This window comes from Crinia signifera, chromosome 5, assembly GCF_055691185.1.
Source record: "Crinia signifera chromosome 5, ASM5569118v1, whole genome shotgun sequence".
In the NCBI taxonomy this organism is placed as follows: domain Eukaryota; kingdom Metazoa; phylum Chordata; class Amphibia; order Anura; family Myobatrachidae; genus Crinia; species Crinia signifera.
This window is the reverse complement of record NC_139221.1, coordinates 183040013-183112101: the sequence shown is the minus strand read 5'-3', so window position 1 is coordinate 183112101 and position 72089 is coordinate 183040013.

Genomic DNA, 72089 nt, shown 5'->3' with positions numbered 1-72089 from the left:
CATCACCCAGATAGAGGTGGAGGCCCACATCTCAGAGGTCGACTGGGGTGAAGTGGGGGAAGATGGAGGTGAGGAGGAGGAGGGGTAGACTGGCCTGGAGGAGGTGGCGGACATGGCCATGGAGGAGCTGGAGGAGGATGGAGATACTGGCCGCACCCAAAGTGGCCGCAAGGTCAGATTTGCATATGAGGAGAATGTGACGTTAGTGAGGGCCATGCTACCCGTATATGACCGGCTGTTGTGGAAACACCATCATAAGAGCACTGCACAGCATAAGAGGGCCATGTGGCTGGCCATTACTCAGGCCGTCAATGCAGTGAGCAACCACAAGCGCACTGTGAAAAATGTCAAGAAGCACTTCAATGACATTAAGAGGCACCTGAAATTAAAGAAGCTAACCGCACTGGGGGAGGACCTGCCAAACAAGTTGCATTTACCAGTTATGAGAAGAAACTGAGGAGAATCATACCTTCCGAGGTGCTTCCTGGCCTCCATGTGGCGGATACTGATAGGCCACCAACGCCACCCTGCGCTGGTATGTTGAACAAATGTACAACTGACCCATACATTGCAATGTTTTTTACATCTAATGCTGTCTTATAATGTTAGCATAGCAATAGTGCTGGTGTAGAACTACATATCCCAGCAAGGTCATTATAGATACATGTAATGCTCATACATTCAATCTGTTCATTATGCTGGGCTATGTAGTTCCACACCTGCTGCTTTAACACAAATATATACCAGTTTCTGTAGCAGCTTAACATGGATGTGAGCCCACACTTTGAGGTCTCCTGGTGCTATTCCATAATCGCCTATATACCATACATATCATCCCAGTCCACAGTCCAATGGCAAAATTTTTTAATAATTATCACAAATGCTGCCCATGCATGGTCCATAAAGTCTGTCCATCTTTTCCTTTTCAGATCATCCGTCCCGAAGTGCTCACGCACCACAGCGCCCCAGAAAAGAGCCCACAGAAGCAGAGGCTGCAGGTAAGGAGAAGCAAAAAAGCACCATTACACATACAGTACACACACACATTTCACATACACAATTGGCAACATTACATTCATTTCCGGGAGCCAGATGACTATGGAAATGAATGTAATGATAACCAGCCATCACTCTTATTACCAATGCTACCATGACATGAAGTCACAGGGTACATGTGTAGGTACATAATTCCCATTGGTATGTGACATAACCCTCAGTATAGCTTAGTCACATCTAACTACACATAAACTGCACTATTATGCTCCAATACTCACCATTTTCTATGTATCCACAGGACAATCACAACTAGGGTAACACCCCACAACATCATCAGAAGTGGTTGAGGAAGATATGGAAATCATTCTACAGCCGGTGGACTCCTCCTGGGCACCTGAGGAAGAAAGCATGCCGACATCAGAAACTCAGAATGCTGCAAGTGTGGTGACCCCAACCCAACCCTCATTGCATACTTTTAAAACTAGGCAGCTTGAGTTTATGGAGATGCAAAGTCACCAAATACAGAGCCGGCCTCCCTCTTGCTGGCGAATCGCCAGATTGTCTCCGCTGGCGATCCGCTCCATCTGACTGAGACGCACGTGCGTCTCACACGCACGCGCGTCTCAGTTTCTGGGCGGCGGGGCAATGGGAACCCTGTCCGTCTCCGCTTAAGTGAGACGGACAGAGTTAGGGGAGGCAGTGGGGGAGAGTGGGGAGGCGGTGGGGACCCCGGGTGACTGCCGGCAAGCCGGCGGGGACCCGGGGGAAGCACCGTCGGAAGGGGACGCGCGCACATCTCGTGCGCGCGCATCCCCTTTCGCAGATCAGATGGCGGCTGGCGGGGGATGACGGCTGGCGATTCTTCCGCCATCCCCTGCAAAGACCAGGCAGGCTCCATCTGTAGGTAACATCCAAGGCTACATTCGTAACTTGTTCCAACAAGTTAAAAGAATAGGCAGCAGTGTCCGTGTTGCAGTGGGCACACAAGTGTGGATGGCAAGTACCCTAGACACCCGTTAGTCCAAAATAAGTAATGGCATACGGGAGCATAATATTCATATTGCCACCCTTAATGAAACCATTATTGGGCAAAATCAAGCTCTAACTGCGCAAACAAATGCATTAATTGGTATGCAGGCGCAAATTAACCATATGGACCTCAATTTTGTAGGTGCACCTACCTCTACTGTTAGTAGTGTGTCTAGCACACCAGTTAGTGGCTCACCCACTTCTCCCCTACGCCGGAGTGTTAGGACCAGGGGCGGACTGGGCTCAGGTGCCAAGGGAGGGTGTGCGCATGCTCAGCCATCTAAAAAATAAAGCAATTTATACTGCATTTATTATCACATTTATGGGATAGTTTATACATGTATATTTTTGATAATTTTTCTTCTTGATCTTTGAACATATTTCTAAACCTTGTTCATGTTTGGCCACAAAAAAAGTGGCATTTGTTGAAAATTTTCAAGTAAAAATGACATACACCAAACTGAAGTTTCTGTGGTCAATTTTAATTAAATATTTTTTGGCTATGCCAGAAAAGGTTTCATGCTATAGAAATGTTCAAAATGTGTAGCTATATTAGAAAATGTCACCACTCCCTTACCTTTTAAGTGTAGTAGGTATACAACTATGGAGTTGAAGTCATGGGCCTCCAGTTGCTGTGGAAGTACACATTCCAGCATGATCTGGCACACCTTTCATACAATGGATTGCTTAAACTGTGCCAGGGCATGCTGGGATGTGTAGTTGATCAGCAGCTGCAGACCCATGAGTGTGATGTCACTGTTATTTCCAAATGCAATAATGTACTTACCAGCATGCTGTCACCAAGGGAAATGTCAGGATGAATGATTGTCATCAACAGGCCTCAAACTACTCCCCTATATGTTGATGAGAAAGTATGGTAATTGGGTAAGTTTATGCGTGCACACTTACAGGGTAGGTAAAAAGACACATTTACTTACCTGAAAAGTAGTGCCTGATGATCTCGCAGAGGTGTCATGAGCCATGGAAGACACCCATATCCTGAGTCACCTTCACAGAAAAGATGCAGTCAGTGCAGTATATGGTAAGGTATTGGCCTAACATGAGTAAGTGGGACAACAGCTATCAGCATATTTGACACACAATTAATGGGCATTGTAATGTTAATGAGGATTTAATGGAGGTGTGGGTAAATTTCACAGACTATAGGGACACTCCACAGGAGAAGATATTTAAATAATTAAAAATGTCCTTACCAAGTAGCCAGCCCTCTGGCATTTCTTGTTCGTGGAATCGGTCCCAGAGGACTGAGTGCCTCAGAATATAGGCTTCATGGCAGTTCCCCTGGTAGCCTGCAACTACACTTAGGATTTTGAGGCTGGCATCACATACCACCTGCACATTGAGGGAGTGGCGCCCACGCCTATTGACATACACGTGTCCCCTCACGTTCGGTGCCTGAAGCCCAATGTGTGTGTAATCTATAGCTCCCAGCACGTTAGGAAATGCTGAGAGCCTATAGAAAGCCACCTTAAGGTCCTGCCACTCTGACTCAGAACGTGGGAATCTGATGTATGTGCGCCACAACTTCTTTAAAGCAAGTAACACTTGAGTGAAATGCTTTGAGAAAGTGGCTTGTGATACCAAGGACCATGAGGTCACAGACTGAGTGGAGCCTGTGGCCAAGTAGTGGAGGGCACACATTAATTTCTGCAGCCCAGACACTGCATAATTAGCCCCCACGTAAGGGTCCAAATCATCTCTCACCTGCTCATATAAGTCCAACAGGTTACTGCGATTCAGCCGAAACATCCCCACAACCCGTTGATCTGAGAGGGAGTCCGTTTGCGCATGCCATTAACCCCTTCCTGACAGAGCTAGTTTTTGCGTTCCTGACAGAGCCATTTTTTTCAAATCTGACATGTCTCACTTAAGTGGGGATAACTTTTTTTTGCTTTTACTTATCCCAGTGATTTTGAGATTGTTTTTTCGTGACACATTGTACTTCAAATTAGTGGTAAATTTGGGTCGATACAGTCTGTGTTTTTTTGTGAAAAATACCAAAATGTCGTGAAAAAATGGAAAATTTAGCGATTTGCAAAATGTTAAATTTTCTGCTTGTGAGACAAATAATCATACCACTCAAAATAGTTAATAACTAACATAGACCATATGTCTACTTTATATTTCCATCATTATTTCAACTTCCTTTTAATTTTTTTGGACACTAGGAGGCTTACAATATGAATAGCAAATTCTCAAATTTTCAAGAAAATTTCAAACACTGATTTTTTTAGGGACCAGTTCAGTTCTGATGTGACTTTGAGGGACTTGTATGTGAGACACCCCCATAAATGATGCCATTTCAAAAACTGCACCCCTCACAGTATTCAAAACAGCATTTTGGAAGTTTGTTAACCCTTTAGGTGTTTCACAGGAATTAAAACAAAGTGTAGGTGAAATTTCAAAATTTCATTTTTTTTTCGGATTTTCAATTTTAATACATTTTTCTAAGGAACACAGTAGATTTTACTAGAGAAATGTGACTAAAAATTGATTCCCCCAATTCTTTGGTTTTCATAAATATCCTATATGTGGCCCTAGTGTGCACGGTGACCAAACCACCGGCTTCATAATAGAAGGAGCACCTACTTGATTTTGGAGCCTCCTTTTTATGAGATTATTTTTTAGGCACCATGTAGGTTTCTAGGCACCATAAGATGCTAAAAGTTAGGAACCCCCCCACAAGTGACCCCATTTTGCAAACTACACCCCTCAGGGAATTCATCTAGGGGTATAGTGTACATTTCAAACCCCCAGGGGTTTCACCAATTGTGGTACAACTGGGCAGTGAAAATGAAAAAAAATAATTTTTCATTTTCACAGCTCAGTTGTATCAAAATTGGTGAAACCCCGGGGGGTTTGAAATGTACTCTATACCCCTAGATGAATTCCCTGAGGGGTGTAGTTTGCAAAATGGGGTCACTTGTGGGGGGGTTCCACTGTATGGGTGTTTCGGGGGTCATTCAACCAGAATCTGTGCTGCAAAATCCAAAAAATCACTCCTTCCCTTCTGAGTCCTGCCATGCACCCAACTGGTATTTTTTGGTCACATGTGAGGCATTGCCGTACCCGGGAGAAATTGGGGCACAGATTTTGGGGTGCTTTGTCTCCTTCATTCCTTGTGAAAATGAAAAATTTTGAGCCAGATCTGCATTTTTGTGTAAAAAAATTTATTTTTTTACACAAAAATGCAGTTCTGGCTCAAAATTTTTAATTTTCACAAGGAATGAAGGAGACAAAGCACCCCAAAATCTGTGCCCCAATTTCTCCCGGGTACGGCAATGCCTCACATGTGACCAAAAAATACCAGTTGGGTGCATGGCAGGACTCAGAAGGGAAGGAGTGATTTTTGGTGGTGGAATGAATGGCGGGTGCTATGTCGCATTAGCAAGACCCCCGAAGCACCAATACAGTGGAACCCCCCCACAAGTGACCCCATTTTGGTCACCAGCTTTGGGAGGGGGGCTGGCGCTGCGGCTGGCGGGGGGGTGGGAGGGGTGCTGGCGCTGCGGCAGCCGGGTGGGTGGGAGGGAGGGGGGCTGCCGGGTGGGAGGGGGGGGGGGGCTGGCGATCGTAGGTGATCGGTGCGGTATACGCACACACACACACACACACACACACACACATATATATATATATATATATATATATATATATATGTGTGTATATATATATATATATATATATATATACATATATATACATATATATACACACACATATATATATATATATGTGTGTGTATATATATATATATATATATATATATATATATATATACACATTTGCACATTTTTTTTATTTTATTTTATTTTTTAACTTTTCCAGCAGCAGCATGATGCTGCTGCTGCTGCTGCTGCTGCTGCGGGGGGGAGGGGGGAGGAGGGGAGCGCAGCGTGCGCTCCGGACGTAGCGGTGGAGCCGCTGGAGCTGCTGCTGCTGCCGGGTGAGTGCCCGGCGGGTGGGAGGGGGGTGCTGCCGCTCGGTGGTGATCGGTGCTGCACCGATCACCACCGATCCCTGTGTTACCGAGCGGCTTAGCCGCCGGTAACACAGGAAACGCTGTGAATGGCTGTTCAGATTTGAACAGCCAATCACAGCGATCGCCGACCGGGGGGGGCACCCCTGCCCCCCCTGGGCGACGAGGGGGGATGTCTGCTGTCAGGGACAGCAGACATCACCTAACTGTCACTGCGTCTCTAGACGCAGTGACAGTTTGAAGTCATGACGTACATGTACGTCAAATGTCGGGAAGTACTTCCCGACCATGACGTACATGTACGTCAAATGTCGGGAAGGGGTTAAATAAGCAATTTGTATACTTTTCTGTGCGAAAACATCTGGATGCGAATTAAGTGCGATTTTTTTTTTAATGCGATAAAATGAGAAATCGACATTTTTATTCGAAAAAATCGCAAAAAAAAAACATAAATCGACTCCTGTTAAATGTCACCCCATGTATTAGTTTCATGCTGAATTTTACTTTTTCACAATCCCCTAATTCAGGTTATTTTCAGATAACAGAATTGACAAAATATCTGACAAAAAAACTAAAAGCATTGTCACTACATATTAGTACTGCATATAAAGATGTGCCCTCATCTATCCTCAGTTTGCTCTAAACAGCAATATTTATTATGTAACAAAACTTGTGATAAAGCCATGTCAACCCAGCACTATAGTTAGGAAAGGCAGAAATGATCATTGGCTGGTGGGGGATGACATGTCAGCTAAAAAGTCACACTAGATGTGATCAATCCAGGGACACAAATTAAACAATAGTACAGTACAATAGTACAGCATGGGAGTTTCATGGAATTAAACAGCAGCATAACCCTCACTGTAATTGATTAAGTCAGTAAATGGCAAACTAAAGTATACACATGCAAACAAATGCACACACATATACAGAGTGAAATATATAGTACTACCTGTTTTTTTAGTCACTGATGCAGACATACTTGGAAATACTGCTGCTTCCATAAGGCGCCTAATGAATTATGTTGCTGTGGCCCAGGGCCGGACTGGGCCCAGAAATCGGCCAGGCATTTTTAGCACACAGGCCCACCAGTAGCAGGTGGGACCCTTGTGTGGCAAAAATGGGCGTGGCCTAATGGAAAGGAGGCATGGCATCACAACGGAGGCATTACACTGCCCATTACACATTATGGAACACACTGTAATGCCCATGATAAAAAATGCTGCCTACAGTTATGCCCATTACATAATATGCTGCACACTGTTATGCCCATTACATATTATGCCACATTGTTACATGTAATGACCCCATATTGTTACATGCAATGAGAATGGGAATGGTTTTAGGCCCATAGATGACTGCATTTGATTGGCTTGCTGTACTGTACAGTGCTCTTTGTACACTTACAGTAAATGCGGCTCTGTGTCATATCAAAGGGCTATAAAAGAAAGCACTCAACCAGATAACAAATACCTGAGTAAGTCAGAAAGGAATGCAGCACATTCAATAGTGATTGAAGTATAGCAGGTGTAGGTTAATAAATATGTATGTTACTTGATGGAGATGAAATGATATAAGAAAAAAGGAAAATAAGGACTGGGTGGGAGGAGGGTGAGACATACTGTGTGAGTTATATGTAACGCTAGGGGAACATATTTAGTAATAACAAAAATGAGTTTTGAGAGAGACCTTCTCTGACCTGCAGCAATCAGCCATCTCTCCCAAAGCCTGGTTCTGGACACAAGGGCTGCTTGGCAGGCTCTGTAGAGGGCAGTTCCATGGTCCCAGCCCTGGTGCCTGTGGCTGTGCATGAACAGTGTATGAGGAAGCCAGGGACCCGACGGCAGCTGTCAGCCATGAGGTTCCATGTGAGCGGCTCCGCTGTCAGCCGCACAGGGACAGTCACAGCCAGGGGCGGATTGGGGACTAAAAGTGGCCCTGGACAATTTCTGGAAGTGGCCCCACATAGGCAGCAACAAATCAATAATGGTTGGAGCCAGCATAACAGTAGGCGGGATTACTACATCATTATACTTAAAGACACCGGTGACATGCAAGACTTAAACATCAATAGTGTCTATTTATTTCCTCTCTGCGTCCGCATGCGAGCAGGTGTGTAAGCATACACATATGCTCGCATGGTAGTGAAGCAATTCGGGTGGCCAGGGAATGTGCATTCTTCATTAACCTGCTCACTAGGCATCGAATATATGCAGCCTGGCGAGCAGGTCTGAATCAGGCCCTTTGTGCAGTGCAGGGAGAAGCAGCCAGTAATCCAGCTGCAATGTGACTAGAATAGTGGGATGTGTAGGCTCCATCTATACAGCAGAACATTTACTCAATAAGAGGCTTATGACCCATTGGTGCCCTTTAAATTACATAATGCCAGAGTGGATGTACAAATCATGTTTTTTTTTTTCTAAAAGCTCAGATTTAATCTGCCACAACAATTATTATATCACGTGAAAGATGTGACGCCAAGTGGCATCTCCCCCTGTGTAAAACATACCCCTTCAAACGCAATACGTCCTTTACACATTATGCCACACGGAATGTGCCCCAAATTTACATTCTGACACACGGAATGAGCCCGATATTCACATACTGACACAGGGAATGATCCCCAAATTCATATTATGACACAGGCAATAAGACAGAAATTCACATTCTGACACAGGGAATGAGCCCGAAATTCACATTTTGACACAGGGAATGTGCCCGGAATTCAGATTCGGACACAGGGAATGTGCCCGAAATTCACATTCTGACACAGGGAATGTGCCCTAAATTCACATTCTGACACAGGGAATGAGCTCGAAATTCACATTCTGATCAACATAAATCAACATAAAAGCACACACTGCAAATATGCACATGATGGTGTGTGTTCTGATTAGATCCCTGGCACAGATTGAAATCCATCGCAGCTGATCCTATTGGCTAGTGGCCGAGCTTCATTTTAATTATGCGCCACTGCTGGGCTTGTTGGCGTTACTTATCTGACATCTACGGTTGTGGGCAAGGTGTGCTGCAGAGCACTTGATCGCGATCTACCGGCGGGAGCTACAACATCGACCGGTAGATCGCGATCAAACTTTTGGCTAGCCCTGCTTTAGATTCTCCGGGAGAGGCCCAGAGAGAAGACTCTGCAGCTTTTCCAGGGGTCGGCTTTACTGTCATGTAGCCCCACCCCTCATCCTGGAAAATGGTGCTCTTCAAGGAGGGGGTAGTACTAAATGACGCAATTTGCCATTTAGCCACACGCCCTCCCGAAAGAGGCACAAATCCCGGTATGAGGGAGAGGGTGTGGAGGCCCATGTGAGAGGCCAAGCTAAATGCAGTAGACTTACCCACCCTTCTGGGGGGAGGGGTGTTGGAAGGGGGACCCTATTTCCGGGACCATCCTGGAAAATTCGGGAGGGTAAGCAACCGTGGAGGAAGCAGGCAGTGGAAGCATAAGAGGGCACAAACTAATCTACAACAATAATTCTATTTAGTCAGTGGCAGTGCTGACTTACTTACCAGTTAATTACCACTGCTGTTACTGGTACTCTTCTGTTGCTGCACTGCACCAGCACTGCACACTGAATGGCAGACAGCACAACACTTTGTATTCAGGAGAGGAGCAGGCAGAGGGCGTGACTCCGGCCACCAGACGCTCAGCCATTTTATGCTGATTGCTGTATAACAACAGGGGCAATGCTCTCCCCCACATCTCCTCCCCCATCTCCTGTCACACATCTCCCTCATCTCATGTCACACATCCCCCCATCTCGTCACACATGTCCTCCACCCATCTCCTGTCACACATCCCCCCATCTCCTGTCACACATGTCCTCCACCCATCCCCTGTCACACATCTCCCCCCATCTCCTGTCCCAAATCTCCTTCCCCCCATCTGCTGTCACACATCACCTCCCCTCCTCTCCTGTCACACATCTCCTCAGCACCCCCATCTCCTCTCACAAATCTCCCCCATCTCCTGTCCCACATCCCCACATCTTCTGTCACGCATCCCATCTTCGGTCACACATCTCCTCCCATCTTCTGTCACACATCTCCTCCTACCATCTCCTTCACAGATCACCTCCCCCCATCTCGTGTCACACATAACCCCCCCTAACTCCTGTCAGACATCTCCTGTCACAAATCACCTCCCCCCACCTCCTGTCCATAGGCGAATCTAGAATTATGGTAATGGGTGGTCCCAGATCTAGGCACAACAGCAGGGGGACCTTTGCGCGGCGTAGCCATGCTGCAAAAAGGGGGCATGGTCTCATTGTAAGGAGGAGTGGCATTACAAAAAGGGGTGTGGTATTACACTTTAGACCATACACAGTAATGCCCATTACACATTTTAGCAAACTCCGTATTACCCATTACATACAAAGCCACACGCCGTAATGCCAATTACACATAAGGCCACACACCATTATGCTTATTACACATTGTGCCACACATCATGATGCCCACCCAGTGTTCTTATGGGAACGCCCATGGAACGATGGGCATTCTCATATGGTAATAAGTTACCCCGGTGCCCTCCGCCCTTCCCCCCCCCCCCCCCCACACACACATGCCGTTATGGGTGCGTACACCCGGCAAACCGAAAGTCCGCCATGGGTGCACGCACCATACGTCTGCACATGCGCAGAAACCCACCTGCGCATGAGCAGACGCGCAACATCGGTCCTGCGTGCGAATGCACACAAGACTGAACACACTTGAATAACCCCCATAGTTTGATTTAAACATGTATCTTAGCAGCTATTTTTTCCCATCAGTCTGTTATAGCAAATTAAGAATGCACTGTAATATAATAGAATATTTAAGTGTTTTCATGTTACAAATAATGTGTTATTTTAGTTAGTTTAAATGTATGAACATTGCCTTGTTAGGTTTTTTTTATATGTGTACAAATATACCATTCAACAGCTATTGAACATTACTCCTTCTATCTGGGAAGTTCAAATTGGTCTAAGTTATCAACATCAAAATATCTTAAAGATATCAGAAATTTGATAGGTGTTAGAATCAAGCCTGTCCCTGAAAGATTGGTGGTCTGCAGACAAATCCAATAGAAGGTAATCTGATCATCTCCCATCTAGTTTTCATGCTGTGATGTCTTAAGAATCTTCCTTCTTAATATTAGCCTGTGACAGTGCGATAAGACACTAGAAATTTAGTCATCGTAGCTGCTGCAAAGAAGATCGGTGAGAGGATTATGCTGTTCTATAACCCTCATATTAGACACGGATGGGCCAGTCACTACTGGATTGTTCATTCCTCCGAAACTCCTGAAAAGTATATTGATGGTTTTGCTTTAGCTTGATGAAAAAACAGAGAGATTTATTCCAGCAAATGTCTGCCACTTACAGAACCCAGCTTTTATTGACTCTGCTTACCTTACAAAAAATAGCATTACTTATATATTATCATAATAAAATATCATTAGTTTCTTAAAAGTCTGGAAAAAATAGAAATATTTTACACAGCTGACTATTTAAATATATTTTAGATCGCTTTAATTTATTTAATTTTCACTCGCACAAGAAGAGTAATAAAGTTTTTTTTTCATCTCTACATTACTCACTTATTGTATCAGAATCAGTGGCGTAACTAGAACACCCCCCCCCCCCCCCCCCCGCCGCCAACAAAATTTCTGGTGCTCCCACTGCCATACATTGTCATTTTTTAACCTAAAGGCTCATTGAGCAGGGATTTCATGCTCATTGTCAAGGGTTACATGCTCATAGCCAGGGGTTTAATGCTCATTTCCAGGGGTTTACATACAGTACTTGTTACCAGGGGCAATAAATCTAACATTATATATATATATATATATATATATATATATATATATATATATATATATATATATATATATATATTATATACATATATACAAGAGTGTAACTTTCCATACTCAAGGCCAAACCCATTGGAATCTGTAGAGACCATATGCACCCATAGAGCTGGCTCCCCCCCAAGCCACCACTTGGGCTGCAGTGCCGCTTTTATGACACTGATCCAGGGCCGTTTCTAGACAATTTAGCTCCCAGGGCAAAGAAAGAAAAATGCGCCCCCCCCCCCCCCCCCCAAATACATAACATGACATAGAAGAAATTGCACGCGCCTACGGCGCGCGCGTCGAAGTAGAGGGTGTGGTTTATTTTAAAAGGGGTGTGGTTTAATATAAGGGTCGTGGTCTAGCAGGAAAACTATTACCTTACATCTCACTTTTGCAACCTGCATGTCCCGACATTGGTTACCGCAGGAATTGTCATTGTCCTCCCGCACTTAAGTTGGCGGGCTGAAGGCCACACAGTGACATAAAAATATAAAGGCCCATACAGTGACGTAGGGCGGGATGTATTAATATACATCGCCGCCCTTCGCCTGACAGCCGCCGCGATGCTGCCGCATAGGTACACATATGCGGCTAACATCGGGTTGCGGTGACAGAGACCCCCGCGATACCTGTGATGTGGTCTGCGGGGGTCTCCGTCACATCCCGGCGGCTGCCAGTGTCCCCCTGCGTCTCCTCCTCCCCCCTGCAGCCGGATGTCCTGCCGGCTGTGACACCTGGGGGAGGAGATCAAAGGAGGACGGGAGGGGGGGGGGGGGGGGGGCGCGGACGGCAGACGGCGGGCGGCGAAAGACACCAATGTGGCGATACCGTGCCTAGCGAAAACGGGGCGGACGGGTATTGATACATAGGAAAATACGGTAAAACGGGTGTTTTACCGCATTTTCCCATTAGTACATCCCGCCCCTAGTACGCTTTACAGATCAAGGCCAAACAATGACAGGCTACTTAAATCATTATACACTATTTATCCATGATGCCAATTACACATGACGCCGCATACCGTGTTGACAATTACACATTATGTCGCACACCGTGATGACAATTACAAATTATGTCGCACACCATGATGACAATTACACATTATGTCACACACACCGTGATGACAATTACACATTATGTCGCACCCCATGATGCCCATTAGACCCCACACTGTGATGGCAATTAAACAATTACTCCCCACACCGTAATGCCTATTACACATTCTGACCCACGCGCCGCTGCCGCACAACAGATGCCGTTTACTAATATGCCCCAAGTGCCAGATATGCCCCCACAGTGCCATACATATATGCCCACACAGTGCCATACATATATGCCCCCACAGTGCCATACACATATGCCCCCACAGTGCCACACATATATGCCCCACAGTGCCAAATATGCCCCCACAGTGGCACACATATGCCCCCACAGTGGCACACATATGCCCCCACGGTGCCACAGATATGCCCCCACGGTGCCACGGATATGCCCCCACAGTGCCACGGATACGCCCCAACAGTGCCACACATATGCCCCCACAGTGCCACATATTCCCCCAAAGTGCCACACATATGCCCCCACAGTGTCACACATATGCCCCAAAGTGCTAGAAGCAGCACAACTCACTGACTGGGTCTCCCCCTCCGCTGCCATCGTTGTTGTTGCTGCTGCTGCTTTGCTTTCCTGGGGAGGGGAGGGGAGCGGAGCGCATCGCACGCCTCTCCTTCACTGTGTGTAGCTGAGCCGTCAGCCATTCATAGCTCGCGGGCTGGCTCCTTATTGGCTGCCGGCCCGCGAGCTCACTGATTGGCTGACAGCCCAGTGAGCGAGGGGAAGGAGAGGCGCGCGATGCGCTCCCCTTCCCTGGGAAATCAGCTGGGCGCTTGAGCGGCGCTTGTGGCGGCCGGGGAGAGGGGGAAGAAGGGAGGCAGCAGCGTTGGGGGGAGCTGACGGGCGCCCCGGCTGTTAACAGAGGCGGACAAGCCGTGCGGCGCCCCGGGCTGCTGCACGGCTATTCCGCCTCTAGAAACGGCCCTGCACTGATCTGATACATTTAACAGTTCCTTAAGGGTTTTAATACACTGGTATTATTAAGACTTTAGATGCTGCTCTTTTTACTGTTTTAAGAGTTGATGGTGAATTTTTGGGGATGCAGTTACAATCCTAGTGGTCAGGATGTCAGCTGACCGAATCTGGCATCAGTATAACGACTGCCATCAGAACACTGGAGCCAGACTGCTAACATGGTTTACTGTGCCATTGCCAGAATTGCAACATCTGGCATCCTGAATGGAAGTATACTGCAGTGGGTTATGTCGGGAAAGAGGGGGTTTTGGCACTATGGGGATAATTTAGGATTAGGCTACAGGGGGTTTAGTCTGCAAGTTGTTAGGTTAAGGTGTGGGGTACATGAATTAGGGTTAGTAACAAGAGGGGAGGGTTAGCATTTGGCTGTGGGTGAGATGAGTAGGCTGCAAACCGAAATAGTTGTTGTTAGGGGGAAAGTTAGGGCACTTTCAGGATCCTCCATATCAGGATGCCAGTGTTGGTCTTTGACTACCAGCATTCCTATGTGGGGATTGCGTATGTATCTCAATATCTGTATTCTGTTTGAACATAAGATATATGGTCTATGCCGTAAAAATAAAAAAGAGAAAATGAGAGGGTAAATAATTGTAATCATTTATCTCCACTTTCAGAGCTGTGTATACCATATTGCCAGGGATATTTTGTGCTGCACGCGATAAATTGCTGAATGCATGCTCCCGTGTTCAGCCTCCTAATAGTCTCTGGTCGCAGCAGCTTGCCATCTCTGGCCGCTGATGAAAAGGAGACACTGAGCAATATATTACATTGTATACATAGCTAATTGCCATTTTTAGGACAATCACTCAACATTTTTTAGAAGTGAGACTCTAGTGAAGTGCACTTCTCTATGAAATAATCATATCTTTTACAGGGGCGGATTTAGGAGCGAGGGCGCCCGTAGGCACAACAATAATGGCTGCCCCCCTGCCTAATTGTATTGTTTTTATTGATTATTTATAAGCCCTCATTTGATAGAATAGAATAAGTAAGTAGGACAGATTACAGGGACAGTATCTGCATGCCCTATCCATGTACACTCTATACAAGTTGGAATATGGAACAGTACAGTGGGTATTGTGCAGTTACTGTTACATTTCAGGCTGACAGCACCAACAGAAGCATCCAAGTGCGGCCCCCAAACATGTGCCACCCCTAGGCACGTGCCTCACGTGCCTAATGGGAAATTCGGCACTGATCTTTTATATGTGTTTTTTTTATAATAAACCTATATATTAAGGAAATGGTATCCTTTAAATTTGTATACAGAACACAGCTGCGCTTCTTTGAAGTGCATGATAGTCTAGGCTACATGCTCTATCTACAAAATCTACAAAAATTGGCTTTCGACTGAGGCACACAACCTCATGAAGGAGCAGCAACTGTGTTCAGTAATAACTATTTACTGTGCATCTTTCCTCCAGTCCAACCAGCGCTCCTAGGTGACCCAAGGGCCAAAAAAAAAAAAGTTAATACAGGTTGAATTAGGGATGTGCACCATCCACTTTTCGGGTTTTGTGTTCTGATTAACTTGAGGTTTTGGGTTCTAATGGGTTTTGCCAAAACACCTCCTAAGTGTTTTGTGTTTGGATTTCTTGGGTTTTGGGTTCTGATTTTTTTGTTAAAAAAGCATAAAAACTGCTAAAATCGCAGCATTTGTTTTTTTTTATTTTCTCCTACGCTATATTAACCTCCATAACATTAATTTCCACTCATTTCCAGTCTATTCTGAACACCTCACACCTCACAATATTGTTTTTAGGGCAAAAGGTTGCACCGAGGTAGCTGGATAACTATGCTAAGCCATACAAGTGTACAGCACAAACACGTAGCTCATGTAATAGTGTCACTGCAGCGGTAGATACGGCAGTACTAGGCACAAGACAGGTAGATAAGGCAGTACTAGGCAGTACTAGGCACCAGACGGTAGATAAGGCAGTACTAGGCAGTACTAGGCACCAGACTGTAGATACGGCAGTATTAGGCAGTGGGCCCCAGACCAGACAGGGATATATAGCAGCATTAGAAAGTGAGCCCCAGACCAGACAGGTAGATACGGCAGTAATAGGCAGTGAGCCCCAGACCAGACGGTAGGTACGCCAGTATTAGGCAGTGAGCCCCAAAACAGACGGTAGATACGGCAGTATTAGGCAGTGGGCTCCAGACCAGATAGGTAGATACGGCAGTATTAGGCAGTGAGCCCCAGACCAGACAGGTAGATACAGCAGTATTAGGCAGTGAGTGCCAGACCAGACGGTAGATACGCCAGTATTAGGCAGTGAGCCCCAAAACAGACAGGTAGATACGGCAGTATTAGGCAGTGAGCCTGAGACCAGACAGGTAGATACGGCAGTATTAGGCAGTGAGCGCCAGACCAGACAGGTAGATACGGCAGTATTAGGCAGTAAGCCCCAGACCAGATAGGTAGATACGGCAGTATTAGGCCGTGAGCCCCACACCAGATGGTAGATATGGCAGTATTAGGCAGTGAGCGCCAGACCAGACGGTAGATACACCAGTATTAGGCAGTGAGCCCCAAAACAGACAGGTAGATACGGCAGTATTAGGCAGTGAGCCCCAGACCAGACAGGTAGATACGGCAGTATTAGGCAGTGAGCGCCAGACCAGACAGGTAGATACGGCAGTATTAGGCAGTAAGCCCCAGACCAGACAGGTAGATACAGCAGTATTAGGCAGTGAGCCCCAGACCAGACGGTAGATACGCCAGTATTAGGCAGTGAACTCCAAAACAGACGGTAGATACGGCAGTGTTAAGCAGTGAGCCCCAGACCAGACAGGTAGATACGGCAGTATTAGGCAGTGAGCGCCAGACCAGATGGTAGGTACGGCAGTATTAGGCAGTGAGCCCCAAAACAGACAGGTAGATACGGCAGTATTAGGCAGTAAGCCCCAGACCAGACAGGTAGATATGGCAGTATTAGGCAGTGAGCCCCAGACCAGACTGTAGATACGCCAGTATTAGGCAGTGAGCTCCAAAACAGATGGTAGATACGGCAGTATTAGGCAGTGAGCGCCAGACCAGACAGGTAGATACGGCAGTATCAGGCAGTAAGCCCCAGACCAGATAGGTAGATATGGCAGTATTAGGCAGTGAGCCCCAAAACAGACAGGTAGGTACAGCAGTATTAGGCAGTGAGCCCGAGACCAGACAGGTAGATACGGCAGTATTAGATAGTGAGCCCCAGACCAGACAGGTAGATACGGCAGTATTAGGCAGTAAGCCCCAGACCAGATAGGTAGATATGGCAGTATTAGGCAGTGAGCCCCAGACCAGACGGTAGATACGGCAGTATTAGGCAGTGAGCGCCAGACCAGATGGTAGATACGCCAGTATTAGGCAGTGAGCCCCAAAACAGACGGTAGATACGGCAGTATTAGGCAGTGGGCTCCAGACCAGATAGGTAGATACGGCAGTATTAGGCAGTGAGCCCCAGACCAGACAGGTAGATACAGCAGTATTAGGCAGTGAGTGCCAGACCAGACGGTAGATACGCCAGTATTAGGCAGTGAGCCCCAAAACAGACAGGTAGATACGGCAGTATTAGGCAGTGAGCCTGAGACCAGACAGGTAGATACGGCAGTATTAGGCAGTGAGCGCCAGACCAGACAGGTAGATACGGCAGTATTAGGCAGTAAGCCCCAGACCAGATAGGTAGATACGGCAGTATTAGGCCGTGAGCCCCACACCAGATGGTAGATATGGCAGTATTAGGCAGTGAGCGCCAGACCAGACGGTAGATACACCAATATTAGGCAGTGAGCCCCAAAACAGACAGGTAGATACGGCAGTATTAGGCAGTGAGCCCCAGACCAGACAGGTAGATACGGCAGTATTAGGCAGTGAGCGCCAGACCAGACAGGTAGATACGGCAGTATTAGGCAGTAAGCCCCAGACCAGACAGGTAGATACAGCAGTATTAGGCAGTGAGCCCCAGACCAGACGGTAGATACGCCAGTATTAGGCAGTGAACTCCAAAACAGACGGTAGATACGGCAGTGTTAAGCAGTGAGCCCCAGACCAGACAGGTAGATACGGCAGTATTAGGCAGTGAGCGCCAGACCAGATGGTAGGTACGGCAGTATTAGGCAGTGAGCCCCAAAACAGACAGGTAGATACGGCAGTATTAGGCAGTAAGCCCCAGACCAGACAGGTAGATATGGCAGTATTAGGCAGTGAGCCCCAGACCAGACTGTAGATACGCCAGTATTAGGCAGTGAGCTCCAAAACAGATGGTAGATACGGCAGTATTAGGCAGTGAGCGCCAGACCAGACAGGTAGATACGGCAGTATCAGGCAGTAAGCCCCAGACCAGATAGGTAGATATGGCAGTATTAGGCAGTGAGCCCCAAAACAGACAGGTAGGTACAGCAGTATTAGGCAGTGAGCCCGAGACCAGACAGGTAGATACGGCAGTATTAGATAGTGAGCCCCAGACCAGACAGGTAGATACGGCAGTATTAGGCAGTAAGCCCCAGACCAGATAGGTAGATATGGCAGTATTAGGCAGTGAGCCCCAGACCAGACGGTAGATACGGCAGTATTAGGCAGTGAGCGCCAGACCAGATGGTAGATACGCCAGTATTAGGCAGTGAGCCCCAAAACAGACAGGTAGATACGGCAGTATTAGGCAGTGAGCCCCAGACCAGACTGTAGATACGCCAGTATTAGGCAGTGAGCTCCAAAACAGATGGTAGATACGGCAGTATTAGGCAGTGAGCGCCAGACCAGACAGGTAGATACGGCAGTATCAGGCAGTAAGCCCCAGACCAGATAGGTAGATATGGCAGTATTATGCAGTGAGCCCCAAAACAGACAGGTAGGTACAGCAGTATTAGGCAGTGAGCCCGAGACCAGACAGGTAGATACGGCAGTATTAGGCAGTGAGCCCCAGACCAGACAGGTAGATATGGCAGTATTAGGCAGTAAGCCCCAGACCAGATTGGTAGATACGGCAGTATTAGGCAGTGAGCCCCAGACCAGACGGTAGATACGGCAGTATTAGGCAGTGAGCGCCAGACCAGATGGTAGATACGCCAGTATTAGGCAGTGAGCCCCAAAACAGACAGGTAGATACGGCAGTATTAAGCAGTGAGCCCCAGACCAGACAGGTAGATATGGCAGTATTAGGCAGTGAGCACCAGACCAGACAGGTAGATACGGCAGTATTAGGCAGTAAGCCCCAGACCAGACAGGTAGATACGCAGTATTAGGCAGTAAACACCAGACCAGACAGGTAGATACGGCAGTATTAGGCAGTAAGCCCCAGACCAGACAGGTAGATACGCAGTATTAGGCAGTAAGCCCCAGACCAGATAGGTAGATACGGCAGTATTAGGCAGTGAGCCCCAGACTAGACGGTAGATACGGCAGTATTAGGCAGTGAGCGCCAGACCAGACGGTAGATACGCCAGTATTAGGCAGTGAGCCCCAAAACAGACAGGTAGATACGGCAGTATTAGGCAGTGAGACCGAGACCAGACAGGTAGATACGCCAGTATTAGGCAGTGAGCCCCAAAACAGACAGGTAGATACGGCAGTATTAGGCAGTGAGCCTGAGACCAGACAGGTAGATACGGCAGTATTAGGCAGTAAGCCCCAGACCAGATAGGTAGATACGGCAGTATTAGGCCGTGAGCCCCAGACCAGATGGTAGATATGGCAGTATTAGGCAGTGAGCGCCAGACCAGACGGTAGATACACCAGTATTAGGCAGTGAGCCCCAAAACAGACAGGTAGATACAGCAGTATTAGGCAGTGAGCCCCAGACCAGACAGGTAGATAAGGCAGTATTAGGCAGTGAGCGCCAGACCAGACAGGTAGATACGGCAGTATTAGGCAGTAAGCCCCAGACCAGACAGGTAGATACAGCAGTATTAGGCAGTGAGCCCCAGACCAGACGGTAGATACGCCAGTATTAGGCAGTGAGCTCCAAAACAGACGGTAGATACGGCAGTATAAGGCAGTGAGCGCCAGACCAGACAGGTAGATACGGCAGTGTTAGGCAGTGAGCCCCAGACCAGACAGGTAGATACGGCAGTATTAGGCAGTGAGCGCCAGACCAGATGGTATGTACGGCAGTATTAGGCAGTGAGCCCCAAAACAGACAGGTAGATACGGCAGTATTAGGCAGTGAGCCCCAGACCAGACAGGTAGATACGGCAGTATTAGGCAGTGAGCCCCAGACCAGACTGTAGGTACGCCAGTATTAGGCAGTGAGCTCCAAAACAGATGGTAGATACGGCAGTATTAGGCAGTGAGCGCCAGACCAGACAGGTAGATACGGCAGTATCAGGCAGTAAGCCCCAGACCAGATAGGTAGATAGGGCAGTATTAGGCAGTGAGCCCCAAAACAGACAGGTAGGTACAGCAGTATTAGGCAGTGAGCCCGAGACCAGATAGTTAGATACGGCAGTATTAGGCAGTGAGCCCCAGACCAGACAGGTAGATACGGAAGTATTAGGCAGTAAGCCCCAGACCAGATAGGTAGATACGGCAGTATTAGGCAGTGAGCCCCAGACCAGACGGTAGGTACGGCAGTATTAGGCAGTGAGCGCCAGACCAGATGGTAGATACGCCAGTATTAGGCAGTGAGCCCCAAAACAGACAGGTAGATACGGCAGTGTTAAGCAGTGAGCCCCAGACCAGACAGGTAGATACGCAGTATTAGGCAGTGAGCGCCAGACCAGACAGGTAGATACGGCAGTATTAGGCAGTAAGCCCCAGACCAGATAGGTAGATACGGCAGTATTAGGCAGTGAGCCCCAGACTAGACGGTAGATACGGCAGTATTAGGCAGTGAGCGCCAGACCAGACGGTAGATACGCCATTATTAGGCAGTGAGCCCCAAAACAGACAGGTAGATACGGCAGTATTAGGCAGTGAGACCGAGACCAGACAGGTAGATACGGCAGTATTAGGCAGTGAGCGCCAGACCAGACAGGTAGATACGGCATTATTGGGCAGTAAGCCCCAGACCAGATAGGTAGATACGGCAGTATTAGGCAGTGAGCCCCAGACCAGATGGTAGATACCCCAGTATTAGGCAGTGAGCCCCAAAACAGACAAGTATTATTTTTTTTATTAAATTAGATATAGCAGCCTAGTATGTAGTTGTACTACTAGGTAGGTAGGTACACTTAGGCAGTAACACTGCCAGTGGCAACAGAGGACTGAGTAAATAATACTGGCAACCTCTATTCACAGTATTCAGTGCAGGCAGCACCAGTGGACTATATATAATTAAATTAATTAAGTATTAATAATATAGCAGCCTAGTAGGTAGAGAAAATAAACTACTAGGTAGGTAGGCAGGCAGGCAGTAGCACTGTATACTTAAAAAGAAGAGAAGCGGTAGTCCACAAAGAGTGGGTAACCGTTCGCAGACAAGGATTCCTTTTTGGAGGCACACTTTTGATTTATTGAGAATAATGTATAATGAATGAGTTAAAACTTAACTTTTAATTCCAATTAGTCTAAAATAGTAATAACTCCATTAAGTCATATGAGGCAAAAATTAGCCATGTAGAGTTAAGTTATAAATGAATATTTAGCATATTTTCATGTGAACAAAAAGGTGGCCACTGATATATTTTCTCATATGATCGTGTCCAAATCAGTGGCAGTTAGTGGTGTTGTTTTGAATAAACATATAGCATAAATTATGCAAGTTTATTGAAACCAATAATAGGTCAGCTGATGACATATATATATATATATAGAAAGGTAATGTCCCGCACTCTGTAGCTTAAAGACCAGCGTGTCTGGTGCAAGAAATCCCAACCGGCAGAAATATAGACACAGTGTTTAACCAGCACTCAGACCAAGTTGCATCATTCATATAAAGGAAAACGTAACCACAGGTTCAGGTAACCTGTGGTTACGTTTTCCTTTATATGAATGATGCAACTTGGTCTGAGTGCTGGTTAAACACTGTGTCTATATATATATATATATATATATATATATATATATATATATATATATATATATATATATATATATATATATATATACACATATATACACACACACACACACACATACACATAAATACATACCATATGAAAAGCCTGTGTTTGTCCCTCTGCACCTTACTCTGTAGAAGACCTCACAGTCCTAGTGCTGCTTTTGATTAAAAACCCTCCCATGACTAAGCTGCTGCTGCTGTTCTCCATGGGCATGTAATGAGCTCCACCAATTAGAGCTCAGCACACCATTAATCATTGTCACATTGGCAGATAGGTGAAGCTGCAGCATCTACCCCACTCCCATGCACAAATCCTTTAGCTAAAAAAAAAAAAAAAAAATATTTGTTTTAAAAAATACATGCCAACCACAGGGGGCCCCTAGCTAGTGGGTGGCCCAGGGGCACTGACCCCTTGTGCCTCCATTATAATCCGGCCCTGTACACACCTATTAGTGGCTGTAAGGGGGAGAGGTGATGGGGGAGCAAGCTGACAGGGAGTGAGGTTACTGAACGAGCTGACAGGGGGTATGAGGGGAAGATCAGACTGGAGTTAGAGTGGGTGGTGAGGTGACAAGTGGAAGTGGAGAGGGTGGGGTTGAGGAAGGGGTCTCATTCTTACTCGATAGCTCCCCAGCCGCCACTGGCTCTGCTTTCCTGCTCCACTGCTGCTGCCTTGTTGCCGCTGGTCTCCTGCTCGTCAGCCGCTGCTCTCCTGTGCTCCACGTGTTGGTCGCGCTGTGGCTGCTGCTGCTCTTTGGACCTCGGACACTACCACTGCTCTCCAGTAGGTACTTTCGCTCCTCTCAGCCGCTGCAGCCAACTGCGGCTATTACTCAGCCGCATACCCGGCCAGGGTAATGGAAGGCCGTCCCTGCACCTAGTAATCCTCACTACCCACCGGGCGTCCTCCCCTTCAGGTGAAATACGAACTTTGCTGCGCATGCAATGGGAAAGGGGATACAGCAGGTGCCGCCCATAGGCCCGTGCCTCACGGGCCTATTGGGAAATCCGGCCCTGGCTGTCACCAAGGGAAACGTCAGGATGAATGATTGTCATCAACAGGCCTCAAACTACTCCCCTATATATTGATGATAAAGTATGGTATTTGGGTCAGTTTATGCGTGCACACTTACAGGCAAGGTAAATAGACACATTTACTTACCTGAAAAGTAGCGCCTGACAGTGGCGGAACTACCGTGGGTGCAGGGGATGCAGCTGCTATGGGGCCCGGCGGCTGGGGGGGCCCGGTGGAGAGCAAGCAGTCCCCTGCACCCTCGTAGTTTCATTACTTTATTATAGAGCTCCCCCAGGCTCTATAATAAGAGCTACGAGCCGTGCAGTAGGAGGCTGGACTGGAGCAAGGCAAGGAGAGGCAGGCAGCGACCAGCGTGCGGAAGGAGCCGGGACGGAAAGGGGGGATGACGTCACAGTGTAGGAGAAGGCACTGGCAGCCGAACAGGGGAGTGATGCGCAGTGCGCGGGCAAGCGCTACCAGCGCGCTCTCCCTGCATTTGCTAACCTGCAGCTGCTGCAAAGTGACGCTGTGCCTGACAAGCTATAAGGCTGTCAGCGGCGCCGGAACGAGGTTAGAGTGAAGTGCGGCTCCTCACTCCTCCCCCCGCTCCCCTGTATCAGGTACTCTAGCTTCCTCAGTCCTCACACCTCCCCCTCCTCCCCAGCATCCAGGGTCCCTCACACCCAGCTCCCCTGTATCAGGTCCTCAGTCCTCTCACCTCCCTCTCCTCCTCAGCATCCAGGCTCACCATGATATCTAGGCTGTATGCCCCCATCCAAGTGTCCATCTACTGTACACTTATTATATATATATATATATATATATATATATATATATATATATATATATATATATATATATATATATATATATATATATATATACAGTAGATATATATATATATATATATATATATCTACAGTATATATATATATATATATATATATATATATATATATATATATATATATATATAAATATATATATATCTACTGTGTGTGTGTATATATATATATATATATATATATATATATATATATATATATATATATATATATATATATACAGTGCTCGAAGTGCAGCGGTATACACCGGTATGACACTTCGAGCACTGCTTTTTTTTTTTATTCCAGCAGGCAGCCATTACCAAAGAGAAGCACCCGGCAGCCATGGTGGGACACGCAGGAGGCGCATGATTGGCGCCGTGAAGTGCAGCAGCGCCCTTCAGCTGACCCCTTGTTGATGGACAGGCGGAGGAGATCTGAGGTGAGGCGGGCAGTGAGCACAGAGAAAGCCGGCGGGGAGGAAGTGAGGCTGGCCGCGTGGAGCCGGGAAGGAGAGCGCGGAGAGAGAGGGGCCTGGCAGCGGGGAGAGACAGCCGGCGGGAGCACAGCAGGCGGCAGGAACCAAACCCCCCCCCCCTTCATCCAGCCTGCAGCAAGGAACGGGGGAGGCCACTGAGTGCGGCAACGCTGAGGCGCCCGCACTAGTGTGCCCCCGGAGAGGACCAGACAGACGGCCCACGTGCGAAGGCAGCAGTCGTCACAGCAGGGAACAGCAGCCAGCCGCAGGATCCGCAGTAGTAGCACGCGACGGGCAGGAGCCTGCAACGTGATCCAGCTTACAGGTACACTGCTCACCTGACCCTCTGCTCACCAGGCCTATACCCTCACTGCTCACAGACCTGTACATTGCTGCTCACCAGGCCTGTACACTGCTGCTCACCAGGCCTCACTGCTGTACACTCACCAGGCCTATACCCTCATTGCCAGATCCCACCCGGGCGCACACTCCCTATCAAGGGTGCAGATACTTGGCCCCTGCGCCGAATGTGAGAGAGCAGCCTCCCCAGTTACCCACTATTTCTCCTCTCCAGTCTGCGACTATTCCTCATCTCTCCCGTCTCCCAATATTCCTACTCTCTCCTGCTCTCCCATCTCCCACTATTCTTCCTCTTTCCTGTTTCCCGCTTTTCCTCCTCTCCCTTCTCCCACTATCCCTCTTATCCTGTCTCCCACTATTCCTCCTCTCCAGTCTCCTGCTATTCCTACTTTATCCTGCTCTCCCATCTCCCATTATTCCTCTTCTCCTGTCTCCCATTATTCCTCCTCTCCTGTCTCCCACTATTCCTCCTCTCTCCCATCTCCCACTATTCCTCCTCTCTTCCATCTCCCACTATTCCTCCTCTCTCCCATCTTCCACTATTCCTCCTCCTCTCCCATCTCTCACTATTCCTCCTCCTCTCCCGTCTCCTGCTATTCCTACTCTCTCCTGCTCTCGTGTCTCCCAGTATTCTTCATCTCTTCTGTCTCCCACTATCCCTCCTCTCCAGTCTCCCACTATTCCTCCTCTCCAGTCTCCTGCTATTCCTCCTCTCCCCTCTCCCATCTCCCATTATTCCTCCTTTCCTGTCTCCCACTATTCCTCCTCTTCTCCTATCTCCCACTATTCCTCCTCTTCTCCTATCTCCCACTATTCCTCCTCTTCTCCTATCTCCCACTATTCCTGCTCTCCCGTTTCCCTCTATTCCTCCTCTCCCATCTCCCTCTATTCCTCCTCCTCTCCCTTCTCCGCTATTCCTACTCTCTTTCCCTCACATAATTTCCCCACTCCAGCTCACTCCCCACAATCCACAACCCCCTCCTCCACAGAGCTTCTGCGAACTTTCTCTCCCCTCACAGTTCAAAACCCCTCAACCATATCTGTGGCACAACCTTCCTCCCTGTAATTGCCAGTGTGTATGCACCTTAAGGGAAGGGATGGCAGAATATTGTCTACAGTGCGTATATATATATATATATATATATATATATATATATATATATATATATATATATACATAAAAACAAAATATATGTGTGTGTGTGTGTGTGTGTGTGTGCACATATATACATCTATATTTGTCAATTTGGAGAGGCACAAAGTAATTCCCCCTGACAATGAGCTTGTAAACCGTCATGGCCACTAGATGGTAATCCCCCTGTGCAATGAGTTTGTAAACCTCCTTCCCCCTTTGGCAGAGATCATGAAGCCCCTGGAAAGAAGCATGTGACTCTTGGCAAGGAGAAATATTCCCTGTCATCTAGCAATTAACCCCTGGCAACGAGCATGTATACTCCTGGCAACAAGCATGTAGATAATGCCGAACTTATGTGGCATAATATGTAATAGGCATTACAGTGTGTGGTATAATATGTAATGGACATAACGGTGTGTGTTATAATGTGTAATAGGCATTATGGTGTCTGGTATAATGTGTAATAATCATTATGGTATGCAGCATAATATGTTAAGGGAATTGTGATGGCGGCATAATGTGTGATGGGCATTACAGTGTGACACATAATGTGTGATGGGCATTTCAAGGGGGGCCCCATTATAAATTTTGCTATGGGGCCCACAAAGTTCTAGTTACGCCTCTGGCGCCTGATGATCTCCCTGCACATCAGATCCCCCCTCTGCGTACCCCGTACTACCGTTGCCAAGGTAGTTTGAGCTTCCTGCACAACTGCTGCATCGGCATCCTCAACATAGGAAGGTTGGGCCAGGGCAATGTTGTGTAACATGCAGCAAGCCTGGACGATCATCACTAATTTGCTGGGTGGTAAAGCAGTATTCCTGATGCCCTGTCCAAACACCTGAAACGACTTTTCAGCACCCCAAAGGTGCGTTCCACAACATTTCGGGTGGCAACATGTGAATCGTTATAGCGATGCTGTGCAGGGCCTTCTGTGGATCACAGAGGTGTTATGAGCCACGGAAGACACCCATATCCTGAGTCACCTTCACAGAAAAGAGATGCAGTCAGTGCAGTATATGGTAAGGTATGTGCATTGGCCTAACATGAGTAAGTGGGACAACAGCTATCACCATATTTGACACACAATTAATGGGCATTGTAATGTCAATGAGGATTTAATAGAGGTGTGGGTAAATTTCACAGACTATAGGGACACTCCACATGAGAAGATATTTAAATATTTTGGCATTTGTTGGTCATGGAATCGGTCCCAGAGGACTGAGTGCCTCAGAATATAGGCGTCTTGGCAGTTACCCGGGTAGCCTGCAACTACACTTAGGATTTTGAGGCTGGCATCACATACTACCTGCACATTGAGGGAGTGGCGCCCACGCCTATTGACATACACGTGTCCCCTCAAGTGCGGTGCCCAAAGCACAATGTGTGTGCAATCTATAGCTCCCAGCACGTTAGGAAATGCTGAGAGCCTATAGAAAGCCACCTTAAGGTCCTGCCACTCTGACTCAGAACGTGGGAATCTGATGTATGTGTGCCACAACTTCTTTAAAGCAAGTAACACTTGATTGAAATGCATTGAGAAAGTGGCTTGTGATACCCCCAAGGACCATGAGGTCACAGACTGAGTGGAGCCTGTGGCCAAGTAGTAGAGGGCACACATTAATTTCTGCAGCCCAGACACTGCATAGTTAGCCCCCCCCCCCGTAAGGGTCCAAATCATCTCTCACCTGCTCATATAAGTCCAACAGGTTACTGCGGTTCAGCCGAAACATCCCCACAACCTGTTGATCCGAGAGGGAGTCCAGGTACAGCCTAGCACGATACATACGTGAAGCATGCAGTAGTCGGGGTACCTGGATCTGGCGCGCAGCTTCCTCCATCCTCCTGCACAGCTCCTCCAAATGGGCCTAATCACATAGAGCCAACTCCAAACTACTCTGCAAAATCTCCATCTCTCAAACCCTCACAGGTGTCCTTAATGATGTTGGGGTATATGTGGGGGAGTTTCTGATTAAAAATGAGGACACCTGTGATCAAATTAACCATCAGTGCACTTGACCAAAGTTAGTTGTGGGCCAAATCGCCAATCAGAAACTGGTCTGAAAAAAGTGCGATTTGTATCGACCAAAAAAATGTGATTTCCGTTTGTGCATGCCATTAAATAAGCGATTTGTATACTTTTCTGTGCGAAAACATCTGGATACGAATTAAGTGCGATTTTTTTCACGCCCTTTTAGAAACTGCGATTTATCGCTGCGCACCCTATCAAATGTGCAATTTGGCCAAAAAATGCGAAAAAATTAGAAATCGCCGTTTTTATGAGAAAATATCGCAATAAAACACAAATCGACTCCGATTACATGTCACCCAGCGTCTCTTGCAATTCATTTCTACGGTATCTTTCTAAAATCAAAACTGTAACAAACATGTTGGGTGACATTCTATGGGATGCGATTTGCGATTTTTGGCGTTAATTAGACAACAAAATGGCGATATCGCATTTTCCCGTCAAATCGCCAATTTAATGGGATGCGCTAAGGGACTGAAATCGCATATTATGTGCGTTAAGGCATGCGGACCAAAAGTGAAAGATTAATTCGCATTTTTATCGCATCCAGATGTTTTCGTATAGAAAAGTATACAACTTGCTTATTTCATGCAATGCGCATTTGCAAATCGCACTTTTTAGGTGTCTAATTATCGCACTTATTTCAGACCAGGTTCTGTTTGGCGATTTGGCCCAGAACTCATTTTGGTCAAGTGCACACATGGTTAATTTCAACACAGGTGCCCTCATTTTCACTCACAAACACCCCTACATAAACCCCAACATCATTAAGGACACCTGTGAGGGTTTCAAACATGGAGATTTTGCAGACTATTTTGGAGTTGCTTATCTGGGATGTGGCCCATTTGGAGGAGCTGCGCAGGAGGGAGGAAGCTGCGCACCAGATCCAGGTAGCCCCCCGACTACTGCGTACCCCACGTATGTATCGTGCTCGCCTGTACCTGGACTCCCTCTCGGATCAACAGGTTGTGGGGATGGTTACGCTGAACCGCATTAACCTGTTGGACTTATATGAGCAGGTGAGAGATGATTTGGACCCTTTGGGGGGAGCCAACTATGCAGTGTCTGGGCAGCACAAATTAATGTGTGCCCTCTACTATTTGGCCACAGGCTCCACTCAGTCTGTGACCTCATGGGCCTTGGGGGTATCACCGGCCACTTTCTCTAAGCATTTTACTCGTTACTTGCTTTAAAGAAGTTGTGCCGGACATACATCAGCAGCCGTTACTTTTCTGGTAAGAACATGTGCCCTGTACTCCAAAATGTACCTGTGGTGTAAGTGTACTCATAAACAAATTATTGACCAATACTATCTGTTTCCACCAACATTTAGCCTAATACACAGTGCCCAACGGATGCAGATGGTGGTGCTGACCTATCCCTTGCTGGTATCTAGCTTGTAAGTACATTTGATACATGTATGAATGAAGTTTGCAGTCAAACATGGCTCACTGGTGTTGTGGAACTACAGTACATGTGCCAGCATGCCCTGACACACTACAACCATTACAGTCCAAACCATGAGTGTCTGAGCCTCCTGGAATCTGTAGATCCACAACCTTTGCCAGCCAAGGAGTTACCCCACACTACTTTAGTGCAATCCCATTGTCATATACCATTACAATATGTTATAATTCACACATTAATTGGTTTTTAGAAAAAGACACAAACACAATGGTATGCGGTTAGACATTTTTACTTCTGTCTACTTTTTCAGAAGCAATCTGCATTTTGGCAGGTGAAAAATAACAACTGTGGGGGCATGTTACAAGATGTTTGGGATTTGACAAAATTAACAAACATATATATGAGCTACCTTCTCCCAGCATCAGGCACCCTTACACCACTTCTAGACCCTGCACCAAGCCCACCACGGGTCCTAACACTCCAACGGGGTGGGGAAGTGGGGGAGCCACTTATTGGGGTGCTGGATACACTGCTGAGGGTTGATGCTGCGCCACCTCCCACATTGGCTTCCTGCTTCTGTATTTGGGCCTGCATAGCTAGTAAGGCATTGGTCTGCTCTGTGCATGATTGGGTTAGTGCTGTGATACTTTGCGCCAGGCTGCCAATATGCCTATTCTGTTCCCTTACAGCAGCAGTTTGTTCTGCAAAACGGGTGTCAATACTGTTAGCAAAGCGCACATGAGTGCCTACACCTACCCGTACACTACGTGCAATTTTGCGTAACTGAAGGAAGGTGTCACGCATGTACCCCTGGATGTTACCTATTTGGAGGCTTTAGGAGGCCATGAATTCTAACTGTTTGTCCTTGAAATTAACCAAGGAGTTAGCTACTTGGGAAGCAGAAACTGCTGTATGGGGTGTGTGTGTGGGTGGGTGGGGGTGGGTTGGGAGACACCCCACTTGGGGGAAGATCACTCTGTGACGAGGTCTGTATTTCTTCCTCTGCCGCAAAGGTGTCGACCGGATCAAGAATGATGTCCATTTCGTCTAACACCAGTATTGAAGAATCTGTTTGGTTGGACCCTAGTTGTATAGCACCTGTGGATACAGATGAAAAGGTAAGTACTGATGCATATATAGGCCACACTGTCGTCTATACTGTTTTACATAGGGCTAGAGATGCTGGACGCACATACCTAGGGGTGTTATGTACTTACACATGTACCCCGATACAGCATGTAACATTGACATGAATAATATGTCACATGCCTAGCTCAGATGACATTCATTTCCGTTGCAATGTAGCAGCAGGAGATGAATGTAGTGTGAGATATTGTTCATGTGACAGGGGTGTGTGTACTGTATGTGTAATGGCGTTTTTTTGGATCATTTACCTGCTTCCGCAGATTCTGCACCAACGGGCCTTCTTGTCTTGGATGCGTGAGCACTTTGGGATGGACAATCTGTGCAAGGAAAGATGGCCAGGCATTATGGACCTTGCAATGGCTAAGCATTTTCTGCAAACATGCATTGAAATGACAATAATGGACAATACCCTTTGGATACGGACTGCATTATTTCTTCACCACCTTTTTTTTGGTTTAAACCAAAATATTCTTTTTTTAAGATTATTATGAAACTATTGTACACATGACAACTATTGGATAATCTGTGGTATGTAGGCATGGCAGCTAAACCACCAGCACACCTCTGGGTTTTTGGCCACATACATGTTAGGCTGCTACAAAGAATGTTACAGTGTTAATCAATATGAGCAGTTGTGGAACTACAAGGCCCAGCATTATGAGCAATTTAAAAGTAGGAGCAGGCAATTTCTTGTGCATGACCTTGCTGGGCTATGTAGTTCAACAGCAGCACTTTACTTAGCATAACAATACAAGTGAACATTACAGTTATAATACATTGGCATGTATGTTTAACATTGCATGGAGTCACACTTACCAGCTCTGGATGGCGTTTGCGGCCTATCGGAATCCGCCACGTGCATGCCAGGCAGGACCTCAGGGGTATGATGCGCTTCAGCTTCACCTCATATGAATTGTAGCACACAGTGGTGGGGCTTCCTCCTCCAGTCTTGGTGGCCTCCTCCAACTCCATGGCCATTTTATTTTTCAACTGCCTTTTGATGTCGTTAAATCTCTTTTTAACATTGCGGACCAGGCGCTTGTGCTGACTGACAGCGTTCACCGCCTGGGTGATGTCCTTCCACATTGCCCTTTTGCGCTGTGCAGTGGTCTTGGGGTGAGATTTGCCAAGCAAACGGTCAAACACTGGCAGGATAGCCCGGACAAGTGCTGCATTTTCCTCATATGAAAAGCGGACCTTTCGGACATTTTTTGTGCGGCCAGCTTCCACCTCCTCCTCCTCCTCATTTTCAACTCCAGCCATGTACCCCTCCTCCTCCATGCCAGTGTCTTCCTCCTCCTCACCACCACAGGGCCGTCTTAACAATCTACTGGGCCCCTGGGCAAAATAATTTTTAGGGCCCCCCTCCACCCACCTATGTGCAGCAGCAGAGGAGGGCTGGGAGTTGTGTGGCGGGGATCCGGGCAGCAGCTGTCAGCAGCATCTGTCTAGGCGACTCATCGGTGGCGGCGGTGATCCAGGCAGCGGGGGGAGGGGGGGCTGGGAGCTTGATGTAGCGGTGTGTGGTGGGGATCCAGGCAGCAGCGGTGTGTGGTGGGGATCCAGGCAGCTCGCTCAGAACTTGATGTAGTGCTATTTGCTGCCGGGCAGGAAGCGCTGCAGATTTTGAAAAGACTGGCCGGACACTGATTGGCTGAGCGTCCGGCCAATCAACGTCCGGCCAGAATTTTCAGAATCAGCAGCGCTTCCCGCCCGGCGGCAAATAGCGCTACAGCAAGGTCTGAGTCGCCACTGCCTGTATGGACAACACTGACAGCTGCTGCCCGGAGCATCCCCGAGATATGCCGCCCAGATTGCTACATCAAGATCCCAGCCCCCCGCTGCCTGGATCACTGCCGCCACCGCTGAGTCGCCGCTGACAGCCGCTGACCGCATCCCAGCCGCCCACCGCCATTCCCCAGAGCAGTGCCGTCTTCCCCAGTGGGCTGGGCCCCTACAATCCTTGGGCCCCTGGGCAACTGCTTATTTAGCCCAATGGGAAAGACGGCCCTGCACCACCATCTTCCTCCACCTCTGACATGTGGCCCTCCTGCAGCTGGTGTGGGGTATGGTCAAGGTCCTGGCTGTAGGATGGGGATGCCAGCGGATCCTCCACCTCCTCCTGCTGGGGCTGGACGCCCAGGGCCTGGTGTGGGGCTGCCCTTGCTGTGGCCATGCTGCCTGCCACACTGCTGCCTCTCCCACTTGGCTGGCTGCTGCCACTGCTCCCTCTGCCACTGCTCCCTCTGCCACTGCTTCCTCTGCCACTCCTCACTCTGCCACTGCTCCCTCTGCCACTCCTCACTCTGCCACCAACACCTCTTCCTGTACTCACACTGCCACTGCTCCTCTCCATGCTCCTTACTTCCTATCAAAGAGTGAAATGGCGCCAATGCCCCTTTATATAGGGGGTGTGATGCATAATGGAGGGGACACAGGTGGGCCAATAGGTTGGGGGGTTCTTCCTCATGCGGAGACAGTTTTGTAAATCGCACTCCGGTTGGTCCAAAACTCGCACATGACCGGCGGAAGAACTCACACTTTTTTGTTACTTAAAATCGCACCACTTCGCCGCAAATCGCACCTCTTCGCACTTTTCAGCCTCCAATGCGCATCACATTAAATATGCGAATTATGACTGAAAAGTGCGATTTGAAAAAGTGCGAATAGCGGCGGTGTGGTGCGCTAAAAAAACATGCGCATTTATCTCAAAGCATAGAATGTCACCCTTTATCTTCTAATTACTAGCAGTTTGATACAGGAAATTATATGAACATGCCACAGAAGAATGTCTGTTTTACACAGACCACCTCAATATCATAGGGTTACAAACATCTTTGACTTTGAGTTCATGGTCAAGGTCGTATCAATTGCATAATCTATGCTGCATAACATGTCCATTAAGTGAAATACTTCAACAGATACATTCTCTGTACAAGATGTGTGCAAAGTCTAGATGCATATTGTGATTCATTTCATGCAGTATGAGTTCAGATAAACTTGAAAAAGGAAAAAAATACTAATTTATATTCATAGGATTTAGTTATGGGGCTAATGTACTGGTAAAACATAAAGTATATATTTCTAAAATATACAGTTCAGTGTGATTTCTTTTTTTGGAACTGCGTCTAGTCTTCACCTGGTAAAATATTGATAAGGCTGTGATTTGCAATGATTTTCTGTCTTTGCTGATTTTCTCAGTCCATAGTCAGTTCACATTTCTGTGATTTGCACACATTCAAAGTCAGATGAAATTAGGCCAGAGCTGTCTCACTGCAGTGCATAGTGACATAGATGTCCCCAGCTACAAGAATGTGTAGTTACAAGTTGCCTCATTGCTCTGTACATTATCAATTTTTCATTAGGTCACTAAAGCAGACAACAAACAACACAGTTCACAATTATAAATTGTTGAAAGAGTCTCAACTTTGATTAACCTAATAGCCTCATCAATATTATTTGACAAGGTCATTTTTTTGTGATAACTATGTAAGAGATTATTGTTTCTGGTGAGATAATTAAAATGATCTTATAATGAATTTTGCTGTAATACTGTCCAATTAGTAGGAGAATAAAATTTTTCAATCAAGTACAAACGTAGGCCCTACTCATTACAATATACAAATGAACAGAAGAAAATGCCCAAAGAGACTGTAGTTTGCAGAAATTTATGATCTATGATTTGTTCTAGGGAATTGAATTGCCACCTAGCAACAGGAGGTGGTTAAATGCAGCAGACTTTCAGAGGAGCTGCTGCTGGCAGGGAAAGTTAACTTTTGATTCACTTACATAGAAGCTGCTCTTACGCAGATGTGCAAGTGTCTGCACAGAAGTAAAATGCATGTTCCCAATCATCTGCTTTGCTAAGCAAAATATCTTGGTGACAATTATGATTCATTCACAAATAAAGAGAAAAAAGGATACACACATGCTCTATAACCACTATAAGCAAGTTGGTTGAAAAAAAGTTGCAGAAATGTACATATATTGATGAAAAGGGCACAATTACCAATAAAGAATTAATGGGCTAATTCAGCATGGAGCGTTAATGTTAAAATTCGTAGTGGAATTCAAGGACAAAACTGCCACCCAGACAGAAAGAAAAAACACCACTTGCTGAAATGCAAGAGAACCATCACACAGTTTTCATTGTCTGTGCAAATGTGAGTAGGTGTGAGGCTTCCACTAATCTGGGACTGAGACATGGTGGGAATGATCATCGCTGACATCACGGATCCTCCTCAAAAACACCTGTGCACATCTGCATTTTTTCAGACACACCCAGGAAATAGCAAAGTACCACCACTAAATGCCGGCTTCCAGTCTGTCAAACTTCAAGTGTATTACAAGCATGATCCATAGGCATTTTCAGTGTGGTACGCATGTGCAGTCATTCAATAAGCACTCAATTTAATTTTCTAATTCTCTATTTAGCGATACATGCTGAATTAGCCCCTAAATATATAAAACTATAGCTAGATACACAATATACGATATGCGGCACCAACTATATAGCAATAAAACACTGAAAAATATTGTTAACTAGCTGACCCGCCCGGGACAACCTTGTTTTTTTTTTTTTTTTTTTTTCAAAATTGCTGTAAAATGTTGTCTTATGCTGCATTTATGGCTCAAGATTGTAATTTATTAAAACTTCCACCACATAGAATGTGTTTGCATTGATACTCTATGCCAGCAATGAAATCAGGGGTGGTGTTATGGCTCAAGATTGTAATTTATTAAAACTTCCACCACATAGAATGTGTTTGCATTGATACTCTATGCCAGCAATGAAATCAGGGGTGGTGTTGTTTGAAACGCACCACTCCTGACTTGATAGCTTGTGTGACTCCTGAGATTTAGCACCTATGATGCATTTATTTTTGTGTGTTTGTGTGCGTTGTACTGTTTTTGTGTGTGTTGTAGTGTATGTGGGTGTGTGTACTGTGGTGAGGTGTGTTGTGTTGTATCTGTCCAATGTGTAAGTGTGTGAGGTGCGCTACGTATAAATATGTGTGTGCAATGGTCGAAGTGGAAATTTTAAAGTGGGGGTATGGTAAGGTAAATTAAATTAAATTAAAGGCTGAAGTTATGTTCACACTCCAGAAAAAGAGGGTGCTGCCACTCAAAAGGGGGCATGTCCTTTAGTGTAGTGTACCATGCTGTATGCCCCTTGTATACATTATGCAAAACAGTAATAGATCCCCTTACACTTGCCCCTTAATTATTATGCCATGCGGAAAGAGCCAAAATTACCCTTATGCGACACAGAATGAGCAAAAAAAAATCACATTATACCACCCGGAAAGAGCCAAAATTCCCATTATGCTACATAAATTGAGCCAACGTTCACGTTATGCAACATGGATTGAGGCAAAATTCACATCATGCCACCTGGAATAAGCCCAAATTCACATCAAGCCTCCCAGATTAAGCCAAAATTCACATTATGCCACACAGAAAGTGCCAAAATTCATTTTATGCCACACGTATTGAGCAAAAATTCACATTATGCCACTCAGATTGAGCCAAAATTCACATTATGCCACCTGGATTGAGGCAAAATTCTCAATATGTCACATGGCGGGGTGACGCATGGACAGAGACAGTAGGGTGATACAGGGGCAAAGATGGCGGGGTGATGGAGGGACAGAGATGGCGGGGTGATATAGGGACAGAGATGCGAGGTGAGGCAGGGACAGCGATGGCAGGGAGACGCAGGGACAGAGATGGCGGGGTGACGCAGGGACAGAGATGGCTGGGTGATGCAGGGACAGAGATGGCAGGTGACGCAGGGACAGAGGTGGCGGGGTGAAGCAGGGACAGAGATGGTGGGGTGACGCAGGGACCTGCACCTCTATGTCACACGACATGTCATCCCACCTGCTACTGTACCTGTCACATTCATCTGACCCGGCTCCTGTTTACATCAATGGGGGAAGCCCAACCTCCAGACCGCAGCATCCTGTGATCAGTATGGAGGTTAGACGGGGGTCACACACAGCCTCTGCTGCTGTACTCTGCAGACAGCAGCGGAGTCAGGGGGGGGGGTGAATGGATGTCTGTGTGCGGCATCCATTCACCTCGCAGACGGAAGGTGCACGGGGGCTGGGGGCAGCCCAGCAGCTTACTTTGGTGCTGGGGGCAGCCCCCAGGGCGATGATCAGCGGTCCTGGCAGGGGTGATCGCGGTCCCATGTTTACCTCTTCATCAGGAGGTAAACATCAGTTGCAACAATCCAACAGAGGGCACAGCTTAGACCACACAGCAGGTTCCTACAGCTGTAGGAACCTGCTGTGTGGTCTAAGCTGTGCCCTCTATTGGATTGTAGCAACTGATGTTTACCTCCTGATGAAGGTCCCAAGTGGACGGAAACGTTTCGTATCACAGATATTTATTCTTTTTGCATTTGTCAAGTATTTTTTGAATACACAGCTGATTTTAATTGCGTTTAAAATACTGGAGAGTGCGTCCATTTTTTCTATATACATGGTCTTTGTTCAGGTTCTGGATGACACCCTAGGAGATGCTCTTTAGCTGGATGGAGTGCGATCTTATTCCCATATATATATATATATATATATATATATATGTACAAAAAGAAACACAGGAGGAGCGCTCCATAGTGTAAAACCAGATATGATTTAATAGATATAAAATATCCACGGTACAGTCAATCAGTACTCGTACCGTTTTAAAAACAGCAGTGGGCTGGTTACCACATGATGTATATATAACAAGCCAGGCAAGCCTCCTACCACCATCCGGGGCAACTGCAGCACGACACGGAACCTCACCGAACACTCTGTGAGGGAAGCGGTGTACCGACAGGCTGGAGAGGATCAGATGCGGCAGGGGATTCCCGACAGACACAGAGCTCACCGTCACCAAGGCCCGCCCTAATGCATTTCGTAATCCACTTCGTCAGAGGGCGTGCCTGGTGGCCGGCAGCTCCAGACTAAAAAGGACACAGTGACCAATGAGAACAGAGTATGCACGTATCTGCACCAGCACATACGATACTGGTCTTACAAAGAAATGACCGCACATGATATACATAATAAACGTACAGGTGTAAAAGAGAACTATCGTATCTAGTTTTCAACCAGATTATAGCTTAAAAGCACATTTCTTTAGAAGCAGGTAATATGTGCAATCCAGTGTTGTCCAACTTAAAACAAGGAAAGGCGTGTTTTTTTTTTTTTTTTTTGGATATGGGCAATTTGTTTCCGACAGCCTCTAGGTCGGCAGTTGATAGAAAAATTATATATATGTGAAATTAGATCAGTCGACACAGCAGGTAGATCTCCACTGTCATCACATAGTGTCCAGAGAGACAAAAATATAAAAATATAGGGCTCATTTGCGATTTTTTTTTTTTTTTGCACCAATAGTCGACAGGGCTATGTCGACATTTTTTTTTTTTTTTTACTTTTTTTGAAAAAAGGGGGCATTATTTAATTCTATGGGACACACTTATGATTGTGCACATTTCACAATATATTTATGTACAGACACGTGCATAACATATAATAAAACATTTATACACTTAAAAACAAATACACTTAAAAACTGATCATTTGACCGAAATAAATGGACATAGCAGTACACTAAAGAGCGAGCAAACATGAAAAAACAGGAGAGCACAAGGCATAATGAATTGAAGGTGATTTTTTTTTTTTTTTTTTTTTTTAGCCCATTCACAATTTGCTTGTTTTGGGTAAACAAAAATTATTATGCAGGGGAAAGAATATATACTTATTTGTTTATGAACGGGGTGATCTCATATCCCTCATTAAGTCCCTCCGGGACTAAGGTATTTAGGGTGAGGATCCAGTATGTCTCGCGTCTTAACAGAGCGCGATCTCGATCACCCCCTCTTTTATTTTGGGGTACCATTTCGATACCTCTTACTTTAAGGCCTGCTGGGTTACAACTATGTTAATTTTTAAAATGCCTGGGCACGCTGTGATTGGTGATGCCGTGCTTAATATTCCTGATGTGCTCCAGGATACGTGTTTTAAGGCATCGTTTGGTTTTACCAACGTATTTGTAACCACAGGTGCACGTCAACAGGTAAATAATATAATTTGAGTTACAATTTATAAAATGACCAATTTTAAAGGGTGTAGTTTCTGGTCCAAAGCAGGAACCCTTTTGGATGAAAGGGCAGATTTTACATCTTCCACAGGGGAAGCACCCTTTTAGAGTGAGAAAGGATGAAGTCACAACAGGATCATTAGGTGCCATTGGTTCTAGTTGACTCTTAGAAACCCATGCACCAATGGTTTTAGCTCTAGTGTAAACAATTTTGGGGGTGTCTTGGAGGAGGGGGCCTAAGAGCGGATCACATTTAAGTACATGCCAGTGTTTTTTTAGCATCTTGGCAATTTTGCGCTCCCCATCATTATATTTGGTAATAAATAAACAATCATGTTTGTTGTTGTCTTCCTCCCCTCTCTCCTTGTATTGTAACACATCATCCCTCGGCAGGGTCCTTGCCCTCTCAAGTGCTTGTTTAACCACTCTAGGGGGATAGCCCCTTTCCCTGAACCTTTCCAGATAGATGGAGGCCTGGTCATCAAACATTTCCATACTGGTGCAGTTCCTCCGCAACCTGAGGAACTGCGAATATGGAATGTTGTCTTTCCAGGGCCTAAAGTGGCAGCTTTCATATTCCAAGTAGCTATTGCTGTCTACACTTTTAAAAAAAGTATAGGTTTCCACACCTGGAATTGCAGGGAAGTTTTCCACGCACAAAATTAAATCCAAAAACTCTATTTTTTTTGACTGAAAATTGGATGTAAATTTAAGATTGAAAGAGTTTACATTCAAATCCAGCATGAATTGGTCAAATTCTGTCCTGTCACCCCTCCAAATTAAGATAATATCGTCAATAAAGCGACGAAAAAAACAAATTTTATGGGCCCATGCCCCCATCAGCAGATCAGTTTCCCACTCACCCATGTAGAGGTTTGCCAGGCTTGGGGCACAGATCGTCCCCATAGCCGTGCCCCAAACCTGGAGAAACCACTCCCCCAAAAACTCAAAATAGTTGTGCGTAAGCACAAATTTGAGGGAGTCACACACAAAATTCCTCACATTTTCAGTACATAAAGGATCACGTGATAGGACATTTCTCACGGCTGAAATGCCCCCTTCATGGGGGATTGCTGTATATAAAGATTGGACATCAATCGATGCCCAATGCAAACCATTTTCCCATATGATATCTTTTGTTAATTGTAACATATGCGTAGAATCCCTAATATATGTGGCGAGTTTTGGGACATAGGGTTTGATAATAGTATCCACATATTCAGAGACTCTAGCTGTTAGTGATCCAATACCAGCCACTATAGGGCGGCCTGGTGGATTTTCTAAGGTCTTGTGGATCTTTGGCAGATGGTAGAATGTTGCCAAGTTGGGCGTGGGATTCAACAAATATCTATATTCGTCTAATGATAGTACTTTGGACGACAAACCATTCTTTAAATGAGTCTCAAGCTCAATAATGTACTGGGCTGTTGGGTCAGCAGGGAGTTTGAGGTAGGAGGTGGTGTCCCCCAGTAGTCTATGGGCTTCTGCCACATAGTAATCCCGATCGAGGATCACCACCCCCCCCCCCTTATCCGCACTCTTAATAACAATGGAGGTGTCAGTAGACAAATTTTTTAATGCCTCAAATTCCCTTTTTGTTAAATTTTTTTGACCATATTTATTGTTAGTTTTTAAGGAGTCAATTTCTTTTTTTACCAAATCGGAAAAAAGTTCCAAATGTGGGCCTTTGGATTCTACTGGGTAATATGTAGATTTTGTTTTAAGATTAGTTAGGGGTTCAGTTCTTTGGGTCTCCGATATATCGGACCAATTTCTTAAAGGCGCATCAGATTTTTTTAAGAAATGTCGCTTTAAGGTGAGTTTTCTTATATAAAGATTCAGGTCGATATAGAGGTCAAATTTTGTGGGCCCTGTAGAAGGAGCAAAAGAGAGACCTCTTTTGAGAACATTACTTTCTATTTCTGTAAGGGATTTTTTGGAAAGATTAAAAATTCCTTTAGTATCCGCAGCTATCAGAGGTTTCTCATTTTTGGTTCTCTTTCTATGTAGTCCTGCTCCTCTCTTTCCCCTCTGCGTCTTTTTAGACCTACCGGGGTAGTTGGAAGATGTGGGCATGGTTTGTGGCCCTGAAGCGACGGACCCTGTCCTAAAAAACTATTATGATCTGTATCCCCTGACTGTGAATTAAGTCTTTCATAGCGGTTTTTGTGTACAAAACCATTATGGTCTCTTTCTGTTCTTTTTGATCTATAATTTATCTGTCTGGGGCCCCTATGATTAGAGGGTGTCCTTCTATTTTTATAAGGAACTTCCCTCCAGTCATTTTGGCTCTGGTATGGCCTTGGTGTGTAATTCCCCCTTTGTTCATAATGTCTATCCCTATTATCCAATCTCCTGAAATCTTTTCGCTCTATTCTTTTGTCATTTCGCTCCGTGTGCCAAGTTCTAACCCTATTTGACTCATAGTCCATTTTATCTCTCTGGTATTTTTTATGTTTAGTCTCAATAACCTTTGTTTCAATCCCTAAAACTTTTTTGTCTATATCCTCTTTTGTCCTTTTAAAGGACTCACTATCTTTAATTTTATCTAACTCAGGTTTTAATTCGTCGAGTTGTTTTTCAGTTTCTTTTAATTTCTTTTTTTTCTCACCAATTAACAGTTTTATAAGTGAGAAAGAGCACTCATCTAGTATTTGGTGCCACTCCTTCATAAATTTTTCATCCTCCATACCTGTGGTGGGCATTTTATTTAGTCTTAGACCTCTGGGGATCCTCCCACAGGTGATGTAGTTGTCTAGACTTTTTATGTCCCACCAGGTTTTTGTCTCACGAATGAGGAGTTTCTCCAACATGTGCATAATATCAGGATTAGCATTATTAGTTTCCTCAAATATTTGTGGAACAATTTTTTCATCAAATATGCGGTTACATTCTCTTTGCCGCCTATCATTAAGATCACTGTTCCTATACATATTGAAACACCAGTATGAACAACTGATATATAATACTTTCACACTTGCTTATACAAACAACCACACAAAAAAGCTGCTATATCCACCCAAAAGAGTCCAAGCAAAGTCTGTAGAAAAGTGGATTAAGGTGGATCCAATCAGCGCTAATTTGTGGTTAGCTAGCACCAGTCAGAAACAAAGGATATGAGCACCCTTTAAAATAGACACTAAAAGTTCCAAGTTTGAACTGCAGCTTCCTCCAAAGTAATTCCTGGGACTCACAGGAACAAGCGACAATCTGTACAAAAAGAAACACAGGAGGAGCGCTCCATAGTGTAAAACCAGATATGATTTAATAGATATAAAATATCCACGGTACAGTCAATCAGTACTCGTACCGTTTTAAAAACAGCAGTGGGCTGGTTACCACATGATGTATATATAACAAGCCAGGCAAGCCTCCTACCACCATCCGGGGCAACTGCAGCACGACACGGAACCTCACCGAACACTCTGTGAGGGAAGCGGTGTACCGACAGGCTGGAGAGGATCAGATGCGGCAGGGGATTCCCGACAGACACAGAGCTCACCGTCACCAAGGCCCGCCCTAATGCATTTCGTAATCCACTTCGTCAGAGGGCGTGCCTGGTGGCCGGCAGCTCCAGACTAAAAAGGACACAGTGACCAATGAGAACAGAGTATGCACGTATCTGCACCAGCACATACGATACTGGTCTTACAAAGAAATGACCGCACATGATATACATAATAAACGTACAGGTGTAAAAGAGAACTATCGTATCTAGTTTTCAACCAGATTATAGCTTAAAAGCACATTTCTTTAGAAGCAGGTAATATGTGCAATCCAGTGTTGTCCAACTTAAAACAAGGAAAGGCGTGTTTTTTTTTTTTTTTTTTTTGGATATGGGCAATTTGTTTCCGACAGCCTCTAGGTCGGCAGTTGATAGAAAAATTATATATATGTGAAATTAGATCAGTCGACACAGCAGGTAGATCTCCACTGTCATCACATAGTGTCCAGAGAGACAAAAATATAAAAATATAGGGCTCATTTGCGATTTTTTTTTTTTTTTTGCACCAATAGTCGACAGGGCTATGTCGACATTTTTTTTTTTTTTTTTTTTACTTTTTTTGAAAAAAGGGGGCATTATTTAATTCTATGGGACACACTTATGATTGTGCACATTTCACAATATATTTATGTACAGACACGTGCATAACATATAATAAAACATTTATAAACTTAAAAACAAATACACTTAAAAACTGATCATTTGACCGAAATAAATGGACATAGCAGTACACTAAAGAGCGAGCAAACATGAAAAAACAGGAGAGCTGTTTTAAGTTGGACAACACTGGATTGCACATATTACCTGCTTCTAAAGAAATGTGCTTTTAAGCTATAATCTGGTTGAAAACTAGATACGATAGTTCTCTTTTACACCTGTACGTTTATTATGTATATCATGTGCGGTCATTTCTTTGTAAGACCAGTATCGTATGTGCTGGTGCAGATACGTGCATACTCTGTTCTCATTGGTCACTGTGTCCTTTTTAGTCTGGAGCTGCCGGCCACCAGGCACGCCCTCTGACGAAGTGGATTACGAAATGCATTAGGGCGGGCCTTGGTGACGGTGAGCTCTGTGTCTGTCGGGAATCCCCTGCCGCATCTGATCCTCTCCAGCCTGTCGGTACACCGCTTCCCTCACAGAGTGTTCGGTGAGGTTCCGTGTCGTGCTGCAGTTGCCCCGGATGGTGGTAGGAGGCTTGCCTGGCTTGTTATATATACATCATGTGGTAACCAGCCCACTGCTGTTTTTAAAACGGTACGAGTACTGATTGACTGTACCGTGGATATTTTATATCTATTAAATCATATCTGGTTTTACACTATGGAGCGCTCCTCCTGTGTTTCTTTTTGTACAGATTGTCGCTTGTTCCTGTGAGTCCCAGGAATTACTTTGGAGGAAGCTGCAGTTCAAACTTGGAACTTTTAGTGTCTATTTTAAAGGGTGCTCATATCCTTTGTTTCTGACTGGTGCTAGCTAACCACAAATTAGCGCTGATTGGATCCACCTTAATCCACTTTTCTACAGACTTTGCTTGGACTCTTTTGGGTGGATATAGCAGCTTTTTTGTGTGGTTGTTTGTATAAGCAAGTGTGAAAGTATTATATATCAGTTGTTCATACTGGTGTTTCAATATGTATAGGAACAGTGATCTTAATGATAGGCGGCAAAGAGAATGTAACCGCATATTTGATGAAAAAATTGTTCCACAAATATTTGAGGAAACTAATAATGCTAATCCTGATATTATGCACATGTTGGAGAAACTCCTCATTCGTGAGACAAAAACCTGGTGGGACATAAAAAGTCTAGACAACTACATCACCTGTGGGAGGATCCCCAGAGGTCTAAGACTAAATAAAATGCCCACCACAGGTATGGAGGATGAAAAATTTATGAAGGAGTGGCACCAAATACTAGATGAGTGCTCTTTCTCACTTATAAAACTGTTAATTGGTGAGAAAAAAAAGAAATTAAAAGAAACTGAAAAACAACTCGACGAATTAAAACCTGAGTTAGATAAAATTAAAGATAGTGAGTCCTTTAAAAGGACAAAAGAGGATATAGACAAAAAAGTTTTAGGGATTGAAACAAAGGTTATTGAGACTAAACATAAAAAATACCAGAGAGATAAAATGGACTATGAGTCAAATAGGGTTAGAACTTGGCACACGGAGCGAAATGACAAAAGAATAGAGCGAAAAGATTTCAGGAGATTGGATAATAGGGATAGACATTATGAACAAAGGGGGAATTACACACCAAGGCCATACCAGAGCCAAAATGACTGGAGGGAAGTTCCTTATAAAAATAGAAGGACACCCTCTAATCATAGGGGCCCCAGACAGATAAATTATAGATCAAAAAGAACAGAAAGAGACCATAATGGTTTTGTACACAAAAACCGCTATGAAAGACTTAATTCACAGTCAGGGGATACAGATCATAATAGTTTTTTAGGACAGGGTCCGTCGCTTCAGGGCCACAAACCATGCCCACATCTTCCAACTACCCCGGTAGGTCTAAAAAGACGCAGAGGGGAAAGAGAGGAGCAGGACTACATAGAAAGAGAACCAAAAATGAGAAACCTCTGATAGCTGCGGATACTAAAGGAATTTTTAATCTTTCCAAAAAATCCCTTACAGAAATAGAAAGTAATGTTCTCAAAAGAGGTCTCTCTTTTGCTCCTTCTACAGGGCCCACAAAATTTGACCTCTATATCGACCTGAATCTTTATATAAGAAAACTCACCTTAAAGCGACATTTCTTAAAAAAATCTGATGCGCCTTTAAGAAATTGGTCCGATATATCGGAGACCCAAAGAACTGAACCCCTAACTAATCTTAAAACAAAATCTACATATTACCCAGTAGAATCCAAAGGCCCACATTTGGAACTTTTTTCCGATTTGGTAAAAAAAGAAATTGACTCCTTAAAAACTAACAATAAATATGGTCAAAAAAATTTAACAAAAAGGGAATTTGAGGCATTAAAAAATTTGTCTACTGACACCTCCATTGTTATTAAGAGTGCGGATAAGGGGGGGGGGGTGGTGATCCTCGATCGGGATTACTATGTGGCAGAAGCCCATAGACTACTGGGGGACACCACCTCCTACCTCAAACTCCCTGCTGACCCAACAGCCCAGTACATTATTGAGCTTGAGACTCATTTAAAGAATGGTTTGTCGTCCAAAGTACTATCATTAGACGAATATAGATATTTGTTGAATCCCACGCCCAACTTGGCAACATTCTACCATCTGCCAAAGATCCACAAGACCTTAGAAAATCCACCAGGCCGCCCTATAGTGGCTGGTATTGGATCACTAACAGCTAGAGTCTCTGAATATGTGGATACTATTATCAAACCCTATGTCCCAAAACTCGCCACATATATTAGGGATTCTACGCATATGTTACAATTAACAAAAGATATCATATGGGAAAATGGTTTGCATTGGGCATCGATTGATGTCCAATCTTTATATACAGCAATCCCCCATGAAGGGGGCATTTCAGCCGTGAGAAATGTCCTATCACGTGATCCTTTATGTACTGAAAATGTGAGGAATTTTGTGTGTGACTCCCTCAAATTTGTGCTTACGCACAACTATTTTGAGTTTTTGGGGGAGTGGTTTCTCCAGGTTTGGGGCACGGCTATGGGGACGATCTGTGCCCCAAGCCTGGCAAACCTCTACATGGGTGAGTGGGAAACTGATCTGCTGATGGGTTCATGGGCCCATAAAATTTGTTTTTTTCGTCGCTTTATTGACGATATTATCTTAATTTGGAGGGGTGACAGGACAGAATTTGACCAATTCATGCTGGATTTGAATGTAAACTCTTTCAATCTTAAATTTACATCCAATTTTCAGTCAAAAAAAATAGAGTTTTTGGATTTAATTTTGTGCGTGGAAAACTTCCCTGCAATTCCAGGTGTGGAAACCTATACTTTTTTTAAAAGTGTAGACAGCAATAGCTACTTGGAATATGAAAGCTGCCACTTTAGGCCCTGGAAAGACAACATTCCATATTCGCAGTTCCTCAGGTTGCGGAGGAACTGCACCAGTATGGAAATGTTTGATGACCAGGCCTCCATCTATCTGGAAAGGTTCAGGGAAAGGGGCTATCCCCCTAGAGTGGTTAAACAAGCACTTGAGAGGGCAAGGACCCTGCCGAGGGATGATGTGTTACAATACAAGGAGAGAGGGGAGGAAGACAACAACAAACATGATTGTTTATTTATTACCAAATATAATGATGGGGAGCGCAAAATTGCCAAGATGCTAAAAAAACACTGGCATGTACTTAAATGTGATCCGCTCTTAGGCCCCCTCCTCCAAGACACCCCCAAAATTGTTTACACTAGAGCTAAAACCATTGGTGCATGGGTTTCTAAGAGTCAACTAGAACCAATGGCACCTAATGATCCTGTTGTGACTTCATCCTTTCTCACTCTAAAAGGGTGCTTCCCCTGTGGAAGATGTAAAATCTGCCCTTTCATCCAAAAGGGTTCCTGCTTTGGACCAGAAACTACACCCTTTAAAATTGGTCATTTTATAAATTGTAACTCAAATTATATTATTTACCTGTTGACGTGCACCTGTGGTTACAAATACGTTGGTAAAACCAAACGATGCCTTAAAACACGTATCCTGGAGCACATCAGGAATATTAAGCACGGCATCACCAATCACAGCGTGCCCAGGCATTTTAAAAATCAACATAGTTGTAACCCAGCAGGCCTTAAAGTAAGAGGTATCGAAATGGTACCCCAAAATAAAAGAGGGGGTGATCGAGATCGCGCTCTGTTAAGACGCGAGACATACTGGATCCTCACCCTAAATACCTTAGTCCCGGAGGGACTTAATGAGGGATATGAGATCACCCCGTTCATAAACAAATAAGTATATATTCTTTCCCCTGCATAATAATTTTTGTTTACCCAAAACAAGCAAATTGTGAATGGGCTAAAAAAAAAAAAAAAAAAAAAAATCACCTTCAATTCATTATGCCTTGTGCTCTCCTGTTTTTTCATGTTTGCTCGCTCTTTAGTGTACTGCTATGTCCATTTATTTCGGTCAAATGATCAGTTTTTAAGTGTATTTGTTTTTAAGTGTATAAATGTTTTATTATATGTTATGCACGTGTCTGTACATAAATATATTGTGAAATGTGCACAATCATAAGTGTGTCCCATAGAATTAAATAATGCCCCCTTTTTTCAAAAAAAGTAAAAAAAAAAAAAAAAAAAAAAAAAAATGTCGACATAGCCCTGTCGACTATTGGTGCAAAAAAAAAAAAAAATCGCAAATGAGCCCTATATTTTTATATTTTTGTCTCTCTGGACACTATGTGATGACAGTGGAGATCTACCTGCTGTGTCGACTGATCTAATTTCACATATATATAATTTTTCTATCAACTGCCGACCTAGAGGCTGTCGGAAACAAATTGCCCATATCCAAAAAAAAAAAAAAAAAAAACACGCCTTTCCTTGTTTTAAGTTGGACAACACTGGATTGCACATATTACCTGCTTCTAAAGAAATGTGCTTTTAAGCTATAATCTGGTTGAAAACTAGATACGATAGTTCTCTTTTACACCTGTACGTTTATTATGTATATCATGTGCGGTCATTTCTTTGTAAGACCAGTATCGTATGTGCTGGTGCAGATACGTGCATACTCTGTTCTCATTGGTCACTGTGTCCTTTTTAGTCTGGAGCTGCCGGCCACCAGGCACGCCCTCTGACGAAGTGGATTACAAAATGCATTAGGGCGGGCCTTGGTGACGGTGAGCTCTGTGTCTGTCGGGAATCCCCTGCCGCATCTGATCCTCTCCAGCCTGTCGGTACACCGCTTCCCTCACAGAGTGTTCGGTGAGGTTCCGTGTCGTGCTGCAGTTGCCCCGGATGGTGGTAGGAGGCTTGCCTGGCTTGTTATATATACATCATGTGGTAACCAGCCCACTGCTGTTTTTAAAACGGTACGAGTACTGATTGACTGTACCGTGGATATTTTATATCTATTAAATCATATCTGGTTTTACACTATGGAGCGCTCCTCCTGTGTTTCTTTTTGTACAGATTGTCGCTTGTTCCTGTGAGTCCCAGGAATTACTTTGGAGGAAGCTGCAGTTCAAACTTGGAACTTTTAGTGTCTATTTTAAAGGGTGCTCATATCCTTTGTTTCTGACTGGTGCTAGCTAACCACAAATTAGCGCTGATTGGATCCACCTTAATCCACTTTTCTACATATATATATATATATATATATATATATATATATATATATATATAAGTATACGGCTTTCACTTCTCCTCTTTTAGTGCTTTTCAGAGCCAGGTGCCTTCAGCAGGGGTACAGCATGTAGATGTCCCAAATATACACGGGGGTAGCAGCGGCACTCAGGACTTATCTTAATGAATAAAAGACTAGTAGCCAATAGTGGTGACGTTTCAGCCCTTACGGGCTTTTATCAAGCTGTAAGCTGTTTATGTAAGCTGTTTTGATAAAAGCCCGTAAGGGCTGAAACGTCACCGCTATTGGCTGTTAGTCTTTTATTCATTAAGATAAGTCCTGAGTGCCGCTGCTACCCCCGTGTATATTTATATACATACAGACTCTCCAGGGACCGGCACTCCGCAATCTCCCAATAGGCATCAACCGGGGTGCTCACAGAAATAAAGCATACAAGCAATCCACTGCGTGCACTCTCACGGACTTCAGAAAGCAAGACTCAGACACAGTGGAAATAGTGCTGACGTTTCGGGATTTAATTCCCGTTTTCAAAGCAAACCATTGAGTGTTCCTGGATGTGTGTGTATATGCATATATATATATATATATATATATATATATATATATATATATATATATATATATATATATATATATATATATATATATACCATTGCAGTGTATCTAGTCTTTGTTATTGGTCTTAATGAAGCAATAATAAGAGCTGTTGTGGATGTACAGATGTAGCGATGTTCATCCATCCCATGGAAGGCCTGACTAATGTACCTGCGAATAGGATGCACGTGTTGGTGCCCACAAATGCCACGAATGTTCATCAATAGGAAATACAGAGAACCCATTGTTTAAGCACTCTTCAACCTGATTCTGGAAACTAATACAGAAGTCTGGAGAGAAGCAATATGCCACTGTGGCTCAAGACCATGATGATGTCTTTTAGATATGATGCGATTTTTGATTTTTGTCGATAATTCTGCAACAAAATAACGTTATTGCATTTTTTGCAGAAATGGCTAAGTCCTGTAAATCGCACATTTTTTTCGATAACTCAGACTTTCTCACTTCGCATTTTTATCGCATACAGATGTTTTCGCATAGAAAAGTATACAAATCGCTTATTTAATGGAATGCGCAAACGGAAACCGCACATTTTCAGACTAGGTTCTGATGGGCGTGTCACGCGCAGCGGCTTAGCACGTTGGGTACAGTACTCACCCGTCTGTGTCCGCCAAAGGCTGGCGTGCGTCCGCTGGGGTCCTGGTCGGATGGGCAGTGATGGTGTTGTGCAGCTGGGAGCGGCGTTCAGGGATTCAAACCAAGGCACGGCAGTCTGGCTGTCAGGAGGCTGGCGCCGAGTGCGGTGCCACCATCCTGGTTGAGGGCATAAGCAGTATTGGCCAGGTCAGGGCTTCTCCTCCCACTCTGACCCCAACATCATTATGGACACCTTTATGGGTTTGAGAGATGGAGATTGTGCAGAGTGGTGTGGAGTTGGCTCTTTGTGATTTTGAGCATTTGGAGGAGCTGCGCAGGAGGAGGGAGGAAGCTGCGCGCCAGATCCAGGTACCCCGAGTATTGCATGCTTCAGGTAGGTATCGTGCTAGGCTGTACCTGGACTCCCGCTCTCATCAACAGGTTGTGGGGATGTTTAGGCTGAACTGCAATAACCTGTTGGACTTATATGAGCAGGTGAGAGATGATTTGAAGCCTTACGGGAGTGCCAACTATGCAGTGTCTGGGCTGCAGTAATTAATGTGGGCCCTCTACTTCTTGGCCACAGGCTCCACTCAGTCTGTGACCTCATGGTCATTGGGGGTTTCACAAGGGACATTCTCTAAGCATTTCACTCAAGTGTTACTTGCTTTAAGAAGTTACATAGTTACATAGTAGATTAGGCTGAATAAAGACTTGCGTCCATCTAGTTCAACCTATGTTTATAATAGTTTATCCCTTGTTGTATGGTACAGTATGTTCTGATATTTTAAAGACAGATTATGTTACTTTTTCGTACCCTTGGATGTGACTAATGTACCTGCGAATAGGATGCACGTGTTGCTGCCCACAAATGCCACGAATGTTCATCAATAGGAAATACAGAGAACCCATTGTTTAAGCACTCTTCAACCTGATTCTGGAAACTAATACAGAAGTCTGGAGAGAAGCAATATGCCACTGTGGCTCAAGACCATGATGATGTCTTTTAGATATGATGCGATTTTTGATTTTTGTCGATAATTCTGCAACAAAATAACGTTATTGCATTTTTTGCAGAAATGGCTAAGTCCTGTAAATCGCACATTTTGTTCGATAACTCAGACTTTCTCACTTCGCATTTTTATCGCATACAGATGTTTTCGCATAGAAAAGTATACAAATCGCTTATTTAATGGAATGCGCAAACGGAAACCGCACATTTTCAGACTAGGTTCTGATGGGCGTGTCACGCGCAGCGGCTTAGCACGTTGGGTACAGTACTCACCCGTCTGTGTCCGCCAAAGGCTGGCGTGCGTCCGCTGGGGTCCTGGTCGGATGGGCAGTGATGGTGTTGTGCAGCTGGGAGCGGCGTTCAGGGATTCAAACTGAGGCACGGCAGTCTGGCTGTCAGGAGGCTGGCGCCGAGTGCGGTGCCACCATCCTGGTTGAGGGCATAAGCAGTATTGGCCAGGTCAGGGCTTCTCCTCCCACTCTGACCCCAACATCATTATGGGTTTGAGAGATGGAGATTGTGCAGAGTGGTGTGGAGTTGGCTCTTTGTGATTTTGAGCATTTGGAGGAGCTGCGCAGGAGGAGGGAGGAAGCTGCGCGCCAGATCCAGGTACCCCGAGTATTGCATGCTTCAGGTAGGTATCGTGCTAGGCTGTACCTGGACTCCCGCTCTCATCAACAGGTTGTGGGGATGTTTAGGCTGAACTGCAATAACCTGTTGGACTTATATGAGCAGGTGAGAGATGATTTGGAGCCTTACGGGAGTGCCAACTATGCAGTGTCTGGGCTGCAGTAATTAATGTGGGCCCTCTACTTCTTGGCCACAGGCTCCACTCAGTCTGTGACCTCATGGTCATTGGGGGTTTCACAAGGGACATTCTCTAAGCATTTCACTCAAGTGTTACTTGCTTTAAGAAGTTACATAGTTACATAGTAGATTAGGCTGAATAAAGACTTGCGTCCATCTAGTTCAACCTATGTTTATAATAGTTTATCCCTTGTTGTATGGTACAGTATGTTCTGATATTTTAAAGACAGATTATGTTACTTTTTCGTACCCTTGGATGTTTTTAACCAATAAATGCACATACATCAGATTCCCACTTTATGAGTCCGAGGGGCAGGACCTTAAGGTTGCTTTCTATTGGCTCTCAGCATTCCCAAATGTGCTGGGAGCCATATATTGCACCCACACTGGGCTTCGGGCACCGTACGTGAGGAGACACGTCTACATCAATAGGCGTGGGCGGCACTCTCTGAACGTGCAGGTGGTATGTGAAGCTACCCTGGAAATTCTCAGTCTGAGTGTGGTTACAGGCTACCCAGGGAACTGTCATGATGCCTATATTCTGAGGCACTCAGCCCTCTGGGACCGATTCCATGACTAACAAATGCCAGAGGGCTGGCTACTTGGTAAGTACATTTGAACATATACAAATGTTTGCCCTTTATGTATAGTATTACAATGTGTAAATTAAGATACTATGAAATTACTTCACTCCTGTGGAGTGACCCAATAGTTACATTGTACATTAAATCCTCATTACCATTAAAATATGCAGTCAGTCTGCCTAAAATATGCCTATGCCTGTTGTTACAACCAGTAATAACCGACAGTAAGTGTACCCTGTACTAATTAGCCTGTTGTTTTACATCTAAAGTGGCACTGTAGGGTGTACTCCCCTCTGATATGTGCAATATATAGGTGGAAGCAGTCCCTCTCGTTTACCAGTTTTTAATGTATATTGCTGTTGTCCCACTTACTCATGTTACACCAATGCACATACTTTACCATATACTGAACTGACCTCATATTTTATGTAAAGGTGATTCAGGATATGGGTGTCTTCCGAGGCTCATGACACCTCTGCGTTCCCCGGAAGGCCCTGCATAGCACCGCTATAACGAAGCACACGTTGCCACTCACAATGTTGTGGAACGCACCTTCCACCTTGGGTGCTGAAATGTCATTTCAGGTGTTTGGACAGGTCATCAGGAATACTGCTTTACCACCCAGCAAAAGTAGTGATAATTGTCCAGGCTTGCTGCATGTTACACAACATTGCCCTTACCCAACCTTCTTATGTTGAGGATGACAATGCAGCAGTCGTGCAGGAAGCTGAAACTACCTCACCTACGGTAGTGAGGGGTATGCAGAGGGGGGTCTGATGCATAGTGAGATCATCAGGCCCTACTTCTCAGGTAATTACATGTGTACACTATCCTACCATGTAGCTTTGCTGTAAGTGTGTTCAAATACAATAAACCATTTCCCATACATTATCATCAATTTTTAGGGGAATAGTCAGAGGCTTATAGCAGAAGCTGCTTAACCTGAGGTATCCCTTGCTGACTATATGCTGGTAAGTACATTATTACAATGATGTATGCCTATTCAAGTTATTAACAAACCCACAACATCAATTTACACCCATACCTGAACATTAGCATATACCATTACACCATTAATGTGTTATCAAATATACATTAGGACAGGGTTTCCCAATCTTTTTTCTAATCACGGCACCCTAGAGTATCAGAATTTTTCCAAGGCACCCCTAGGCCCCAAAAATATATATCAAATTAAGTAGATTGTGTTTATATGTACTTACTTAGGGTCAGTTATGTGGTAAAGGGCAGGATTTGGTTCTGGTTGTACACATTTTATGATTGGCAGCCACCAGCACTGGTTTTGTCCAGAAATAATTGATCATAAATAATTTGAATTGGTCCTGGACGACCAACCCGAGGCACCCCTGCAAGTGTCCCGAGGCACCCCAGGGAGCCTAGACACACAGTTTGGGAACCACTGCATTAGGATATAAGAAACCATAGAGAGATTTGTATGTTAAATAACATCCTTACTAATGTACTTGAAACAATAAGCTCCTTTTGTGGGCCAAACATTTTGCATAAAAAAGTGCTCAATAACAGCAATACACATTTTTAAGATAATCACACATTTTTTAGATGCCTGAGCACGTACACATCCCCCCTTCGCCCATGACCCAATGCCACCCCTGGTTCTAACACTCCGACGTGGGGGTGAAGTGGGTGAGCCACTCACTGGTGTACTGGAGACACTACTAACAGTAGATATACAGTAGCTGCCCCTAATAAATTCAACTCCATATGATTGATTTGTCCCTGCATAGCAATTAAGGTATTGGTCTGTGCAGCTATAGCTTGAGTTTTCCCTTGAACACTTTCACTATGGCTGTCAATTTGACTACGGTGTTCAAGTAGGGCCTGAGTAATTTCTGACATATGTGTGTCCAGGGTGGTAGCCACTGCTGGTCAATTTTTTAACTTTTTGATACAAGTTTCTTATGTAGCCTTAAATATTGCAAATTTGATGGCTTTGCATGGACATAAATTCAATTTGCTTACTTTCAAATGTATGCAATGAGTGAGCAATCTGTTCAGCGGTAGATGGTGTGTGGGGTGATTTTTGGGGGTTGGTTGGGTGTCACCACAGTTGATGCCTTTTCAGTCTGTGATGTAGTGATGTTTTCTTCATCAGGTGAAAACGATTCGACGGGCTGGAGTATTTTTTCCATATCTTCGTCAATCATTTCCAATGATTGTGTGGGTTGTTGCCCTGGTTGTGATGATCCTGTGGGAACAGAAAAATTGGTAAGTATTCCACCATAGCAGTGCAGTATATGTTTACTTAGATGTTACACGGTGTATTGAGGGTTATGTCACATAACAATGGGTATTGTGTACTTACACATGTATCTATCTCTCTTCCCCCGACCTATCCCCATCACTCCTGTCCAAGGTCTCCGAATGCCTCACGGCCATCTCAGCCTGGATGACCCAGCGCTTCCTGAAGCTAAACATGGCTAAAACTGAACTTCTAATCTTCCATCCCCCGAACATCCCCTCTTCTCCCACTATCTGCATCAGCATTGGTGAAACCGAGATCACCTCCACCGACCAAACGCGCTGCCTCGGTGTCATCATTGACTCCTCCCTCTCTTTCACCCCCCACATTCGTGCTCTCTCACAGTCTTGCCGCTTTCACCTACGCAACATCTCACGCATCAGACCATTCCTCTCCACTGACGCGACCAAAATTCTCATTCACTCTCTTGTCATCTCCCGCCTTGACTACTGCAACATCCTTCTCTCTGGGCTACCTCTCACCCGCCTCGCACCTCTCCAATCCATTCTTAACGCTGCTGCTAGGCTCATCTTCCTCTCCCGCCGCTCTACCTCCGCCTCCCCCCTCTGTCTATCTCTTCACTGGCTCCCCATTCCTTTCCGAGTTCTCTTTAAACTCCTCACCACCACCTACTCTCTCCTCCTCCACCGCTCCTTACCTCTCTTCACTGATCTCTATCCACACTCCCTCCCGTCCTCTTCGCTCCATCACTGACCGCCGACTGACCTCTCACCTAATCACCTCCTCCCACTCCCGTGTCCAAGACTTCTCTCGCGCTGCCCCCCTGCACTGGAACAACCTCCCGCCACCCATCAGACTTTCTGATTCCCTTACCTCCTTCAAGCGCTCCCTCAAAACCACTTTTTTCGACTAGCCTATCCCTCCTCCTAACCTCTTTTGATCCTCCTATCCTGCCTCCGTTCCCCTCCGTTCCTACTTATCCTATTGTTTTTCGTTCGTCCACCCACCTATTTTTAGTATGTTAACTCTTATGAGTAGGGATCTCCTTCCTCACGTACTCACCCTACCTCTTTACCTCACCTGTGCTCCTGTCCTGTTCTTCCCTTCCTCTACTTCATCTTCAGTCTCCTCGACAATTTTGACACCTACTTCTGAACTGATGCTGATTTTAGTTCTACCAGCTATACCCCTATTTATACTGTATTTTTCAACACACCCTGTACGTTACATCGTAATTTTTTTGTTTGCTATGTACGGCGCTGCGGACACTTTGCGGCGCCTTATAAATAAACGTACTACTACTACTACTACCCCGTAACTTTATGTAATAGTAACATAATAGTGATGGCTGCTTCTCATTCTATTCATTTCCGTTGGTATGTAGCAGCAGGAGATGAATGTAATGTAGGCTGTTGTGCCACAGCAGCAATATTGTTATGCTAACACTACAAGAGAGCATTACAGTTATAAACCATTGCAATGTATGTTGTACATGCAATGTGGGCACACTTACCAGCTCGGGTGGCATTGGTGGCCTATCTGTATCTGCCACATGGAGCCCAGGAAAGACCTCTGGTGGGATGATATGCTTTCATTTCTTTTTGTAGGAGGTGTAGGACACACGTTTGGGGCTTCCTCCTCCAGTCCGGCTAGCCTCTTTTACCTCAGTGGCCATTTTGGTCTTTAGCTGCCTTTTAATATCGTTGAAAGTTTTTTTCACGTTTCTCACTATGAGTTTGTGGCTGCTGACTGCGTTCACCACCTCTGTAATGGAGTCCCACATGGCCCTCTTGCGCTGTGCAGTGGTTCGGTTGTAAAGTTTGCCCAGCACCCAGATATATACAGGGATAATAGCCTAATAACATTTTTCTCATAAGAAAACCGCACCTTCCAGCCACTTTGGGTGTGTCCACTTTCTCCCTCCTCCTCCAGCTCCTCTGTGGCAATGTCCCCCTCCACCTCCAGGGCAGTCTCACCTTCCTCCTCACCTCCATCTTCCTCCACCTCAGGCCAGTCAACCTCTGAGATGTGGCCCTCCTCCTCTGTCTGTGTGATGAAGAGGTCCTGTGTTAGTGGATGGGATGGGTATGCAAGAGTGTCCTCCACCTCCTCCTGCTGTGCATGCTCCTCTGGGGTCTGGTCTGGGCCTGGCCTTGCTGTGGCCATGCTGCCTGCCACACTGCTGCCTCTTCCTCTCAATTTGCTGCCTCTCAGCATGCCTCTGCTGCCTCTCCCCCTGGCTCCTCTGCCACCTGCACTTACTGCCACTCCTCTCCCAGACATCCCCTCTCCTCTACTCTCAATGCTCCTTAATCCCTTTCAAAGGTTAAAATGGCACCTGTGGCCCTTTATATAGGGGGTGTGATGCATAATGTAGGGGACTTAGGTGGGCCAATAGGTTAGGGGGTTATTTGGCATGTGTTGTAATTCTCACTCCGGTTGGCCCTAAACTCGCACATGACCGGTTGGGAAAATCGGACATTTATGTGTCATAAAATCGCACCACATCGCATCTCTTCGCACTTTATCGCACTTTTTGGCCACATTTTCGTGTCCCATTAAATATGCGGTTTACAAGGGAAAAATGCGATTTCAAAACGTGCGATGTGCGGCGATACGGTGCGATTTTAAAAAGTGCGAGAAAATCACATCCTATTATATGTCACCCAATTTGTCCAAAGATACACTACACTCTGCCTATACAGTGAATTTATCTCTGCCAGAATGGTCTTGACTGAATGTTAGGGCTAACAACTGAAATCTAATGTTTCTAGGGGGTTAACAACAACCGCACCACCGACTACCACAACCACAAATCCACACTCCCCTCCCCCATGTAACATCAAATTAAATACATTGTAATACTCAGGGCTTAAAGTAGCCCTGGAGAGGTGGTGAAACTCATTTCCCCTGACAAGCACACACACACAGACACACCCCATTAGGCAGAGTAGAGGATTTGGCAACATCTTCAAACCACCTTTAAATTTGTGCACTACCTCCCCAACTAAGGGGTGTGGTCACTCATTAGTATCTGCAATTAAAATTATGCCACACTGTAGTACAATCATATTCACAATACACTGCATGTAGCGCACCTGATTCATATTACACCACATAGTACTGCCCTATATTCACAAAGTAGTGCCCCTAATTCAAATTACACTACAAAGTAGTACTCCTTACACATAATGTCCACAGTAGTGCACATTATACACATAATGTCCACATTAGTGCTGCTTATACAAATATGTCTTTGTCCCTCCAGCTTCTCCATGCCCTGTGTCCCATCAGCAGCTTTCACTTCTTTCTGTGTCCCTTCATTCCCATCTCACCCTGTCTTCAGCATGCAGGAGATGGCTCCTCTTAGTTGCTCTTCACTTCAGAGGTGGTGACAGTATGTCATCATAGATGCCATGCCAGAAAAGGAACCATTGAGACAGGCTTTACATTTGGAATTACTGTGCAGAGCTGTGGTGGTAGGGAAGCTCAGTCCCCCCTACCATTACAGGTGGCGGAACTCCGTTTCACCCTGTTCCCCCCACTTTAACCCCTGGTAATACTGCAGAAAATGGCAGAATCCAGTCTTGTAGTGGAAAATACTGTAAATAAAGTAAACATACACTTACGTCACATGGTGACACTGACAATCATGCCTGCACCAGTGTGCACTTCATTTTTTGTAGACACGAATCAGAAGTCCCTGAAGAGTAAACAAGTAGGTGCTTGCTGGCCTCGTACTGGGACCACTGCTTTGGTGGGGAAAGTGGCTGTTTAATATTGTAAAGGTGGCACACCACTGTGGATCTCGAGGTGATCCTTGTTGCTTGTGGTTAGCCCAGTGGGCTGGCCTGTGCACGTGCTCCTTTCCAGCTCCTGTTTTATCCAGGGGTCAGTGGCCAGGGAGGCATGAACATAAAAGGGATGTGGTGAGGTCCATCATTGAAGTGCACGTCATCATGCTTCAGTGGAATCAATGTTTACTCAGGCAGAAAGTGGTAACCTTTGATTTTATTTTGTTATACATAGTATTGTGTCGGCTGACGCAAGCCCTTTGTATTTATCTAGGCACTTGGCCCTGCAACCATCAAGTTTTTTGAGCTCATCCCAATTTAGCCCCCCCCCCCTTTCAAGAGGCCTAGTCAAATGCATCCTTATACGGTGACCAATAAATACCTACCACCCATCTTGTATAGTATATGACACTGCTATAATATTATCCAATTAAAGAAGATCCTGAGAACAATGGATTGATAAGGCAACCAGGGACTGACAGTTTTGCTTACTTCAGTTCTAAGACATTTATGCAGGAGGGATTCTTACATAGGTAAATAGTTACATAGTAGTTTAGGTTGAAAAAATACTTATGTCCATCAAGTTCAACCTTTGATTACCAGTTGTAACCCTAAATGTTTTTATCCAATAAATAATTATTTTAAATGTAGTAAATGCATCTGCCGACACCACCTCATCTGGAAGAAAGTTCCATAATTTTACTACCTTGACCATAAGAAAAGCCCTTCTAAGTGTACTTAACCTTCTCTCCTCCAGTCTAAGTGCATGCACACATGTCCTATTAACTAATTTTGGAGTAAATAAGCTGCCTGACAGATCGTTGTATTGGCCCTTTATAAAGGAATCTGCTGGAGACTATTGTCCCCTGTTTGATGTGTCCTGAAAAAAAAAACCCCCACCTTTGAAGGTAAGTTAATTACATATTGCAGAATCATATAATTTTGTATATGCTATGATGAAATCGTTGAGGTCCTCTGCAAAGTATAGGCTCATAAAAATAACCTGAGAAAAGGACCTCCATCTTCCCCAGAATAGTTGCATGGTCTTAGAGAGCCCTGATTAGCCCCAATAATTCACAGAACTTTTTTCTTTTTTTTTAGCTTTGTGCAATTCAATGAGAACCCTCATTTCCAAGAAAACACAAATAATCTGTATTAATTTAATTTACCTATGTGGTTTTACTGCCCAATTTGTGAGAATTTGGCAATTATCAGGGATTTTCCTCTTCCTGCTGAGGTACCCCCAAATAATAAGTGCTGCTGACGGTTATACTTCAGGGATAATTAGATAGCCCAAGAGGGTGAATTAGTCAAAAGCTAATTGAATTACCTCCGTAGTCTGCCTGTGTAAAAAGACTCAATGGGCAGAATACCTTGTCAATCTTTGACCAGAGCTTCACAAACTCTGCCAATATAGTCCAGATGTTAAAAGGATCCATGCTTAGGTAAATAGAAATTAATCAATTTGATTTAGGTACTAATTAAGTGCTCAAGCATGGATATTCTTAAAACCTGGACTGTAATGATGGAGTTTTGGAAAGTACACGAAAAAGACCATGCAGTTTATGCCTTTCTGGCAAAGGCAGGATATGGCAGTCTACATTATTCAGGTGATGGAATTTAAGGGCATCTAGTAAGGCAAACTTTATCCTTTAACAAACTTTATCCTTTCAATGGTACAGTACATCTGATCTCTCCACCTAAACCATACTAGGCACCTGGGGTTCCGGTGAAATGGAATATATTGGAAAGCCTCATACAGGAAAAAAGGTGTAAATATCAACAGCTATAGACACAATGTGTCATGGGGACAGGATTTGATGGAGTCATGCGGTGCTCCAGAACTGTAAATGGACCAGGTGATGAAGGGTTAAATGGGCTGGTTTAATGAAAGACATATTCAGATATAATAAAGGAATGGCAGAACTCTTCTTTGAGAAAATAAAAGTCAACGATAATTAAAGCAAAAGTTCTTGTAAGAAATAGGGGGGTGATGGCAGCTTAAGACTTTAGAGGTGATGAAGGACACTGAAGAATGAGGTAGGTAGTTTGATGAAAGACCAGAATAATGATATCCGGAAAGAGAAGTGATTGTATGACCATTGGTTGTATCCAATGAAAGAGACTGAAAGACTTTGAAACTTTGACTGGAGATGGATCCAGGACCGGAGCGGAGGAGCATTGAAAAAACCACAGGAGACCAGCTTGACTAAACCAGAGGCAACGGACCAGGCCAGGCTATGGATAATGCAATGAAATCAGGCCAGCAGAGGAGACCTAACAGATTAGGCTGGGAGTAGCAACAGGCATCAGGAGAGTCTGGAATCTTCCCAAATGATGCAACTGGCTCAGAAGACTTTTCCACTCACCCAGATCAGCCTAGGCAGAACCCATATATACCTTGTAGATGACTGCCATTGGCTGACAGGGCAGGCATACAGGAAATACCTTGACCTGGCCCAATAGCTCACTTGCCCTAAACAGAGATGGTGGCACTGCCTCACAGCACAGCCAAACAAAGTCAGACTCCAGTGGAGTGCAACCATCCCCCTGCTGCCGCTCACATGCCCACACATATCCTGGACCCCTGGTGGACATATGCTAGCTGACAGCGGACACGGACAAGTGAGTAGCATGCCCACCGTGTACCGCTGTGACAGCATGTGACAATGCAGCCCATGAAAAACTATAAACCAAAATATGTCAAAACATCTTAAAACAGTCCAAGAAAAAGGGGGTGGACAATAGTGCAACCCACTGGTGCTGTGAAAAAAATTAACAATATCTGAATAGAAGATAATGCAAAAGTCCCTCAAAAACCTGAATATGTTCCCTTTTTAGGGGAACAGGGAATAGTTCCAATGTAAATAGGTGATATTCAAAAGGTATTCCTTTCCCAAGAAGATTCTTTAGTGTAGATTTTACATTCAAAATTAACTTGATATGAGAGCAAAAAAAAAAAAATGTGTAGGACCTTTATACATAGTGATGTACAATTGAAATAAGTAACAATAAAGTGTATTTCCCCTTTTGTGGATAATCTTATTTTTGCGCACCTTGCTCACCTCACATTGAAGGGAGATAAAACCACCATTAGTTATTTTTTTAATCAAATGAAAGTGTACCCTATTCATGATAAGACAAGTAATTTTAAAGCACATAGTGGTTTATTTCTGATATCACCACTGCGAAGATTTATAAAGTTTGTATATGATGGTCCAAGTACATGTAACATGTGCAGAGAGAGTTAGATTTGGGTGGGGTGTGTTGAAACTGAAATCTAAATTGCAGTGTAAAAATAATGCAGCCAGTATTTACCATGCACAGAAACAAAATAACTCACACAAATCTAACTCTCTCTATAAATGTTACATCTGCCCCACCTGCAGTGCACATGGTTTTGCCCATTTTCCAAACAAATTTGTACTGCAATCAGATCTGAATAAGGGCCACATTGTTGCAGGAGGTGAGAGCTGTTATATATGCCTCTCTCTCTCTTTCTTTTTTAGATGTTGATTCATCCTGACCCTGGATGCTGTGTTCGTTTAAAGGGAGCTGCAGTCTATATTCTGGACTTTGGTGACTTTCTCATACCCTTATATAAGGGTTAAAAATCAATGGACCAATATTGGACTTTAAAATTTGGAGCGCTGCTCATGCATATTTTTTTCTTGATAGTTGTGGGTCTGTTTGTGGGTCTTTTGTGTGAGTTCAGCTGCTAAATTATACTCTGCTAATTGATACCATTCAATCATGTGGCGTAATGGTGATCTGATGAATAAGAGATCCATTGAATGTAGTAGGATATTCAATGAGGATAATGATGTATTACTATCTAATATCAGTCAGCCAAAGAAAACTGATCTTTTAATCAGCTTAGAAAAATTGCATGTTAAAGAAGCTAAACTATGGTGGGACATTAAAAGCTTGAGTACTTATATTGATTGCATGAGGATCCCTAGGGGCCTACTCCTGCTAAAAACTCCCACCATAGGTAATGATTGCGAACAATTTTCTAAAGATTGGTTTCATATACTTGATGAATGTTCTTTTGAATTAATGCGGTTGTTGGTCTCAGAAAAGAAAAAAATGCTTAAAGAGACAGAAAACAATTACAAATGATTGCCACTGATCTTGAAAAATTCTTAGACAGTGAAAATTCAGGTAGCAAAAGCTGAGATCGAGAAAAAGGTCTCAGTAATTGAAACCAAAGTAATTGAAACTAAGCAGAACAAATTATTGCGAGACAAGCTGGACTATGAACAAAATATGGTTCGTTCATGGTCTGGCAATAATGAGAAAAACACTAATATTATTAGCAATAACTCTGATAACACTGTTTCTGATAATAATAATATAAAAACACGGAGAACTGGTAATAAGTATAAGACCAGAACACGAGATAATCGGAAACAATATTATGAGAGATGTGACTATGTCGACGATAGGTGTGTAGTCCAAAATATAGAAAGAAATCTTTTGTAAGGGACCCCAAAAAATATTGTGAGTGTTCAGTGTTTGATGAACCTCAGGGTTTTGTGCATAATTATCGCTTTGAGCGGTTACGCTCAAATAATGAAAATAATGACCGACGTCATCATTTTTTAGATCATGGTCCCCAACACAAATCCCATGCCAAAATAACTCCAACTCATACACCTATAAGGTTAAAAAGAAGGCTAGGGGAGGGAGGGGATCCGGAATTACCAGGAAGAGAGTCAAAAATTTGGTTTCTATAATATTACCATCTGACACCGTAAAAGACCTTGAGAAAAATGGCATATACAGTATAACTTTTCTAAAAAAGTACTTACTACCCATGAGAAGTCTCTACTTCTAAAAGGGCTCTCATTTGCCCCGTCGGCTTTACCCAACAAAGTCGACTTACAGGTAGACTTGAACCTGTTTGTAAGAAAGTTGACGCTAAAACATAATTTTCTCAAGAAAGATTATGACGTTCCTCCACCTATACCATCTGTAGGTAATGATCATAGTTCGGGTCTAAAATTAAAATCCACATTTTACCCCATGGAATCACGGGGTCCCTATTTAGTAATGTTCTCGGAGCTAGTGAGAAAGGATTTTGAGAATCTTAATATCTCTCAAAGAAATTGCTCTAATTTCACATATAAGGAAAGAAATGCATTTAAAAGCCTTATGAGTGACACATCCGTTGTTATAAAAAACGCGGACAAGGGGGGAGGAATCGCAATTATGGACCGGGATGCTTATATTGAAGAGGTACATATTTTTTGTTATTCGGTGAGGTGACAAAAAACTTGACAGAGACCCCACACAAATGTACATAGGGGAGCTTGAGGTTTTATTAAATCTTGGCTTATTGGACAAATCCATTCATCTGGATGAGTATAAATATCTAAAAAATGTGATGCCTAATTTAGCCACGTTTTACCATCTGCCAAAACTGCATAAGAATAGGATTTACCCTCCGGGGCGCCCTACTGTGGCCGGAGTAGGTTCTCTGACCTCCCAGCTTTCTAAATTTGTGGATTCTTATATCAAGCATTTTCTCCCATTGTTGGACACCTATGTAAAAGATTCCACTCACATGCTGCAGATTCTGATGGGTCTTGAGTGGGATGATGGTCTCAGCTTTGGAACCATCGATGTTTCCTCACTATATACAACGATTCCACATACAAAAGGAGTGGAAGTCATTGATAAGGTCCTTAGGAAAAACAGGGTGTTCTCTAAACTAAAAATTAACTTCATCTGTGATTGTTTATTGTTTGTACTCAAGCACAACTATTTTGAGTTTTTGGGTACCTGGTACCTCCAGACTTGGGGCACGGTGATGGGGATGATCTGTGCCCCAAGTCTGGCTAATTTGTACATGGGTGATTGGGAGACCAATACACTCACCCCTGATGTCATGAGAAATGTCGTCATGTTTAAGAGATACATAAATGACATCATCATAGTCTGGAGGGGTGATGAATCATCCTTTAACTCCTTTGTCATTGGTTTGAATAATAATTCTTACATTTTGAAGTTTACTTATAATTTACTTATAATTTTAATGAAAAACACATTGAATTTCTAGATTTGTTTCTAGAAGTGTTGATAAATTCCCTGCAATACATTCTATAGAGATATCTACGTTTTTCAAACCCGTCGATTGCAATAGTTACTTGCAATTCCAGAGTAGTCACCTAAAAACTTGGAAACAAAATATTCCTTTCTCTCAGTTTGTGCGTCTTAGACGTAATTGTTTTGACATTTCCCTCTTTGATTCTCAAGCTTCTACATATACTCAGAGGTTCAATGAGAGAGGCTACTCCAGCAATGTGGTTACTCGAGCACGTGAAAGAGCTAGAGCTCTTGAATGTAACAACCTTTTCGAATATAAGCAACCTCTTCCTGCAGTAACATCTAAAAGGAGTTTTGATTGCCCATTTGTAACACAATTTAATGATAAAGATCATGAGATCAAGCGCATATTGGCCATATTCGAAAACACTGGCACATTCTCAAGCTTGACCCGTTAATGAAAGATTGGCTCTCTACCAATCTCAGTATTGTGTACAAAAAGGCTAGAACCTTGAAAAACATGATCTCTAAAAGCCAGTTACAAGAAATTAATGTGAGACCTCCTTCTTCTACATTTTTGGACATAAAAGGTTGCTTTCCATGTAATCATTGCAAAAATTTGTAAATATATACCTCGGGGTTCAGATTTGTTAAATCCAAAACTTGCAAAAGTCAAAATGCATAATTTTTTGAATTGTAATTCCACATACTGTATGTGGTTTACTGTATGTACTGTCTTGTACACGTGACCTACATTATGTGGGTAAAACAAAGAGGCCTTTGAAGATCAGGGCGTTAGAGCATTTACGCAATATTAAAAATGTCTTAATGAACCATAGTGCCCCCCGGCACTTCAACGTCTTTCATAATAAGGATCCAAGTGGAGTTTTAATTAGAGCAATAGAACACGTGCCACCACCAGTACGTGGTGGAGATAGAGACAAGTTACTTATGCGGCATGAGACCCACTGGATCCTTACACTAAAAACATTGGTGAATGAGGGATATGAGGTTACTCCCTTCATTAATCAGTAGCCTAAAAAGCTTGTTGATTTGTTTAATGTAATAAGCTCTTTGGTGTTTTTTAATCATTTTTCTTGTGGTATTTTCTATGTATTTTTATATGCATTTGTCGATAGTATTTGATATTTTTAATGTTTTGACATTTATGATATATGTCTATTTTATTTTTTTGTGACATTGGGGCAGATGTATTAAACCTGGCGAAGAGATAAACTGGAGATAAAGTGGAGAAAAAGTGGAAGGAGATAATGCACCAGCCAATCAACTTCCAACTGTCATATTTCAAACACTGCTGATTGGCTGGTGCGTTATCTTCTTCCACTTTTTCTCCACCTTATCTCCAGTTTATCTCTTCGCCAGGCTTAATACATCTGCCCCATTGAGCCTGGTATATACCGGTCACAATGGGCCTTATTTTGGTTCATTCTTTCTGACAAAATCCTTCTTAGATGGGCAAAACCATGTGCACTGCAGGTGGGGCAGATGTAACATGTGCAGAGAGAATTAGATTTGGGTGGGGTTTTACTTCAAAGTGAGATCTATATTGCAGTGTAAAAATAAAGCAGTCAGTATTTTCCCTGCACAGAAACAAAATTACTCACCCAAATCTAATTCTCTCTGCACATTTTACATCTGCCCCCCTGCAGTGCACATGGTTTTGTCCATCTAGGAAGGATTTTGTCAGAAAGAATGAACCAAAATAAGGCCCAATGTTTGTGTTTTTCTGCCTGTAGTAACGATTTGTTGCTCTTTTTATTATGAGCAAATTCTATATGGTTTGTCTCAGGTACACTGTGTCAATGGGTGATGTCATCCGCTATAGGAGATTCTCATTGGAGGATATCCTTGTTATAGTAACCTTGGGTATTCACAGAGCCACGCCCTCTAATGAAGTCCCTGACGAAAGGCGTTACAGCGTGGCCTGTGATTCCCGTGCTCTGTCTCACCTGGCATCCCGTCTGGCATGTGTTGCCCCGGTCTGTGGTTTGGAGTCCCGGCAGCGCAAGCCAGCGCATGTGGCTTTCCTCATCTCGGTGTTTGTGGACATCACATCGGAGCGGTGTGCCCCGGGTATTTATAATAACATCTTGTGGTAACCAGCCCACAGCAGTTTTTTTATTGCTACGAGCAACTGCTTTTTACTGTTTATTTTAGTCTACTCTACATTAAATGTCTTTTACATGCACCATGGAGCGCCCCTTTGTTCTCTGTGTTCTTTAGATGTTGATTCATCCTGACCCTGGATGCTGTGTTCATTTAAAGGGAGCAGCAGTCTATATTCTGGACTTTGGTGACTTTCTCATACCCTTATATAAGGGTTAAAAATCACTGGACCAATATTGGACTTTAAAATTGGGAGCGCTGCTCACGCATATTTTTTTCTTGATATATATGTATATATATATATATATATATATATATATATATATATATATATATATATATATATATATATATATGCAGAGAAAAGGTTCAGAGGGTGCTTAAAATGAATAGACGATTTTATAAATATAAAATTTTATGTAATCGAATTGCCCAATGGGTCCAGATTTTAGATCCCCACAGTGAACAAAGCTTCCACTAGGAAGTCATTCTGGTTGCTGATCATATATTTATAGAACATCAATTTTCTGAGCTCATTATTATTGGATTCCCATTGACCATTCTGGGAACTTCAAATTTGGACCTTTTTTTTAAAGTTTTCAGTCACAGTTTAAAGTCACATTTCCGACAATTTGTTATCACCCCTGATGAAGTCATGATAATGGCGAAACCCATTGGGGTTTGTGCGTTTAAATGCTGAACATCTCACATTGTGAAGAATTGACACTGTCATTTTATTGAAATATCTGCTAATTGTTATGCCCATTGGGCAATTTGATTATATAAAATGTTATATTTATAAAATCATCTCTTCATTTTAAGCACCCTCTGAACCTTTTCTCTGCATATATATATATATATATATATATATATATATATATGTACACAGGCAGAAGGTGCGGCACTCAGGTACACAAGAAGCTGGAGACGTAGAAAGTCTGGCAACGTTTCAGTTTATAACTGTTTTCAAGCAATGAGACATGAGTGAAACAAATATTTAAATACCTGTATCGACGCCGCCTCTCACCGTGGGGGAACTCTAGCCTCCGTGCAGGGGTGTCACTGCACGGAGGCTGGAGTTCCCCCACGGTGAGAGTTTTTTTACCCTCCCTGCTTCACTGATCCTACAAAAAATTCAAAAACATTGAGCCCCTTGGGTGAGCATGTGTCAAGTTGTTGGATCCACTTGAGTTCCCTTTGTTTCATGAGTCTCTCACAATCTCCTCCGTGTGCCGGGGTGGGTATATGGTCTATAATCATATTTTTTAGACTTGCAGTAGAGCGTCCTTTTTGAAAAAAATGGCGCGCCACTGGTTTATCAGAGCATTTTTCGCAAATGCTTCCCTGATCGAATGCCTGTGGTTAGCCATTCTTTCACGAACTGTCCTTGTTGTAAGGCCAATATAATAGAGGCCACATGGGCATACCAGGAAATAGATGATAAATGTCGACTGGCATGACACCCTATATCGTATATTGATTCTTTGATTGGTATGTGGGTGTGCAAAGGTGGACCATCATCGACCTGCACGTCATACAATCAGTACAACGAAAGCATCCTTTTCTGGTAGTCTGCATTGAATCATTGCTACCACGTGAGGGCAGCATCGTGGGCCTCATCGGTAGCTGTTTGAGGTTAGGACTTCTTTTGTATGAGATCATAGGTGGTGTCCTATTAATTGTATCCAGTGTAGGGTCTCTAAACAGCCCTGTGTCAGAAAGATGGATAGCTATATCCAGGATACACCTGATTTTCTGAATAAGATCAAGGCATTGGGCCCCATCCCAGATGAGGCACTCCTGGTATCACTCAATGTATCATCATTATACAGATAGAGCTGGTGAGTATATATGTCTTTGTCAAGGGCGACAAGCGCACCGAAACAGCTGTCGGCGTTCTGATGCTCTGCCCGGAGGGGACTTTGCTTTCTTTAGCATCATGCACGTGCTGCATACTTGGTCTGCATACGTGCTGCATACTAAGTACTCGTTCCTTCCTTTTAATTGTGTGATATGACCTTTTTCCCTGATTGCACTTATGCCGTTTTTCTACATTAAAGATTTATATTTTTTGGCAAGGATGTTGCTGGCTCTCTAAATGCTTGTGTATATATATATATATATATATATATATATATATATATATATATATATACAGATATATAACTATATATAGATATATCTATATATATAGATATATCTATATATATATACATACATGTATTGAGGGCACTCAGAGATCCTTATGTACAACTTTCCCGGTTGCTGGAGAGGTCGGAGGACATCCGAGATATAACAGGGTACAGGCAACAGCACTCACGGGACTATAGCAGACGATAAATAAAGCTAGGACACGGAGGTCCTAGCAACGTTGACGACGTGCATTGAAGACGAAACGTTGCTGAAGAGACCTCCGTGTCCTAGCTTTATTTATCGTCTGCTGATAGTCCCGTGAGTGCTGTTGCCTGTACCCTGTTAAATATATATATATATATATATATATTAAAGAAAAAGGTACCCAGACCGCGCTAACGTTTGCTAGTGGCAGCAACTCTGAGGGATCCTCTGTTAGACAGGAACCAAAGTAATAGAAATGAGATAGAAGGGAGTTCAGAGTGCGCCTCAAATTACAATCACAAATAATACTTCAATGAGTTACAATAAAATGTTTTTAAAAAAACAACTTTTATTCAAAAGTGTCTTCTGCAAGATGTCGGTAGCCCAACGCGTTTCGTCAAAAACTTGACTTCCTCAGGGGCATTATAGCAGATTTGTACAGACAGATTTCACACTGTGAATCATAATAAAATCAGTGTGATTTTACACATACATAAAATTAATACAATACAAAAATGTTTATATATATATAAAACGAGAAGAGCATGATAATGGGAAGGAGAAAAAATCAAGGACGAGGAGGATGAAGGAGAGGTCATTAAATAAGAATAATTTTTCTTAGGAGAGGTCTAATCAATATGACCACCAATACATAAACTGTAGTGCATAGAAAAAGGACCTTATTCAGGAAAAAAAGGTGATTAAAACCAGTAGTGTTGCCATTCAATAATTAATGGAGGAAAAAGAAAGAATAAGAACCCAGTGAGGAGTAATTAATTTGGATTATTAATCATACCGAAAGCAAATTTCGTGGATAGGATTCTTGCAATTAAGGGACCAGATTTCCCAAATGAAGAATCAACTCGCAATCCTAAGCAGAAAAATTATAGCCTTGCTGTAAAGGTGCATTGTAAACCTCAATTTTGACCGAGACAGGTGTTGGTAATTACATACCCCTGATGATCAGGTATAGCAATAAATACTGGCTGTTCAGTGTATTCCAAGTCAGGTGAGTTGGTTTTAGGGGGAATTGATTACCCCAAGTTTCCACAAAACAGGGTAACAGGAAAATCAGGCTATAAAATGAAAAACATATTGTCCCCTTTCAATACATGCATAGAAGATTTTCAAATATGTGACAGCATTCGAATTCATAATGATAGCAGGCACTTACCAAGCAGGAGCTAAACCGGATGTGGATACCAGGATTCCAAAGTGCTGAATGAAATCCTGAACTCCTCTCAGGTTATTTATGGGGCTAGCATGATTACATCACTTCCTGTGTGTGCAATTATCCTAAGTCTCAAAAAATGCTATAAAGCCACCCTTTGAGATGTGGAACTTAATTGGAGACATGAACCTCCTACTTATATTTATATCAGGAGTGTGAAACCCGTGAAAAAAAAAAAAAAAAAAAAAAATACATAAATAAATAATAAATAAAAAAATAAATAAATAAAATGGAAAAAAAAAATTATAATAAATAAATAAATAAATAATAATAAAAAAAAATAAAATAATAATAATAAAAAAAAAAAAAAAAGCTATGGCTCAGTGTGACGCGCATAGCCTTCCATAACTTGAAAAAATAATAATCAAAATAGTACTGACCACTGCTAAGGCCGCTATTAAATACAATATTAGTGTCCGTGTGAATAAATATATATGTGCTTCCCACTTATAATGACCTATACATATGTGGGTATATACAATCGATGGTAGCTTAAATTTAAATTAGTGTTCCCTAAGGGGTTCCTTAATGAACCTATATGTAATAACCCGTGAAGGGGAATGTGTAGTGTAAAAAAATATTTTTAGAGAAAAAAATTGGAGTATAAAGAATTATTATATGTATAAGATATCATATAGATATCAAAAATTATAAATATATAAGATATCATCTAGAGATCGATTACTGTCACATTTACATCAAAAAGAGTCAAGATCGTCAAAGACAGTTATTTTTGAACAAGTATTGGGTATCATCTAGAGAATAATTAATCATAATTACATCAAAAAACTAGAAAAAAATCGTCCAAGACAATTTAAATATTGTGAACGAAATAACGTATAAATTTTGTACCCAAAAGAGTGTATACATGACATAATGGGTTAACATATTAATATGACTGTGCCTATAGAGACCCCAGTGTTGCAGTTGCAATTAATTAAGAAAATAGAGATAAGAATTAACATATAAAGAATAAGAGTAGGGGGGTGTATCATACCCTAATAATATGCATGAAGATACTGTCTGCATCTAATGGGGTTTATAAAAAGGCCACAATGTCCACACCTTCATTGAGACCTTTGGGGGCTAAGGAATTCAAGGTATATATCCAATAGCTCTCTTTTTTAATCAGCTCGTGGTCTCTATTGCCTCCCCTGGGGTTCAGAGGTACCCTTTCAAGAATGGTGAATTTGAAGTTGTCTCTGGTCACGGTTGCATTGTGTTTGTCCAAATAATGGCGGGGTAGACTATGGACCTTCATCTTATTCCTGATATTCCTTACATGTTCCTGAATGCGTATCTTCGCTTGCCTGATGGTCTTTCCTATATAATTTAAATTGCAGCTACATGTAATCATATAGACCACATGATCTGAATTACAAGTGACAGCTTCTTTGATGTTGTATGTTTTGCCATTGTTCTGGGTATGATGAAATTGGACTTTATCCAGATATTGGCAGCAGATACACTTATTACAGGGGGTGGTGCCTGGTTTTTTGCTTAGAAAATGCGAAATTGGGGGATTTGGATCGGGGGTCGGTTTTAGTTTACTGGGTGCCAGAATGGATTTAAGATTTTTGGCTTTGCGATATACCACATGAGGTCTTGGGGGAAGATGTTGCCCCAGTACTGGGTCCCGGAGTAGAGTGCCCCAATGTTTCTCTAGAATGTTCTTGATGATCCGGTTCTCGCAATTGAATTGGGTGACGAAAGGTCTACACTTTAGATCTTTTTTGGCTCTGTCGTTTTTTATGAGTAAACCATTCCTTTCTTTCAGTGAGGCTTTTTTCCTTGCTTCTTCTATAAATTCAGTTTTGTACCCCCTTTCTAGGAACCGATCTACAAGGAGCTGTGATTGGGACCAATATTCACTTTCCTCACTGCAATTCCGTTTGATCCTCAAGAATTGTGCGTACGGAACGCTATTCTTCCAGGCTGGGTAGTGGCAACTTGTAGAAGGTATAAAACTATTAGCATCGACAGTTTTAAAGTGTGTTCGAGTAATAATTTCCTCATCTGGTTTCCCCTCCAGTTCAAGATCGAGGAAATCCATTTTTGTTGAATGGATTTTATATGTAAATTTTAGATTGAGGTCATTATCATGGATGTATGTGATAAACTCAAGGATGCTGGATTCATCTCCGTGCCAAATGAATAGCAGGTCATCTATATATCTTTTATACATAATGATGTTATTTTCGAACCTAGAACCATAGATGTAACGTTCTTCCCAAGCCTTCATGTGTAGATTCGCATACGCTGGGGCAAATTTTGTCCCCATGGCTGTCCCCTGTTGTTGAAGGAAATATTCGCCATTGAACTCGAAAAAATTATGTTTCAGTATATATTCTATACTGTTGAGGAGGAATGCAATTTCAGAGTCGGAATTCTTGGGGTCATCGTGTAGAATTTTGTCTATTGACTGTAGTCCTTTGTCATGTGGTATTGAGGAATATAACCCTTGTACATCAATGGTTAACCAACAGTGATCTCTTGACCA